Source organism: Thermobia domestica, chromosome 16, assembly GCF_964235325.1.
Source record: "Thermobia domestica chromosome 16, izTheDome1.hap1.1, whole genome shotgun sequence".
NCBI classification, from domain to species: Eukaryota; Metazoa; Arthropoda; class Insecta; order Zygentoma; family Lepismatidae; genus Thermobia; species Thermobia domestica.
The window spans coordinates 107,583,911-107,655,999 of NC_137469.1; the positions used below are offsets into that span (position 1 = coordinate 107,583,911).

The window sequence follows — 72,089 nt, forward strand, 5'->3', positions numbered from 1 at the left end:
TTTCGCAACATCTCAGCTTACGAGATTGATTCACATTGAATAACGCTTATTTATCACGGAAATGCTTTCCATTGAAAAATAACTTTTTATATAACTTCTTGGAAAACTATTACAAATATCATAAACTCTGATTTCGTTGCCTGCTCTTTTCTGTTTTTTTATTTTTAAATTCGTATCCTACTTCCTTGTCATTATACTCACAAGCTGTGTAATTAAATTTGTGCGTTCTGCTCATATTGGCAAGGACTCGCGTCACGAAATTGCTGTCGAATCTCAGTCGATGGAACACGTTCCGGTCACGGGTTCCTCTATTCTAGTTTATGTAGTAGATAACTATTATCTTTAAGCATTGATAAATACTCTTCATTAAGTACGTACAATCACTCTCTCAATACCATGAATTATGTAACACTAAAGCAGGATTTGAGATCTAAGTCTTGGGTGAACTAATGCTACCCACGAGTAAGGTGAAATTTCACTAAACTCGTCTCAAATTTAAAAAGATGCTTACGGTCTCGGTTTCGAGACAAGAATCGAGACGATATACTTCTCGCCGCGTCAGCAACGCAACCCGCTATCAAGGGCGCCGATTTCCCTGTAACTTTGGAGAGAAGCATTCATAAAAAATACATAAGAATAAAAATACATATAAAAATATATATTCATCAAAATACATGGGGGCCCACATGAGCTTTGGGAGGGGCCCGGGCCCCCTCGGCCCCCCAGGATCGGCGTCCTTGCCCACTATAAAATTTGCAATGACTGTAAAGGAACAGACGAATCTGAGAAGTTAGCTTCAGTCTGAATCTGCGATCCGTAACCATGCCATCACTGTCCGGCGAAACAATCAATAACCTCATTATTGATAATAGCAATAGTTAGTTTTTAATTTTCTGTTTTGTGGCCGAGTAGCACTATGAATATACTTTTAATGAAAGCATTTATTTAGTTGTATATATTGTAGTCGATAATAGGTCAGGCATTGCCATGGATTCCAGTGGTCACTGAAGCTACATATATGGCTCTCTCTGAACTAACTACCACTCTGGACTTCTATTCAATATATTTTTAGGAGAGTCCGTGTTGTTCGAATTGCATTGTTATCTGTAAGTTCACATGTCATACCCAAGCACGTAACCAAGGGGTGGGTCCGGGGGGTCCGGACCCCCCCCCCCTTCCGATTCAGAAATGAAAAAATATTAAGGAAAGATGAAACAGAAAGAAACGAGAAAGAGATAAATCAGCCTCAAAAATATAAAACTTCAATAAGAGTTTGGTTACTCTTTCTCATGAGGAGCTTTGTGTGGAGGAAACGGAAGGGGGGAGAGGAGATCAAGTTGAAATGGGATATTATTGTAACGGAACATTCCGAATTCCATCTAGCTCCATGTTAACCCTATGCAGCGGCGCAAATCTGTCTTCAACATTGGGAGGGACGGGTAAGACAGTTCTATAATATTTTTTAAAGGATGTTCAAGGCATTAAACTAAGATAAGAGAAAAAAGAAGAAGACGAGAAGAACCGAATTCGAATGATTTCGGAAGACTGTCTTTTTCAATACTTTTTTCTGTTCTTTTACGCAAGATTTCTTCATAGTTTTTTAATTAAAATACTTACTAACACATCCTCATTTTATTGTCCTAACAAACCAATATGGATATGTTGTCAGTAAAATAGTTTAGGTTGATCGATCCCCTGGTGTTGTAGCCACAGTATTTCATGTCACGCCCCCCCCACTTCTATTACGAAATCTTGGCTAAACTAACGAATGTATGTTACCAGTAAAATAGTTTAGAATGATCGAACCCCTGGTGTGATAACCACAGTATTTCGTCACGGACCCCCCCATTATTGCGAAATCCTGGCTACGTGCCTGCCATACCTATAGCATGAAGCATCTCCAGTGGAAAGAAATGTTAACTGCAAAAAACAAACATGCAATTGCACCTGTATATACATAAGTTTATTTATTGAGAATACGAAATCATAAATTCTTGAAACTTTATTGTTAATCACTTCAGAAAATAAAATTTTCATCAAATATACTTTCATGATAATGACATCCACAATGGAGCATTGAATGCATTCAATGATACTTCGTGCTTATACTTTGCCTACATTTATAAGTAAGTAACATTTTGTATTAATCATTATATCATCATTACAATGGATAATTCTCACTTTTTATTTTTAGCTTCAATAAGGAAAAACACACCACCACCCAATACACCAGGTTTTAACATGTCAGCTGCAATGAATCCCTGCGACTGTATGCCACCGTGTGAAGACATTGTATATAACTTCGAAAGTACTTTCAGTGCCACGTAAGTACCATCGCTACAAAGAAGTAAGAGATGTAATATAGAGGATACCAAACTAATATTTTTTCCTGTCCTGCAGTAGTAACGGCCCCACTCTACCGAACTCTCGATAGTAGTATAGTGTCCTTTTTTCACGAGAATTGGAGAAAAGTGCAAATTTCTCACGAGAATTGGTATAATTTCGCCTTATTTCTTACGAAAATTGATACAAATTTCCTTTATTTTCACGAGAATTAATGTATAGTGCAAAATTCTCACGAAAACTGGTACAAATTTCCTTCATTCTCACAACCAGTGGCGTATTTAGGGGGGTGGCTTCCGGGCTTAAGCCCCCCCCGAAATCTTACTTAGTATAGTAAAGTAAATGAAATATCTTGCAGAATTTTCACATTCCCAGGCAAAGCTCCCCCCGAAAGTTAGCAAAGCCCCTCCCGAAACAAAATCGTAAATACGCCACTGCTCACAACAATTGGTCAACAGTGCAAATTTCTCACGAAAATGGGTGTAAATTTCCTCTTGAATGTTTTATCATATATTTTAATACAATTTATGTTGATTTATACAATTTATGCTGATTACTTACCGTTTTTCCCCAAGCCTTTAAGAAACTTGTTTCTTCCTTTCTTATTTTGCCCTCAAGTGGTGAAGAATAGCTGAAGGAACTTCACATCATGTCCACACAAGTCTTTTTCGTTAATCTTGAACGCAGTTGGTCTTGGTATTCAAGAAACTAATTCTAAAGAAAGAAGGCACATATAATAAAAGAATGGGATGTTCTAAGGTGACGTAACTAAAGGAGAAAGACGGAAAACAAAGGATAAAAAAGTAGGCTTATACCTAAATGTAACCATCGTGTGTGTTCTTAGAAGAATGGATTGCAGACAATCACCCTTTGTGATCGTAACAGATGGTCTTATGGAGCTGTCTCGTAATTTTATCATTGTGTCAATTAGAGAAATAAGGAGCTGTCACTTAAACGTGACATATGCATGTGTGAGAATAGTGTAACCGTGGGAGGCGAGAAAAGAGTGTTTTAAACTTGTCAAATAATTTAGTTTAATGTATTTAGAAAACATGGAAAACTCTGGATAAAGAACAATTGTTAAAAGATATTGACTGTCTAAGATGGAAGGCGTAGGAGAAAGAGAACCCTTTCATAGGGAGTAACGAAAGGAACATAGACACCTGCTTGTATGTGTGTGTTCCAGGGTGATGGAGTTGGGGGGCGAAGTGTACTGTTGTTTTTTTTTAGTAAAAGACCATGTTTAAGGGGAGTGTGACTTCTACCGCATGGAAACTGAAAAATATGCGAAAAAAAGAAATAGGAATCATTATTCTAAGGACAAAGATTTTAAGAATGAGATAGTTACGTGTCACTTTTTAAAAGTTAATGTATTGCTTCCCCATAATGAGAGATCGCACGTAGGATTGTATAAGGGAATTGTGTTGTTATTTTGAGCAAAGATCCACTTTAAATTGACGTGTGAGATGTTACGCATTTTGTTAAGACCTTGCCACATACGTAGAGGGGAGAGAAAGGGTGGGCCTTCCTACCTGAGTTCCAAAGAGGAAAAAGACTGAATGAATTGTATACGTAAGGGAACTTTCACTTTTGTGCTTTTTGGAAGAAGTCTTCAAACAAGATTTTTTTAAAGGTATTTCCGCATAACTGATTTTATCCTTTTAAAACTAGAGTAATGAATTAATTATTTATGAATATTAATGAAATGATAATGAATATTAATGAGATGGTAATGAATATTAATGAGGGGGTATTTTATGTAATGATATTGTATTTTCAGTAGCTGATATGTGATTTTAACATAGAATATCATGTTTGGATACTGTATGAGTCTAATGGTGTACGAAGCTTAGACGAATGACAAATTGCATGTATATATGATTAGTTTGTAAGTGGGTACATGTATGTGTAGCTGATATAGGATTTTTAACATAGAATATCATGTTTTGGATACTGTATGGGTCTAAGGGTGTACGAAGCTTAGACGAATGACAAATTGCATGTATATATGATTAGTTTGTAAGTGGGTACATGTATGTGTAGCTGATATGGGATTTTTAACATAGAATATCATGTTTTGGATACTGTATGGGTCTAATGGTGTACGAAGCTTAGACGAATGACAAATTGCATGTATATATGTATAGTTTGTAAGTGGGTAGATGTATGTATGTATGTATATTGGTTTTTGATTTCGGGACAGGAATATATGTATCATATTGTAGACATATTATCTTTCGTTTGCATGTAAGTGTTTTAAGCATGTGTTGTTGGCTTGCATAGCTTTAGGGGCTATACTAGGCTGGATGCAAACACCCAAAGTGTTTCTTTTGTATTAATTTTGGATTGTAGCCTTATTTTATCGTATTGTAGAGCTGTATATGTTGTTGTGGTGATATGCTATGTGAATGCAAACACATGAACTGATTATATTGTAGCCTTATAATTTGATTGCTTATGTATATAGATTACCTTGAATACCATGTTAGAATGTATATATTGTGATTTTTTACGTACGCAGATAGTTGTTAGACATGTTGTACGGATATTTTAACCACAAAGGATATCACTGTGCTATAACCCATTTACATATAGATATCTTTTCACTACAGTATTCTAATGTCTTATATTGCTACTTTTACTTACTTTTAAGATGCTTGTTCACCTTATAGAAGACATTATGACATCAACATGGTTTCCAACTTAGAGTCATTTATTGTAGGAACATAAAATTTGTATAAATAACCTTATATGAAGCATAGGTATTCTTCCTTTATCTTATATAGAATACAGATACTTCATATTATATCAATATTTGTTGGAGAAATAAAACATATTATTATAAATTGTAACGCTTTATTGTATTTTCGATATTGGCATATTGATATACATATATAGATATATTTAAATAAGATATTTACTATACTTAGAATATTCTTAATAACTTATTGACATATTTACATTATATATACGTACAAGTACCAACAGATAGGAAAACTTATGGACATATTTCATGATATTATGACCATGTTACTCCATGATGCTACCTTTAGACAGTTTACTATTTACATATACATAGAATACCAATCATTTAACACAGTTATTACTTTGATAACCATATGGCAATGTTCTATAGTCAGTAATACTGTTATGATTTAATCGTCGTCTTTTATTTTGAACTTTCTGATGTGTTTTAGTTTGAGACTTGGATACGATGACAAACCCAGGCTTACGAACAATTCTTCCTGGATTGTGTAACTGTTTTTTCTCAGCTTTATCCCGAACTAGCTGATAAAAATGATCAAAGTTAATTTCTTGTCGTGTACGATGATTTAAAGTTATTCCTCTAATTTTAAATACATAATCTACATTCCCTGTTTGAACTTCTTTCATCCTATAGGCATAATTTTTTGGCCCTAAGCCTATAAATGCATCAATTTCCCACCCATCAGGAACTTCATTAGTTAACTCACCTAAATAGGAACCCAAAGAAAGTGGAGGCTTTTCATTACGTTGCTGCACAAACATAATACTATCAGTGTCGCAGTACAATACACGCTCAGGATCTATAGCTGTTAGTAACTCGTAAAGTTTTAGACGCGCCCAAGAGGTGATGAAGGCTGCAAGCACGACATTTGAAAACTTCCATGGCTTGTTTTTGTTCTCAATGTTTTTATATGATACAATGAGATGTCGCTCTCCAATAGACAATACAGTTTGTACCTCATATTGGGGTGCCCATAGATAACAAATTTTTTTCTGGAGTATCCACAATTACAGATTGAGATAAATCTGTTCTTTGTCCCCATTTCCCATACAAGGAATTGAGAAATATTTTGGAAATATATCTTAGACCAGGATTTGATTCAATGTTATTTTCCGTTAACTGAATGCATTCATGTTCATAATAGTCTGCAATATATTTTTCTTGATCTTGTTTACTTTTGCACCAGCTAGGAAATCCTGAAGACTCCTGTTTCATTTTTAAGAAGGAATTGACATAATCTTTAAATAGATTATCTTCTGATCCAGATAATTTGAATTCCCAAATTTCGATAATTTGTAGAATTTTGTATCCGAGATCTAAAGCTATATGAAGTTCAGGAGTACAGTATGTACCAATAAGGACACGCTCGGTATCATTGTGCATGCAATTGTTGTTACTTTGTTCCATACACGTACGACATAACCCAAACAAAAGGCGCTCATTACATGTATATGGTAAAATTGGAAAATATAAGTCTTTGGGAGGTAAGATACTACATTTCACTAATCCATGAATACTTTGCACTTGTGGAAAGTCAGGCCCCTTGTATATTATAGGTTTACGTGCCATCACCCAGGGGTAAAGACTGGTAATATCATAATATGACACAAACTCTTCGCTGGTACATTCGTACAAGGCATTAAAACATTCTGTACGTCCACCATGAAAACTATCTTTAGGTACAAGATGATCAACAAGATCATGACACTGTGTTTGAATATTTTGTCATTTTTTACCATATGATCCCATTCACACTCCCACATTTCAACGACATTAAGATTTAATTTTTTAAGAAATGCTATTTTTATGGTAGTGTTTTCATACCGATCTTGTAGTGATGTACCTTGCTTACAGGTAGAATCTAGCGACACGTGTCGTAGTGTAGGATAACAGTTTAAACACCCGTGATAGTAACATCCATGAAATTCGTAAACTGTATTTGTTTTAGTTTCAAATCCATCAACCTTATACCTCCCAAATCGTTTTTCCAAGCCATTCCCAGAATGGAGAATTTCACTACCAGTAGTACCTTCTAAGTATCGCAGCCAGTACATTGCCTTCAGACTTTGACGATCACGATGGTCAAACCCATAAGGTGGAATAATTGGAATAATTTCTTTGGGTAAATATAAGGTACGATATGTTAGTATTGCCAAACTAGCAATAGTTGGTGCAGCGATAAAACATTGGATACCATTTGTTTTGTCTTCAATTAAGTTTGAAAATTTAATGACAGCCTCTGCTAAAATTTTAACATCATTCCGGCAATATTCAATCATTTCCTTTTGGAGATTATACTCCTCATTACTTGTAACACGTTCTTTGTGCCATATGATAAGTTGCTCTCGATCTTCACTGCTCCTTGAATCAGGATCAAAATATTTTATATCAGGAATTTTGCCTATATAATTTTGGTTTTCTAATGTATTAAAGAAGTACGGAAAATCTCCCTTTCGTAAATTTGCAGAAAGACCTAACGTCTTAGGTAATTTAGATAATTTAACTCCCATATACAAATATGTGTCACGAAAGTAAATCTTGTCCTAAACGCATTTCAATAATTTTTTGCCCTGACATTATTACTTCAGGTGTAAAATGATGGTTTATGATCAAAGTTTTAGCACAGAATTGCATATCATAATTACTGCCATTATGGGAAAGCACAACGATTTTTTTAAACATTGGTCGTGTTATTAATACATGATTAACAAATTCTTCAATGTTGTAAAAATCAAACGAACGGAACCCATTTTTATCACCGCATACAAAGCATGTATCATCAAGTTTCATGTCCTTACACTTGTAACAAGCATGAATACAATTTACAAAATTTACATGATGTTCTTGTTCTCCCTGTTCATTTTTAGGAAGCAACATTGTTTCTACATCAAAGATAATGTACAAAAAGGTATCTACATGTTGCATTATAGCCGTTTGAACAAAACAAATATGGTCATCGCTTACATATGTGTAACATGTTTTACAATAACGTTCACCACATTCATGTTGAGACTTGCGTGAACGCATATCATTCATAGTACCACAATGGACACAAATTTTCTTTGTTTCACATAAACTTTTTCCGCAAACATTTATTGTTTTATGATTAGCAAAACATTGTTCTGAAGAAAACAGTCTATGACAATCAAGGCATTCAACTTTAATATTATTATCATTATTAGAAACATTATGATACTTTTCGCACATTGGACATTTGAAGTTACACTTATGATTTTGTGTATGATGATAACCTTTCAAACAATACTGACAATATTTCCGTTTGTTTAATAGTGTTGTAATGTTGGTAATTAATTCGTAGTGTCCTTCACTGTACAAAATCAAAATTTTCTTTGATGCATGTATTCCAGGATAAATTACATTATAGTTTCGAGTCAATCCGTTCTTTTCGTAAACAACAATTTGATAATGAGGCGCTAGCTTATTTTGAAACTTTTTTACATCATCAATAGTACACCCATTACGGATTTCAATGTCAACTTTAGCATTGACACACAATTGCTTTGCTTGTTTCATCAATCGTTCAGAATGATTTTTCAATTCATATACGTAGTTATAACGATGATCAGCCTTACCCATTCCAAGAATAATACTCTTGGGAAGACAATACACATCCTTTTCTACAGGAATAGTACATTGTTCCAGGTGTGTTACAAGATCAACAAATTTTGATGAACCCCTTGTTCGTCCCCTACCTTTACGTGAATCAACAATATGAATTTTGAAATTTACTTTTTCACCTAATAAATAATTTTTATTACTATTTAAAACATTTTCAATTTTACGAAATAGAATGTCGGAGCTTAAATCCGACTTTTGACGCCACGAAATGTATATTGGTTTATTAATCGTAGAAGCAGAACTTTCTATTGTTATACCAATATACATATCATCATCGACGTCATTTAAAACGTGATCCTTTACAAATTCAAATAACAACTGAATATATTTTTCAGGATCATCTATTCCGCTAGTTTGCATACGTTCAATTGTAACTTCCTTTCCTGTAAGTCCAAAATAAGTATATTGTTTGATTCTACTATTAACAATACGAAAATATTCATTTGTTTTACCACTTCCATATATGTTAGGTTGTGATACAGTATTAGTATTAGGACTTGGAAAGTTTATAAAATTTTCCATGAACACGCTAAAGTCATGTGTAGTTAAACTATTAGCTTTTCCTTCAGACACAAGTTCCATAAACTTTTCACGAGCTAAATTCTTTATATTATCTTGACGAAAGAAGCCTACATGATATAAATCAATAATATCTTTTGCAGACTTACATTTTTTCAAAACAACATGAGGATCAGAACCAAAATGTATAAACAACGCTTGCAATAACTTGGAATAAGCTTCATTGCTTACCCTGGCACCCGTAGCATGACATTGTGTTATCACTTCCCATGTAAATAAAACTTCGTTTGGATTTTCATATCCACGTGCTTCTTGTGCTGACAACATGGTACAGATGACAGACTGTCCTTCCATTGTATTATTGACACACTAAATATGTAATTGCAATTTGAATTATTGTGTTTTATACAGTAAATATTTTACACAATGATGTACACAGAACTTTGATATTTCTTTTCACAGTTTTTTAAATGACAAGGTTTCGTAAGTAGACTTTTATGATATGATTCACAATGTGTTGACCAAAGATACACTTTTTAAGAATTTTACACTTAGCAGTAAGTATAATAATAAAACTTTCCCGAACTTGTTTCAGTTCACAACAGATTTAGTTGTAAGTTTACCGACAGCACACTTGAAAGCTTGTCGGCAATTGCACTAACACATGCCGTTAACTACAATCATAAAACTTCCCGTAACTTTTTCAGTTTAGTATTGATGCACTACCACTTGTCACTAACTATATTTTAGTTCACCAAAGATATACTTTTAAGTTTATCGGTTAATCCTTTAGCACTTTCCGATAATTGTAATTTACAAAGTGCCGTAATAAAATTGTTTTAGACTAATTACAGCACGCAAAGTACAAACAGGAAGTGTGTTTACTTTTTATTGATTGTTTATTATCAACACTAATAAATGGAAATTCCAAGAACTCCACACGAAGATTCCCGAAGATTGCCGAAGGTTCCCGAAGTTTCCCGAAGTTTTCCGAACATTGCCGAACCTAACCGAAGATGAACATGAGAGTTTATCCACAATTCCTGTACATGTTGGTTAATGTACCACACGAATGGTTCCGAAAATTGCCGAATTTAACCGAAGATGGACATAAGAATGTATGAACAATTCCTGTACACGTTTAGTAAATGTAACTTGCAAAAGTCTTGTAACTTTAAAGATCAGCAAAGATATATTTCAAAGTTTATTATTAGATGTAACTTTGTAACAAAATTGGTATTTTAAAATAAATGATTTAACAACAGAGAGTATACCAATGATTGGCTTTACTTTAACAGTAGTAATTTTATAGTGCGCGGCGCGGCTTGCTGCGCGGGATTTATAGTTTTAAAATTTAATCTCGTACCCAAACGCACTTAGTTTTTGTAATTTCGTACTCAAACACATTTCGTTTTGTAGTCTCGTACCCAAAGGCATTTGGTTTGTAATCTCGTACGCAGGTGCTTTAACATATTTTAAATTAGTATTAGTAATATTACACAATATGATGTAATTTGTAAATGCACTATTAAAGTTTGCAACACTTGAAATAATTATAGCTACTTGTTTTGTATGCTTTTCCACTGTGTTATCGGTCTAAAAAATTCCTTTGTTAGTAGTGCTAAGAATTTGTTTTGTCTGCATTGCTACAGGTGTTTAAACTGGTTTAAACCGGTTTAAACTAGTTTATTGTTTTTGTTATACAAATATTCAGTTCTGCAAGAACTTCGTTGTTAATTTTTTATTTGTTTGCTTCCAGCGTAAACTCTGTTTATTTGTTGGTTCGTTTGCTGTGCAAACTCGTTGTTAAAATTTGATTGTGAAAATATAAAAAATTCCTGTGCAAGCTCCTTATTTATTTAACCTTTCGTAATAAATTACTCGAACACTACGTGTGAGCATACCAAAGAAAATTTGAAAATATTTAAAAAATGAAGTAAACTTAGAATTAATTCCGATAGAAACACAAAGTAACATAGTTACAAATATTTTATTCGTTCGCTTCATTAGCAGTTTAGAGGAATTACATTCCGAAAATATTAAAATTAACAAAACAACTTAAACTTAAGAAAGTTATTTTAGCATGACACAAGATGATTAAACTTAAAATTTATTACATGAAGCTCTTTGATTGTTAAATGGAGAAGTAAAATTTAAGTCAGTGTTGCAATTCAATACATGAACTAAAAGTAAAAGTACAAGTTCCCAAAAGTAAAGTGTAGAAATAAAACTTAAAACACAATGTTGCAATCTAAATTGGAAAGAAAATTAAAAGTATAAGTTCCGAAAGAAAAAACGTAAACTGGAATAAAAAGGGCACAAACAAAATTATAAACAATGTTGCAATCTAACATACAAAACGGAAAATAAAAAATATAGAAGCAAAACTTAAAACACAATGTTGCAATTAAAAATGCAAAGCTAAAAAAATAAAGAACCAAAACTTAAAGCAATGTTGTCATCAAAAATACAGGAGCAAAAGTTTAAAATACAATGTTGCAATCCAAATTGCAAAAGAAAAAATTAAAAATACAAGTTTAAAAATTGAAACATTCAAAACTAAAAATACAGAATGAAAATACAATGTTGCAATCCAAATTGCAAAAGAATATTAAAAGTACAACTTTAAAACACAATGTTACATTACAAAATCCGACACAAAATTAAAATTACAAGTTAAGAAATAGAATTGGAAACTGAAAAAAATACAGAAACAAAAAATTTTAAAGAACACAATGTTGCAATCCAAATTGCAAAAAAAGAAAAATTAAAAGTACAAGTTAAAATTTGAAAAATGTAGTTAAAATAAAAAATACATAAGCAAAATTAAAAACAATGCTGCAACCAAAAATACAAAAAGGAAAAATACAATCATGAGACATACGAACATTAATTAGTAGTATACGGACCTTATTTCCCCAAAATGTGTTGCAAACTCATGTCATTAAAATAATGACGGTAAAAGTGCAACTCCGTATACTACTAATTAATGTTCGTATGTCTCATGATTGTATTTTTCCTTTTTGTATTTTTGGTTGCAGCATTGTTTTTAATTTTGCTTATGTATTTTTTATTTTAACTACATTTTTCAAACTTTAACTTGTACTTTTAATTTTTCTTTTTTTGCAATTTGGATTGCAACATTGTGTTCTTTAAAATTTTTTGTTTCTGTATTTTTTCAGTTTCCAATTCTATTTCTTAACTTGTAATTTTAATTTTGTTTCGGATTTTGTAATGTAACATTGTGTTTTAAAGTTGTACTTTTAATATTCTTTTGCAATTTGGATTGCAACATTGTATTTTGATTCTGTATTTTTAGTTTTGAATGTTTCAATTTTTAAACTTGTATTTTTAATTTTTTCTTTTGCAATTTGGATTGCAACATTGTATTTTAAACTTTTGCTCCTGTATTTTTGATGACAACACTGCTTTAAGTTTTGGTTCTGTATTTTTTTAGCTTTGCATTTTTAATTGCAACATTGTGTTTTAAGTTTTGCTTCTATATTTTTTATTTTCCGTTTTGTATGTTAGATTGCAACATTGTTTTTAATTGTGTTTGTGCCCTTTTTATTCCAGTTTACGTTTTTTCTTTCGGAACTTATACTTTTAATTTTCTTTCCAATTTAGATTGCAACATTGTGTTTTAAGTTTTGTTTCTACACTTTACTTTTGGGAACTTGTACTTTTACTTTTAGTTCATGTATTGAATTGCAACACTGACTTAAATTTTACTTCTCCATTTAACAATCAAAGAGCTTCATGTAATAAATTTTAAGTTTAATCATCTTGTGTCATGCTAAAATAACTTTCTTATGTTTAAGTTGTTTTGTTAATTTTAATATTTTCGGAATGTAATTCCTCTGAGCTGCTAATGAAGCGAACGAATAAAATATTTGTAACTATGTTACTTTGTGTTTCTATCGGAATTAATTCTAAGTTTACTTCATTTTTTAAATATTTTCAAATTATCTTTGGTATGCTCACACGTAGTGTTCGAGTAATTTATTACGAAAGGTTAAATAAATAAGGAGCTTGCACAGGAATTTTTTATATTTTCACAATCAAATTTTAACAACGAGTTTGCACAGCAAACGAACCAACAAATAAACAGAGTTTACGCTGGAAGCAAACAAATAAAAAATTAACAACGAAGTTCTTGCAGAACTGAATATTTGTATAACAAAAACAATAAACTAGTTTAAACCGGTTTAAACCAGTTTAAACACCTGTAGCAATGCAGACAAAACAAATTCTTAGCACTACTAACAAAGGAATTTTTTAGACCGATAACACAGTGGAAAAACATACAAAACAAGTAGCTATAATTATTTCAAGTGTTGCAAACTTTAATAGTGCATTTACAAATTACATCATATTGTGTAATATTACTAATACTAATTTAAAATATGTTAAAGCACCTGCGTACGAGATTACAAACCAAATGCCTTTGGGTACGAGACTACAAAACGAAATGTGTTTGAGTACGAAATTACAAAAACTAAGTGCGTTTGGGTACGAGATTAAATTTTAAAACTATAAATCCCGCGCAGCAAGCCGCGCCGCGCACTATAAAATTACTACTGTTAAAGTAAAGCCAATCATTGGTATACTCTCTGTTGTTAAATCATTTATTTTAAAATACCAATTTTGTTACAAAGTTACATCTAATAATAAACTTTGAAATATATCTTTGCTGATCTTTAAAGTTACAAGACTTTTGCAAGTTACATTTACTAAACGTGTACAGGAATTGTTCATACATTCTTATGTCCATCTTCGGTTAAATTCGGCAATTTTCGGAACCATTCGTGTGGTACATTAACCAACATGTACAGGAATTGTGGATAAACTCTCATGTTCATCTTCGGTTAGGTTCGGCAATGTTCGGAAAACTTCGGGAAACTTCGGGAACCTTCGGCAATCTTCGGGAATCTTCGTGTGGAGTTCTTGGAATTTCCATTTATTAGTGTTGATAATAAACAATCAATAAAAAGTAAACACACTTCCTGTTTGTACTTTGCGTGCTGTAATTAGTCTAAAACAATTTTATTACGGCACTTTGTAAATTACAATTATCGGAAAGTGCTAAAGGATTAACCGATAAACTTAAAAGTATATCTTTGGTGAACTAAAATATAGTTAGTGACAAGTGGTAGTGCATCAATACTAAACTGAAAAAGTTACGGGAAGTTTTATGATTGTAGTTAACGGCATGTGTTAGTGCAATTGCCGACAAGCTTTCAAGTGTGCTGTCGGTAAACTTACAACTAAATCTGTTGTGAACTGAAACAAGTTCGGGAAAGTTTTATTATTATACTTACTGCTAAGTGTAAAATTCTTAAAAAGTGTATCTTTGGTCAACACATTGTGAATCATATCATAAAAGTCTACTTACGAAACCTTGTCATTTAAAAAACTGTGAAAAGAAATATCAAAGTTCTGTGTACATCATTGTGTAAAATATTTACTGTATAAAACACAATAATTCAAATTGCAATTACATATTTAGTGTGTCAATAATACAATGGAAGGACAGTCTGTCATCTGTACCATGTTGTCAGCACAAGAAGCACGTGGATATGAAAATCCAAACGAAGTTTTATTTACATGGGAAGTGATAACACAATGTCATGCTACGGGTGCCAGGGTAAGCAATGAAGCTTATTCCAAGTTATTGCAAGCGTTGTTTATACATTTTGGTTCTGATCCTCATGTTGTTTTGAAAAAATGTAAGTCTGCAAAAGATATTATTGATTTATATCATGTAGGCTTCTTTCGTCAAGATAATATAAAGAATTTAGCTCGTGAAAAGTTTATGGAACTTGTGTCTGAAGGAAAAGCTAATAGTTTAACTACACATGACTTTAGCGTGTTCATGGAAAATTTTATAAACTTTCCAAGTCCTAATACTAATACTGTATCACAACCTAACATATATGGAAGTGGTAAAACAAATGAATATTTTCGTATTGTTAATAGTAGAATCAAACAATATACTTATTTTGGACTTACAGGAAAGGAAGTTACAATTGAACGTATGCAAACTAGCGGAATAGATGATCCTGAAAAATATATTCAGTTGTTATTTGAATTTGTAAAGGATCACGTTTTAAATGACGTCGATGATGATATGTATATTGGTATAACAATAGAAAGTTCTGCTTCTACGATTAATAAACCAATATACATTTCGTGGCGTCAAAAGTCGGATTTAAGCTCCGACATTCTATTTCGTAAAATTGAAAATGTTTTAAATAGTAATAAAAATTATTTATTAGGTGAAAAAGTAAATTTCAAAATTCATATTGTTGATTCACGTAAAGGTAGGGGACGAACAAGGGGTTCATCAAAATTTGTTGATCTTGTAACACACCTGGAACAATGTACTATTCCTGTAGAAAAGGATGTGTATTGTCTTCCCAAGAGTATTATTCTTGGAATGGGTAAGGCTGATCATCGTTATAACTACGTATATGAATTGAAAAATCATTCTGAACGATTGATGAAACAAGCAAAGCAATTGTGTGTCAATGCTAAAGTTGACATTGAAATCCGTAATGGGTGTACTATTGATGATGTAAAAAAGTTTCAAAATAAGCTAGCGCCTCATTATCAAATTGTTGTTTACGAAAAGAACGGATTGACTCGAAACTATAATGTAATTTATCCTGGAATACATGCATCAAAGAAAATTTTGATTTTGTACAGTGAAGGACACTACGAATTAATTACCAACATTACAACACTATTAAACAAACGGAAATATTGTCAGTATTGTTTGAAAGGTTATCATCATACACAAAATCATAAGTGTAACTTCAAATGTCCAATGTGCGAAAAGTATCATAATGTTTCTAATAATGATAATAATATTAAAGTTGAATGCCTTGATTGTCATAGACTGTTTTCTTCAGAACAATGTTTTGCTAATCATAAAACAATAAATGTTTGCGGAAAAAGTTTATGTGAAACAAAGAAAATTTGTGTCCATTGTGGTACTATGAATGATATGCGTTCACGCAAGTCTCAACATGAATGTGGTGAACGTTATTGTAAAACATGTTACACATATGTAAGCGATGACCATATTTGTTTTGTTCAAACGGCTATAATGCAACATGTAGATACCTTTTTGTACATTATCTTTGATGTAGAAACAATGTTGCTTCCTAAAAATGAACAGGGAGAACAAGAACATCATGTAAATTTTGTAAATTGTATTCATGCTTGTTACAAGTGTAAGGACATGAAACTTGATGATACATGCTTTGTATGCGGTGATAAAAATGGGTTCCGTTCGTTTGATTTTTACAACATTGAAGAATTTGTTAATCATGTATTAATAACTCGACCAATGTTTAAAAAAATCGTTGTGCTTTCCCATAATGGCAGTAATTATGATATGCAATTCTGTGCTAAAACTTTGATCATAAACCATCATTTTACACCTGAAGTAATAATGTCAGGGCAAAAAATTATTGAAATGCGTTTAGGACAAAAGATTTACTTTCGTGACACATATTTGTATATGGGAGTTAAATTATCTAAATTACCTAAGACGTTAGGTCTTTCTGCAAATTTACGAAAGGGAGATTTTCCGTACTTCTTTAATACATTAGAAAACCAAAATTATATAGGCAAAATTCCTGATCTAAAATATTTTGATCCTGATTCAAGGAGCAGTGAAGATTGAGAGCAACTTATCATATGGCACAAAGAACGTGTTACAAGTAATGAGGAGTATAATCTCCAAAAGGAAATGATTGAATATTGTCGGAATGATGTTAAAATTTTAGCAGAGGCTGTCATTAAATTTTCAAACTTAATTGAAGACAAAACAAATGGTATCCAATGTTTTATCGCTGCACCAACTATTGCTAGTTTGGCAATACTAACATATCGTACCTTATATTTACCCAAAGAAATTATTCCAATTATTCCACCTTATGGGTTTGACCATCGTGATCGTCAAAGTCTGAAGGCAATGTACTGGCTGCGATACTTAGAAGGTACTACTGGTAGTGAAATTCTCCATTCTGGGAATGGCTTGGAAAAACGATTTGGGAGGTGTAAGGTTGATGGATTTGAAACTAAAACAAATACAGTTTACGAATTTCATAGATGTTACTATCACGGGTGTTTAAACTGTTATCCTACACTACGACACGTGTCGCTAGATTCTACCTGTAAGCAAGGTACATCACTACAAGATCGGTATGAAAACACTACCATAAAAATAGCATTTCTTAAAAAATTAAATCTTAATGTCGTTGAAATGTGGGAGTGTGAATGGGATCATATGGTAAAAAATGACAAAAAATTACAGCAGTTTATTCAAACACAGTGTCATGATCTTGTTGATCATCTTGTACCTAAAGATAGTTTTCATGGTGGACGTACAGAATGTTTTAATGCCTTGTACGAATGTACCAGCGAAGAGTTTGTGTCATATTATGATATTACCAGTCTTTACCCCTGGGTGATGGCACGTAAACCTATAATATACAAGGGGCCTGACTTTCCACAAGTGCAAAGTATTCATGGATTAGTGAAATGTAGTATCTTACCTCCCAAAGACTTATATTTTCCAATTTTACCATATACATGTAATGAGCGCCTTTTGTTTGGGTTATGTCGTACGTGTATGGAACAAAGTAACAACAATTGCATGCACAATGATACCGAGCGTGTCCTTATTGGTACATACTGTACTCCTGAACTTCATATAGCTTTAGATCTCGGATACAAAATTCTACAAATTATCGAAATTTGGGAATTCAAATTATCTGGATCAGAAGATAATCTATTTAAAGATTATGTCAATTCCTTCTTAAAAATGAAACAGGAGTCTTCAGGATTTCCTAGCTGGTGCAAAAGTAAACAAGATCAAGAAAAATATATTGCAGACTATTATGAACATGAATGCATTCAGTTAACGGAAAATAACATTGAATCAAATCCTGGTCTAAGATATATTTCCAAAATATTTCTCAATTCCTTGTATGGGAAATGGGGACAAAGAACAGATTTATCTCAATCTGTAATTGTGGATACTCCAGAAAAATTTTTAAGTTATCTATGTGCACCCCAATATGAGGTACAAACTGTATTGCCTATTGGAGAGCGACATCTCATTGTATCATATAAAAACATTGAGAACAAAAACAAGCCATGGAAGTTTTCAAATGTCGTGCTTGCAGCCTTCATCACCTCTTGGGCGCGTCTAAAACTTTACGAGTTACTAACAGCTATAGATCCTGAGCGTGTATTGTACTGCGACACTGATAGTATTATGTTTGTGCAGCAACGTAATGAAAAGCCTCCACTTTCTTTGGGTTCCTATTTAGGTGAGTTAACTAATGAAGTTCCTGATGGGTGGGAAATTGATGCATTTATAGGCTTAGGGCCAAAAAATTATGCCTATAGGATGAAAGAAGTTCAAATAGGGAAAGTAGATTATGTATTTAAAATTAGAGGAATAACTTTAAATCATCGTACACGACAAGAAATTAACTTTGATCATTTTTATCAGCTAGTTCGGGATAAAGCTGAGAAAAAACAGTTACACAATCCAGGAAGAATTGTTCGTAAGCCTGGGTTTGTCATCGTATCCAAGTCTCAAACTAAAACACATCAGAAAGTTCAAAATAAAAGACGACGATTAAATCATAACAGTATTACTGACTATAGAACATTGCCATATGGTTATCAAAGTAATAACTGTGTTAAATGATTGGTATTCTATGTATATGTAAATAGTAAACTGTCTAAAGGTAGCATCATGGAGTAACATGGTCATAATATCATGAAATATGTCCATAAGTTTTCCTATCTGTTGGTACTTGTACGTATATATAATGTAAATATGTCAATAAGTTATTAAGAATATTCTAAGTATAGTAAATATCTTATTTAAATATATCTATATATGTATATCAATATGCCAATATTGAAAATACAATAAAGCGTTACAATTTATAATAATATGTTTTATTTCTCCAACAAATATTGATATAATATGAAGTATCTGTATTCTATATAAGATAAAGGAAGAATACCTATGCTTCATATAAGGTTATTTATACAAATTTTATGTTCCTACAATAAATGACTCTAAGTTGGAAACCATGTTGATGTCATAATGTCTTCTATAAGGTGAACAAGCATCTTAAAAGTAAGTAAAAGTAGCAATATAAGACATTAGAATACTGTAGTGAAAAGATATCTATATGTAAATGGGTTATAGCACAGTGATATCCTTTGTGGTTAAAATATCCGTACAACATGTCTAACAACTATCTGCGTACGTAAAAAATCACAATATATACATTCTAACATGGTATTCAAGGTAATCTATATACATAAGCAATCAAATTATAAGGCTACAATATAATCAGTTCATGTGTTTGCATTCACATAGCATATCACCACAACAACATATACAGCTCTACAATACGATAAAATAAGGCTACAATCCAAAATTAATACAAAAGAAACACTTTGGGTGTTTGCATCCAGCCTAGTATAGCCCCTAAAGCTATGCAAGCCAACAACACATGCTTAAAACACTTACATACAAACGAAAGATAATATGTCTACAATATGATACATATATTCCTGTCCCGATATCAAAAACCAATATACATACATACATACATCTACCCACTTACAAACTATACATATATACATGCAATTTGTCATTCGTCTAAGCTTCGTACACCATTAGACCCATACAGTATCCAAAACATGATATTCTATGTTAAAAATCCCATATCAGCTACACATACATGTACCCACTTACAAACTAATCATATATACATGCAATTTGTCATTCGTCTAAGCTTCGTACACCCTTAGACGCATACAGTATCCAAAACATGATATTCTATGTTAAAAATCCTATATCAGCTACACATACATGTACCCACTTACAAACTAATCATATATACATGCAATTTGTCATTCGTCTAAGCTTCGTACACCATTAGACCCATACAGTATCCAAACATGATATTCTATGTTAAAATCACATATCAGCTACTGAAAATACAATATCATTACATAAAATACCCCCTCATTAATATTCATTACCATCTCATTAATATTCATTATCATTTCATTAATATTCATAAATAATTAATTCATTACTCTAGTTTTAAAAGGATAAAATCAGTTATGCGGAAATACCTTTAAAAAAATCTTGTTTGAAGACTTCTTCCAAAAAGCACAAAAGTGAAAGTTCCCTTACGTATACAATTCATTCAGTCTTTTTCCTCTTTGGAACTCAGGTAGGAAGGCCCACCCTTTCTCTCCCCTCTACGTATGTGGCAAGGTCTTAACAAAATGCGTAACATCTCACACGTCAATTTAAAGTGGATCTTTGCTCAAAATAACAACACAATTCCCTTATACAATCCTACGTGCGATCTCTCATTATGGGGAAGCAATACATTAACTTTTAAAAAGTGACACGTAACTATCTCATTCTTAAAATCTTTGTCCTTAGAATAATGATTCCTATTTCTTTTTTTCGCATATTTTTCAGTTTCCATGCGGTAGAAGTCACACTCCCCTTAAACATGGTCTTTTACTCAAAAAAACAACAGTACACTTCGCCCCCCAACTCCATCACCCTGGAACACACACATACAAGCAGGTGTCTATGTTCCTTTCGTTACTCCCTATGAAAGGGTTCTCTTTCTCCTACGCCTTCCATCTTAGACAGTCAATATCTTTTAACAATTGTTCTTTATCCAGAGTTTTCCATGTTTTCTAAATACATTAAACTAAATTATTTGACAAGTTTAAAACACTCTTTTCTCGCCTCCCACGGTTACACTATTCTCACACATGCATATGTCACGTTTAAGTGACAGCTCCTTATTTCTCTAATTGACACAATGATAAAATTACGAGACAGCTCCATAAGACCATCTGTTAAAATCACAAAGGGTGATTGTCTGCAATCCATTCTTCTAAGAACACACACGATGGTTACATTTAGGTATAAGCCTACTTTTTTATCCTTTGTTTTCCGTCTTTCTCCTTTAGTTACGTCACCTTAGAACATCCCATTCTTTTATTATATGTGCCTTCTTTCTTTAGAATTAGTTTCTTGAATACCAAGACCAACTGCGTTCAAGATTAACGAAAAAGACTTGTGTGGACATGATGTGAAGTTCCTTCAGCTATTCTTCACCACTTGAGGGCAAAATAAGAAAGGAAGAAACAAGTTTCTTAAAGGCTTGGGGAAAAACGGTAAGTAATCAGCATAAATTGTATAAATCAACATAAATTGTATTAAAATATATGATAAAACATTCAAGAGGAAATTTACACCCATTTTCGTGAGAAATTTGCACTGTTGACCAATTGTTGTGAGAATGAAGGAAATTTGTACCAGTTTTCGTGAGAATTTTGCACTATACATTAATTCTCGTGAAAATAAAGGAAATTTGTATCAATTTTCGTAAGAAATAAGGCGAAATTATACCAATTCTCGTGAGAAATTTGCACTTTTCTCCAATTCTCGTGAAAAAAGGACACTATACTACTCTCGATTATCCAATTTGGGTCCCCATGGACCATAGTCAATGAATCAGGGATGCTTTGGCCCGGGATTACGTCACCTATTGAAATTTTGCTTATGCTTATTCAGGGGCCATGCACGATGGTGTAAATGAATCAGAGGTACCTTGGCCATTCTATGACGTCATTGAATTGGGAGTATTGGATCAGAGGTCATGATGATTCTTTAAAATTACTAAAAATATGGTCTTGATGATTCATTACGTTATGAAATAGTACAGGTTTACGAATGCTTTCGTTCCCTTTTATGGCATAAAATTTGGAGATTGTTATATCTTTGATGAGATGGACTAACACGGGTGCAAATGAAATCTTTAGTTTTACGTCCCACGCATATGCAGTTTAGGCTAAAGGAGACGGTGACGATAAGAAAGGAATGAAAGTGTGGGAGAAAATTGGAGCATAATGTTGCCCACCACAAAACTATTTTCGAGGTGTTTTAAATCAGGGACTACATACAGCAGAGGTAAACGCTCTACCACTGAGCCACCGCACCTCTACTGGTATGAATAAATTAGAGGTAGTTGGTTCGAGCTAATATGTTCGTTTGACGTCACTGAACTGGGATTTTTAGCTTGGAACTTATGATGGCTTGTTTCGTTCCCTTTTATGGGTATAAAATTACCAAAACAAGGTATGATCTCTTTCTTGATGACCTATTACGTTATGAATTAGTAGACCCCAGTAATAGTATAAATTAGTATTAGTATTAATATGAAACTCGAAAACTTTGGAGTTCCTTTGTGGCTAACCGGTTAGCGTATGCGCCTTTAACGTGGGAGACCAGAGTTCGATTCCCGGAAGGAGCTCATGCGGTTCGGATTTCACGTTAATTAGTAGGTTCTATTTTTGCTGCTGAACTTTGGGAGGAATACTTGATTTTTGCTTGTTACCCCTTTGATGAGATGAACTAACACTGGTGCAAATGAAATCTTTAGTTTTACGTCCCACGATTAGGCTAAAGGAGACGGTGACGATGAAAAATGAATGAAAGTATGGAAGAAAATTGGAGCATAATGTTGCCCACCACAAAATTACTTTGAACCAGGGACTCCATACAGCAGAAGTGAACGCTCTACCACTGAGCCACCACGTCCCTTATTGGTGCGAATGAAGTAGAGGTATTTGGTTTGAGCTAATGTGTTTGTTTGACGTCGGGCTGACCCTATTTCACTTTTGGGACCCCACATGGACCATAGTGAATGAGTTAGAGATGCTTTGGTTTGGGATTGCATTACCTATTGTAATTTTGCTTATGTTTACTCAGGGGCAGGGATCACTCAGGACATATAAGATCACCTTAATTTACATCAGGAGTTGGGGCGGGGAAGGGAGTATCGGACCTCGTTCCCTTTGATGATTATCGATTTTATTTATTTATTTATTTAAGAAGAAGAAGAACACAACAGGTTATTCTACCCAATTACAGTGTTCATATCAGAGTTACATAGAATATCTATAATATATTTGCGAAATCTATTCTGACTCCTACTGTATATATCCAGAATTTTTACATTTAATCAGTTTGTTGTACACTGCACCCATCCTCCACGTTGGTGACTGTTTTGTTGCATTTGTTCGAGATTTCTTACAATAAAAGAAATTCCCATTGCCCACACGTATGTTTCCATTGGGTACCCTTAGATGAAAGGCAGAGACTATTTAATTTATTATTTAATATTTTGTACAAGAATATCATGTCATTTAACACTCTTCTGTGATTGAGAGACATTGTGTTAAAATTTTCATTAAGAGAAGCACTACTTTCATATGTGGGGAAGATGCCTGTTCTCTTGTAGACCAGAAACCGCAGAAATTTATTTTGAACTCTTTCTATTCTAATAGAATCTTTCTTCGTGTGGGGATTCCATATAATAGACGCATATTCTAATTTTGCTCTAACAAATGAAAAATATAATTTCAGTAAAACATTCGACTTATTAAATTCCCTTCCCATTCTCAAAATGAATCCAAGATTTCTGTTTGCGTCATTTACAATTTGATTTATATGATGCTCAAACGATAGTTTGTTATCATATATTACACCCAAATCATTGACAGTTTGTTCCCCCTTTAATTGTTTACCATCTATCTTATATTGAAATTTAACATTCCGTTTCTTAGTGAAGGACACGGTTTTGCATTTATCTGAATTTATGTTTAACAAATTTCTTTTGCACCATTCATTTACTCTGTCTAGATCCTCCTGCAAACTGACACAGTCCTGTGCTGTTGTAATTCTCCTATATAATTTTAGATCGTCTGCATAGAGTAGTTTATGCGATGTTTTAATACAATTAGGAAGGTCATTAATGAATATTATAAAAAGTAACGGCCCTAAATTAGATCCTTGTGGGACTCTAGAAAATTGAATGTATTCAAATGATCTACAGGATTTATTAACCACATATTGTTTTCTGTCCATCAAATATGACTTCATAAGAGCAATTAACTGATCAGAAAAGTTGAGAAATTTAAGTTTATTCACTAACAACGTGTGGTTTACCTTATCAAATGCTTTTGCAATATCTGTATAAACTACATCTATTTGATTATTACTCTCCAATGTATCAACAAGATGGTCAGTGAAGACAGCGAGATTTGTTACGGTTGATCTGCCAGGAACGAATCCATGTTGATAATCCGATATTACTGGTTTAATGTGATTTTCAATGCGCTTATAAATTATGCTTTCAAATATCTTTGCAAATGAGTTTAGAATACAAACCGGTCTATAATTTTGAATTTCTTTACTATCATTATTTTTAGGAATAGGACAAACTTTTGTAAGTTTCCATTTTGCTGGAAACTTGCTGGTTTGGAGTATTAGGTTAAATAGCATGTGTAAAGGTAATAAGAAACTCTCTTCACAACGTTTTATTACATATGATGGTACATCATCGATACCTATCGAACACTTTGATTTTAGTTTTCTGATTGCCATTCGAATCTCGTCCACTTCTATTACCGGAGCCTTATTACGTTATATGGAGGCATATTTAAAATTATTTCCTTAAATTAGATAAGTACTTTGTGATCCACTTTGTTCCGTTTCACGGGTGAACATGGATACCTTGCAATCGTACCGAGTTCGATTCTTGGTGCTAGTTTAGGAAATGTTGAATTTAACGTCCCCAGCGAAAACGATGGTGATGAGAAATGATAGGACGAAACAGGAGAAAACATGTTCCCTTTTAGAGGTACAAAATTGCCAAAATATAAACGTAAGCAATACGTTGTACCACGTGTTTGGTCTTTTGGCCCAATTTATCCCCTTGGATAAGGCCCTATTACCTTATATAGTTATATGGACATATACAGGGGTTCATTACCTTTCATAAGATATGGGTATATTTGTGCACCCCTTTAAAATTTGGGTGGAGTACTTTGGCCCAACCCCTTCAATTTTGGAAAATTGCCCAATTTAAACATTTGGTATAATAGTATAGGACCCTAACATATATTATTATATCCCTTTTAGGGCACAAAATTACCAAATTTTACTACAATCACGTATTTGGTATTTTGGCTCATTTTATCACCTTGGATGAGGTCCTATTACCTTATATAGTTATATGGACGTATACAGATGTCCATTTCCTATTATAAGACATAGGTACATTTGTGCACCCCTTTAAAAATTTGGGAGGAGTACCATTGCCAATCTTTTAAATTTTGAAAATTTTCCAGTTTAAGCATATACTACTGGACCCTAATATATATTACTATAAATTTGGGTGGTCCACCTCGTTCCCTTTTAGGGGTCATTTTGTTTCGCTTTAGGGGTGAACATGGATACCGTACATGTGTTGCAATAGTCTCGAGTTCGATTCTTGGTGCTAGTTTCAGGAAATGTTGAATTTAACGTCTCCGCAAAACGATGATGATGAGAAGTGATAGGACGAAACATGAGCAAAACATGAACTTACTTGATTGATTGAAGCAGGGACCCCACACATTAGTGACAAACGCGGATGGGATGATGTGATTTTGGACCTAATTAGTAACTCTCGTTTCCGTTCATGGATTAAATAAAAAGATGAATCTTTGCTTAAATCTGATTAGTTCATTGTTCGAGCGATTTTTAAACGCTCAGCGTTTGTTGATCAGTAAGCGCTTCATTGATGGAAACAATGTTGCTTGATTTTGAAAATCTAAACTGCTCCGATTCTTTTTATCTAAACGGTTCCGCTGAGTGCAAGAATTTTCAAAACTAAAAATTTTGAAAACTAAAAATTTTCAAACTAAAAAAATTAAAACTTTTCAAAAAAATTTTTCGAACTAAAAAATTTCAAATAAAAAAATTAAACAAAAATTGTCAAACAAAAATTTTCAAACTAAAAGATTTCAAATAAAATTTTAAAACAAATTTTGAAAATCTAAAATTTTTAAAACAAAAAAATAAAATCAAACTTTCTGGAACGAAATTTCTTAAACTTAAAATTTTCGAACTCGAACCGAATTTGAAAACTAAAAAACTTTTCGAACCAAATTTTCAAACAATTTTTTTTCGAACTCAGAAAGTTTCAAACTTAAAACTTGCAAATCAAAATTTCAAACTAAGAAGTTTTCGATCTAAAATTTTGAACTAAAAAAATTCGAACTCAAAGTTCTCACTAAAAATTTTCGAACTCAGAAAGTTTTAAAATCAAAATTTGAAACTCGTTTCGAATTAAACATATTTTAGAACTACAATTATCAAACTCAAACTTTTCGAAAATCTTAACAGAGATTGAAAGTGATCACTCGTTTTCGCGAGCCGTAAGCCGTAACTTTTAGTAATGTAACATAGTTTACGGTTTAAGATTTATATTGTCTTGAGAACGATTGAGTTCGTTTATGTAATGAACCCGTTGGCCAGCCATAGCCTGATTTCACATCGTAGCTCATGAAAGCAATCTTGTTGTAGTTGTGTAGCCGTGACCATTTTTCTGGACATAGCCTGTACGATCACCAGGAATGAAATACCATCAAATGTTAAGACATCCTGCGATAGAACAAACAAAAGTGTGTGTTTCCTTACCTGGAGTCGAACCCCGGATAGATTAGAACTTTAAGAAAAGGACATATTTCGTTTAGCACAGCGATTCATATCTTATGAGCTGGGAACTCGGACCTCAAAATCGACGTCTGCTTAGTTGTTAAAAGCAATGAACCAATTTTCCATTTACATTGCCAAACACTTTAAAATATTAAGTCAGCTTCTGTCATATTGAAATTGCATTTTAAAAAAAAAATCACATGCGAAGGCGAAGATGACGAAAGAGAGGAGCGGCTTCTTGCACAAGTTTCGTAACGAAATGAATTTCATTACTTCAGTATCATAGTTTCTTTGTCATAGATGAAGAATGCAGAATTTGCAGTTTTTCTTTATAACATCATTCAGCTCTGTCATATTGCATTCTCTCTCTTTAAATTGTGTTACTGTTGCTAAGTTACTAAGATATCAGTCCTGTGTTTGTAACATTGAACTTGTCATTTACTGTAATAGTGATTACCGTGTTACCTAGTGATGCTATAATGTTGCATTGAATCCAATTTTTTCTGGTGCAAGAGGTTTTCAGTTCGATTCCTTTAGAGTGCTTCCCCTCGTTCTCATAGGACTATCAGTGAAGTCATGTTACTTATTTCATGAAAGATCGTGCCAGTAGTGAATGATACTACATTGAATTCAATTTACTATGGTGGAAGAGCTTCACTCATAAGATTGTAAATGAAGAAAGAAAAAAAAACTGTTACGATACCATGGTTCGGCTTTCCTTGTGTAAAAGAAATGAACGATTTATTGTTTTGATCTCATATTGTTTTGTACCATGGTGCTGTAATACGAGTGATTTGTATTAAATAACATTCACAAGAAGATCGATTCCGGCTGGAAAACAATTTCATAAAAGTGAACAAGTGCATCTAATGCAAAAAGGATTCTAGTTTGATCCTGCTGACGTTCACTATTTTAAGTGAAGTTTTTATACGATAAAGTATTGCACGAACAGTCTGTGCCTACTGCTAAAACTTAATTACATTTTTTGAAATCAACATAAGTAATATATTTGTATTTAAAAAATGTAATCAGTATGTACTGTAATAAACAACATTGTGTGTTTGTGTGTGTGTCGTGTGTGTGTGTGTGCGTGATCAGTGCCGGTCTGGAGCAATCATGGGCCCTCGGCTAAAGTTGGTTGTGGGCCCCCTGATCGAGTAACTTTTCACAGCGTATCTTCGGTACTTACAATAATGATTAAAGGTTTGTTTATAAAAAAAAAAGTTTCTGAAGTATTTTAAATCTATCTATGTTACAATAAATGACAAGGTAAAACATATAAGCAATATAACGTACATATAAATCATGATATACGTTTCGGCGTCAGTTCAGCATCGTACTATATGATGTAATGAGGCTATGAGTGAAATAAAGAGAAATGTTTTGATATGGCAAAATTATGCGAAACCCATATAGTAATAAACATTTTTTTTTTATTCTATGAGAACTAATGGCAAATATTTAGCGTGTACTACAACATTTATATGACCACATAACTGTAAAAAGACGAAAATATTGGTATGCACTAACAAAGTAAAGCTTATTCTAGATTTATATTAATACGAACAGGCAAATTATTGATTACTACTAATAAATGATTACAATATCATAAAGCACATAATTGTAAAATTGAAAATGACTCAGACACACACAGGAATTACAAAGTATCAGGAACATATCAATACATTAATTGTTTTTCAAAACTTCCCTTGTCACCGCAATTTCATCAATGACTTTATTTTGGTTCAAATTTATAAACAAGTGTCTCTCAACATTCATCAACATTAAAGGAGATAGTAAGTTCTCGCTTAAAGAATATCTGAGTCTGTTTTCACAAGTCACCTGAGTGGATGGAATGGTGATTATATATTTAAACACAGTATATAAATTACTAAATAATCCAGACTAACTAACTAACTAACTAACTCTATGGCCTATGGAACCCGGAGGTTCAGTGCCGCGTTCACAAAAGCTCTCCACTGACTTCTATCTTTAGCTAATTGCATCCAGTTTCTACTTTGTATTCCTATCTCTGCGAGATCCATCTTAATATTATCTTCCCATCTGCGCCTAGGTCTTCCTAATGGTCGTTTTCCTATGGGTCTACCAGTCAAGACTTTGAAAGCGTTTCTACTTTCTTCCATTTTAGCTACATGACCTGCCCACCTAAGCCTCCTAGACTTGACGACCCTAACAATGTTGGGTAAACCGTATAAACTATGTAGTTCCTCGTTATAAGCTTCCGCCATTCCCCATTCTCGTTCCTCTTGGGTCCGAATATTCTTCTCAGGATCCTGTTCTCAAATACTTTCAGTCTATGTTCTTCCCTCAGAGAAAGCGACCATGTTTCGCAACCATACAGAACAACAGGCATGATTATCGTTTTATATATTTTAAGCTTCAAATTCCTCGACAGAATTCGCGACGACAAGAGATTTTGAACCGAATAGTAACACGAATTCCCTGCTTTTAGTCGACATTTAATGACTTCCAGACTTCTAAATAATCCAGACTGTGACAATAATTCATAGAGAATGGGAAATGCACATGAGAGACATCTGAAACATTTCCTTTTAGTACCACATTGAGTTTCAGAGTTTTTTCCTTTTATCTTCAGATTCTTCTTCAGATGTCATTTTCATCTGAATCACCATCACCATCATTACTTGTAATTCTCACAAATTTACACACTTCTTTCTCTTCTGGTTCTTCAGACTTGTCACTACAATCTGCACTCAAATTACGATACTGGCTTGCAAACTGTTTCAGTTCTAACAACAACTCATATTCACGTTTGCTAATTGAGAAACAGTTTGCAAGCAATCATCTGGAAAATGAAATGAAATGAAATCTTTGAGTTTTACGTCCCACGGTTATGCCGGTTAGGCTAAAGGAGACGGTGATTATGAGAGATGAGTGAATTGGTGGAATGAAGAAAGTGGGAGGAAACGGGAGAACCCCGAGAAAACCCACGAGCACGATGTTTGTCCACCACAAAGTTCACTTGGCGGAGGCTGGGATCGAACCCGGGACCCCAAGCACCAGAGGTGAACGCTCTACCACTGAGCCACCGCGCCCCCCAGCAATCATCTGGAAAATCTTCTACTTCCATTCCAACTATATCTTCGTACCTTTTCGGGTCTGTCCAGGAACAATGAAGCAGTAGAGTCTTGTTGGGTACAAATCGTTCTTCTATACTTTTACTCGCACAATCGAGTTGTATTTCTGGTCATGTGAGAAATTTCTAGCCTTGTCAGAAACTTATTCACAAAGCATTTTCTTCACCTTGGAAATTCTTTTTTCTGGAAAATCACCTATATCAATTTCCCCCATTCCTAAAATAAGCTTTGATGTCTTTAACCAGGGATTTACATTTGTCATGCAATCTTTTAAAATTTTGTCACTTCTTTTTCTTCTAATTTCGTCTAATAATGCATCTACCGACTGCCAGGCCTTTGCATAATCTAAAGACTTGCTTTGGAGAAAGATGGACACAGGAGAAGTAACTGAAAATATGTCTAGCATGACTACAGCTAGAAACAAATTTTCGAATTTGCACCACTGTCCTAGAAGGGAACGCACTGTAAATGTTGTTTTGCAATCGAAATTGCCTGTTGACATACTTAGCTAACAATACTGACAAAAATGTAACGAATTTAGAAGATTCAACATTATCATAATGTAAATCTATTATGGATGATAGAGTTTTGTGTTTGCTCGACCACCTAGTAGCACCTATTTTTTTTAATCGATGTAGCTTTGCCCACCCAGAATGATGTTTCTTTGTAAATTTCTCCCACACGATCATTCTCTTGTATGAATTGCTTAAAAAGCAAGTGGATTTTTCCACAAGTCCAAATAAATGTTCTGCTTGGAGGCATTTTATAGTAGAATCTGCTATAACTAAATTGAGAACGTGTCCCATGCAATGAGTGTATATGATTTCTGGGTTTACCTTCTTCAAATGTGCTTGAAGACCATTGTAGCACCTTTTCATATTACTGGCTCCATCAAAAGAGCATGCAACCATATTTGAAAGAGGTATATTTAACTTTTCAAGTTATGATTGTAATTGTTCAAATAGTGCTTCGTCAGAGGTGTCTTCTACTATAGTTAAATCAAGAATTCTTTCATAGATTTTACCATGTAAATGTAGAACATAACGAACACAAACGGCTACTTGGTCCATCACTGTTATATCTTGAGTAGTATCTATCATGACACTATAAATTATGCTGTCTATTAAATCCTTAATAATCATATTTTGCCCCAAGGATCCTATTACTCTTATTATCTTATTTATGAAAGCTTTAGACAGGAAAGTAATTAGAGATCTTCTTCCAACTTGTGTCAATCTCTTTTTCCCTTCTTTTTTTCTTTTCAAATCAGCAGCTCTCTTTTTCTTAATATTCTCAATACACTGATTTACATGGGTTCGCAATATGACATCGTATTCCACAATAAGTAAGACTAATTCGAAAAAATTGCCATGATTTCCCTCGTTTCCGACAGAGAATGACGCTTCTTCATTGCCCCTGTAAGCAAGCCCTTGTCTACCAATAAAAAGTGTAATATCTATAAGACGTTGTATAAAAAGAATGTTTAGTAAACTATTTCACTCGTTTTTGTCGGGAATTAATACAATGTTAATGTTAGAGAATTTTAGGAAAACCTGTGAAAAATACGAAAAGAAAGGAACAATAAATCTATGAAAACTGTCACAAAGGAAAGTGCGGCAACTATAAAGTCCAAAGAGAAATAGTATAACAGATAAATAGTTTTCGGTACTGTATCTAGGTAATATTATTAGAGAAGATACCGTATGAACTGTGAACTGAAAATTAAAGTTAGATAGGAAAAAATGTCATTATATCCAACTTACTTTTTAATATTTTGGGGGCCCCTACAAGAGTGGCGCCTTAAGCTATAGCTTGTTATGTGTAAGTCTGGTACTGGCTGATATTTAAATGGTTTTCAAGCATTACATTAAACAGTTGTTGTGTTTTAAAATAATCAGTAGTTAATTCTGTTTTTATATTCTAAACATCTGATAATTAAGTTATTTTTTTAAGTTTTAAATATCTATTTTCCTATGCGTCCGGACCCTCCCAAAGGCTATCGGGCCCTTCGGGCCCTCGGCGATTGCCGACCAGCCGACCTAGCCAGACCGGCACTGTGCGTGATGTTAGTCTAAACAACAGTCTTTTTCATGAATGGTTTTTAAATTATTCTTGTGGTATTTGCTCCTCGAGAAGAAGCTGAGGCCGGCAAAATGATCTTCCTCAACTCAGTGACCTTGCTTGTTTCATGTTAAGTGTATCATTATCTGTTTTACGTCGTGATGACTCAATGACAGAGGTGTGTAAGGTCGCTGGTTCGATCTTAGCTAACGCCAAGTTGCTTTGTAGTGAACAAAAAGCCGTGTGCGTGAGTTTTCTCAGGGTTCTCCCCACTATATTTAATCCATCATTACATTTATTTCTCATCATCATCGTCTTCTTTAGCCTAGTTAACATAACGGTAAGACGTAAAACTCAAAAATTTAATTTCATTTCTCTGAACCACCACGAGTGTTTTTTGTTCTCTTGACAGTACCGAGGACGTAAATCTTGTGTTCCTAGACTGCATAAGACGTGAACGATAAAATCTGAACCACCATAAATGTTTTATGTTGACTTAACAATATCGAGGCTGTATAGGACGTGGACCTACAGTTCAAAGTGAAATTCGAATCATCATAAATCTAGCTATAAACACCAAATATTTGTTTCTATTTTACGTATAAGATGGAAAGCGTTTATGACCTTAGGCTGTATAAGACTTGAACGTGCTTCTGTGGGTTGTGTACTTAAACCCGTAATAATAACGCCAAAAATCGAACCTGGACTTAGCCACTGAAATCTCAAATGGGCTTAAGTAAAGATTTTTTTTTTTTTTTTTTGTAATGCATTCAACCTGGAAAATGCTGATTAGCACCTTGATCTTCAAGTGAGAGAAGTGAGAGGTAAGGAAATACTTCCGTGCTTGACGTCACATGAATGAAATTCTGTCCATCTTAGCATTTTTTCGTTCTGTGCTTTGATCAGTAAGCTGTTATTCGTTTCATACAAGTTCAAGTGTTAATGTGGCTAATATTTATTAAATCACGTCTTAATGGTCGCTAAACTAAGTAGTATTTCATTCCTGGTGATCGTACAGGCTATGTCCAGAAAAAATGGTCACGGCTACACAACTACAACAAGATTGCTTTCATGAGCTACGATGTGAAATCAGGCTATGGCTGGCCAACGGGTTCATTACATAAACGAACTCAATCGTTCTCAAGACAATATAAATCTTAAACCGTAAACTATGTTACATTACTAAAAGTTACAGCTTACGGCTCGCGAAACGAGTGATCACTTTCAATCTCTGTTAAGATTTTCGAAAAGTTTGAGTTTGATAATTGTAGTTCGAAAATATTTTTAATTCGAAACTTGAGTTTCAAATTTTGATTTTAAAACTTTCTGAATTCGAAAATTTTTAGTGAGAACTTTGAGTTCGAATTTTTTTAGTTCAAAATTTTAGATCGAAAACTTCTTAGTTTGAAATTTTGATTTGCAAGTTTTAAGTTTGAAACTTTCTGAGTTCGAAAAAAAATGGTTTGAAAATTTGGTTCAAAAATTTTTAAGTTTTCAAATTCGGTTCGAGTTCGAAAATTTTAAGTTTAAAAAATTTCGTTTCAGAAAGTTTGATTTTATTTTTTAGTTTTAAAAATTTTAGATTTTCAAAATTTGTTTCAAAATTTTATTTGAAATCTTTTAGTTTGAAAATTTTTGTTTGACAATTTTTTGTTTAAATTTTTGATTTGAAATTTTTTAGTTCGAAAAAATTTTTTTGAAAAGTTTAAATTTTTTTTAGTTTGAAAATTTTTAGTTTTCAAAATTTTTAGTTTTGAAAAATTCTTGCACTCAGCGGAACCGTTTCGAAAAAGAATCGGAGCAGTTTAGATTTTCAAAATATGGCAACATTGTTACCATCAATGAAGCGCTTACTGATCAACAAACGCTGAGCGTTTAAAAATCGCTCGAACAATGAACTAATCAGATTTAAGCAAAGAGTCATCTTTTTATTTAATCCATGAACGGAAACGAGAGTTACTAATTAGGTCCAAAATCACATCATCCCATTCGCGTTTGTCAGTAATGTGTGAGGTCCCTGCTTCAATCCTCACACATTAAGTGTAAGTTCATGTTTCGTCCTATCACTTCTCATCATAATCGTTTTACGGAGACGTTAAATTCAACATTTCCTGAAACTAGCACCAAGAATCGAACTCGAGACTATTGCAACACATGTACGGTATCCATGTTCACCCCTAAAGCGAAACAAAATGACCCCTAAAAGGGAACGAGGTGGACCACCCAAATTTATAGTAATATATATTAGGGTCCAGTACTATTATACCAAATGTTTAAATTGGGCAATTTCTAAAACTTAAGGGGTGGGCCAAGGTACCATTCCCAAAAATTTCAAGGGGTGCACAAATGTACCTATGTCTTATGATAGGGAATAAACCCCTATACATGACCATATAACCATATAAGGTAATAGGTGCTCATCCAAGAGGATAAATTGGATCAAGAAAAACCAAACACGTGGTACAACATATTGCTTATGTTTATATTTTGGCAATTTTGTAGCCTAAAAGGGAACGAAGTGAACCATCCAAATTTATCATGATACATATTAGAGTCCAGTAGTATATGCTTAAACTGGAAAATTTCCAAAATTTAAAAGATTGGCAATGGTACTCCTCCCAAATTTTTAAAGGGGTGCACAAATGTACCTATGTCTTATAATAGGAAATGGACATCTGTATACGTCCATATAACTATATAAGGTAATAGGACCTCATCCAAGGTGATAAAATGAGCCAAAATACCAAATACGTGATTGTAGTAAAATTTGGTAATTTTGTGCCCCTAAAAGGGATATAATAATATATATTAGGGTCCTATACTATTATACAAAATGTTTAAATTGGTCAATTTCCAAAATTGAAGAGGGTGGGCCAAAGTACTCCACCCAAATTTTAAAGGGGTGCACAAATATACCCATATCTTATGAAAGGTAATGAACCCCTGTATACGTCCATATAAGGTAATAGGGCCTCATCCAAGAGGATAAATTGGGCCAAAAGACCAAACACGTGGTACAACGTATTGCTTACGTTTATATTTTGGCAATTTTGTACCTCTAAAAGGGAACATGTTTTCTCCTGTTTCGTCCTATCATTTCTCATCACCATCGTTTTCGCTGGGGACGTTAAATTCAACATTTCCTAAACTAGCACCAAGAATCGAACTCGGTACGATTGCAAGGTATCCATGTTCACCCCTGAAACGGAACAAAGTGGATCACAAAGTACTTATCAAATTTAAGGAAATAATTTTAAATATGCCTCCATATAACGTAATAAGGCTCCAAAATCGATAATCATCAAAGGGAACGAGGTCCGATACTCCCTTCCCCGCCCCCCAACTCCTGATGTAAATTAAGGTGATCTTATGTGTCCTGAGTGATACCTGCCCCTGAGTAAACATAAGCAAAATTACAATAGGTAATGCAATCCCAAACCAAAGCATCTCTAACTCATTCACTATGGTCCATGTGGGGTCCCAAAAGTGAAATAGGGTCAGCCCGACGTCAAACAAACACATTAGCTCAAACCAAATACCTCTACTTCATTCGCACCAATAAGGGACGTGGTGGCTCAGTGGTAGAGCGTTCACTTCTGCTGTATGGAGTCCCTGGTTCAAAGTAATTTTGTGGTGGGCAACATTATGCTCCAATTTTCTTCCATACTTTCATTCATTTTTCATCGTCACCGTCTCCTTTAGCCTAATCGTAGGACGTAAAACTAAAGATTTCATTTGCACCAGTGTTAGTTCATCTCATCAAAGGGGTAACAAGCAAAAATCAAGTATTCCTCCCAAAGTTCAGCAGCAAAAATAGAACCTACTAATTAACGTGAAATCCGAACCGCATGAGCTCCTTCCGGGAATCGAACTCTGGTCTCCCACGTTAAAGGCGCATACGCTAACCGGTTAGCCACAAAGGAACTCCAAAGTTTTCGAGTTTCATATTAATACTAATACTAATTTATACTATTACTGGGGTCTACTAATTCATAACGTAATAGGTCATCAAGAAAGAGATCATACCTTGTTTTGGTAATTTTATACCCATAAAAGGGAACGAAACAAGCCATCATAAGTTCCAAGCTAAAAATCCCAGTTCAGTGACGTCAAACGAACATATTAGCTCGAACCAACTACCTCTAATTTATTCATACCAGTAGAGGTGCGGTGGCTCAGTGGTAGAGCGTTTACCTCTGCTGTATGTAGTCCCTGATTTAAAACACCTCGAAAATAGTTTTGTGGTGGGCAACATTATGCTCCAATTTTCTCCCACACTTTCATTCCTTTCTTATCGTCACCGTCTCCTTTAGCCTAAACTGCATATGCGTGGGACGTAAAACTAAAGATTTCATTTGCACCCGTGTTAGTCCATCTCATCAAAGATATAACAATCTCCAAATTTTATGCCATAAAAGGGAACGAAAGCATTCGTAAACCTGTACTATTTCATAACGTAATGAATCATCAAGACCATATTTTTAGTAATTTTAAAGAATCATCATGACCTCTGATCCAATACTCCCAATTCAATGACGTCATAGCCTGGCCAAGGTACCTCTGATTCAATTACACCAACGTGCATGGCCCCTGAATAAGCATAAGCAAAAATTCAATAGGTGACGCAATCCCGGGCCAAAGCATCCCTGATTCATTCACTATGGTCCATAATGGCCCCAAATTGAATAACCAAAAGTGAGACAGGGTGCTGCAATTACTACTCCTGCCATGGCCGCTCGCAGAGTTGTGTAAGGACGGGCAATTGCCTCTATGGATTTTCGAAAGGGATTCAGTTCTTTGCAAGGCATGTCAAAACATACTAGATTTTGACACATTATAGTATTTACTGTAGTCAAAATTATGCAATATAAGTAGATAAATAATTAATTAATGTTTTACACAAAGTACTATATACTATGGTAATGTGCTATGTGAAGTACTATGGCAAAGTGTGTGCATTTGCAACTTTCCTTGTATGTCGCTCCCCCCTTCTTGCAAAAAGTCCTGGGGAGACCGACACACAAGGGAAGTTTGCGAATACATATACGTTGATGCATATACTACTTCGTGTAAAAGAATAAGTATTTTTTTATGAGCGTATTGGCACGGACTTACGTCACGAAACTGCAGTCGAATCTTAGCCGACGGAACACGTGTCGATTACGTGTTCCTCGATCCTAGTTTATATAAATAACTTGAATATCTTTAAACATTAATAAATGCTCTGCTCTGAACAGGTGCGAGTTGCTGGTAGCTAAGTCTGGAGGGTAAGGAGGGTGTAGCAGCACTGTAAACTCTAGTTGATCAAATGGCAGCCAAATTCCTGTAAGTTATATAAGATTGTGACTGCAACATTTACGAATCTTAAATACCAAAGAGCCTTCTTGTTTAAATATTAGTTTTCTGATCTAGATACGAGTTGTGTGAGTGGAACATAAATTAATTTCTTTTAACAATAAGACATCTACAAATATTTTCAAATTAGAACTTTCCGTTTGACGTTGCACACATTGTGTTTGAGGGGTCTGAGACCCCTAGTGGTAAGATGAAAAAGTGGGACTCATGGGTGTTAAATGAGTACCAACAAGAATCGCCGACTAGCGCATCTGAATGTAAGGAATAACTGGAAGTTTCCGGCACCGAATTTGCACTTTCGATGAGAAAAGAATATGATGACAATCGTAAATGGTCAGAACAGCGGTTGGATCTTGATCAAAGTTCAAATCTCCTAGAAGGGACGGACTTAAGCCGATTAGATCGATTGCTTTGAATCGGACCCGCGTTAGAGTGTACGGTAGTATACTCGCTACAGTGTAATCACTAAACGTTCGCAAAGTATAAATGAATCAGTATTATTCCATTTTATTCAGCATAAATATAATATACGCTTTTCTTGACAACTTCAATAACTGTGGCATCTGGCGAGAATAATTCTTCCAAGTTGAAAAGAATCAAAACTTAGATGAGATAATCTACCCAGCAAAAACTTTTTAACAATTTGACAGTGTTGTTCCTTGAATCTGAAATTAGCAGCAATTTCAACTTAGGGTGCCTTCCATTTCAATTCAGGCAGAGCATGTACCATCACCATCTCAGATATTGTTGAAACTTTTTTTATAGCAACTAGACATGTTTTTAAGAGACCCATATTTTTTTGTTTCGTCGAAAAAAATTTTCCCGCCAAGTAATGGGCCATCAAAGACGGGGAGTACAATTTATGAATTGTAGAAGACATGGAAAATGGTCAATTTCGGGGCCTCACCATTCGGCTATGGAGACAGGTAGAGTTATAATTCTTGTTGTGGTATGTACATAGGGATATAAATAAACTATATTTTATTATAGTTTGGTTTGCGCATGCGTATCTTTTTGTACATAAATTAACAAATGAACGTCAATTTATCTGAAAAGTCGAAGTTTGCGAATTTTTTTCGAGCACTTCCGGTTCGAATTTTAAAATTCCGTTTTCACGGTTGGTAAGACCTAGTTACCCGCTTTCCGAAAAAAAATTTGTATCGCTTCTGTGGTCAACCGTTTTGTCGCAAAAAATTCGAGAAATTGTAAAATTTTCAAAAATCGCCATTTTTGGGCGCCATTTTCTCGAAAACACCATTTTTAAAATTCTGAAATTTTTTCAGATGGTTCAACTTTACCTGAATAATAAACACACCAAATATCATTCTCGACCAATGCTTCATGGATTAACTGCAGCCTTTTAAAGTTAGCGAAGTTTCGCTAATTTTGATGTCACAGTTAGCAACACTGGGAACAATGAAAGTGCAATGATTTGATGATGTTTGTGGTTCACATTCATTAAATGAAGAATAAAAGGTTTTCTTGGCTGTTTTTTTTTATTATTTTGATTAAAAAGGCTCTCTCAAATAGTAAAATGAGCCCCCCCCTTACTCCTCCGTTTTCTTAAACTGAAGTAATCTGAGGTGGAAATTACGATTACGAAACACACAAATTTTAAGTTTACTTGAAATGGCCATCCAATGAATTCTGTTGATCTATAAAAGGCTTAAACTATTACCTCAGTATGATTTGGAATGCTCCAGACAAAGTCTCAATTAAGTGCGATGTCAATACAGTGATCGAAAAATGACAAAAAGTTTTAAAAAAAATCGAAACGTTTTCTTACGCGTTCCAAAGAAATTTACTGAATTTTTAAACAGAACAATCCCAGCATAAAAATGGGTCACTCGGAATTTTATAGTATTCGACTAAAGGGTGTCAGTTCGCAACCTGAGAGGGAAGTGCGTATGTGTGTGTGTATTGTGCAAATTTTAAGTTAGCTGCTACTGCGTTGCTACAAATCAAAGGTGCAAACTGTATTGAAGCTGTCATGAGTGACCTATTTCCTTTAGTAGTATGATCCGTAGAAAATGACAGCTGTCTTCTTCAAGAATGTGGTGAATGTCCTGGAGTGGAAGAAATAAATGTGGTGTCTTTAATTATTGATCCTGATGAAAATGAAAGTGGTTACGTATGCCATATGAGAGAATAATGATCTCGGTTTTTTTTTTTTTTTTTTTTTTTTTTTTTTTTTTTTAACTGTGCCACTTTCTGTTTTCGTATCGTACATTGCCGGTTTAACTGTAAGAATTGTAATTCATGACTACCTCAAGAAAATCCAAAGAGAATCAATTGCTACCGAAAACCACCGTATAAAATTTCAAGATACAAATTCTATTTTACTTCATGTGGACTTCGTTGAAAACTGGACTGTTATTCTGCAAAGTGCAATTCAGAGTTATCACCGAAATATGAAACAATTGACAGTTTTGTTGTAATAAACGACGATAAAACACACGACTCGGCTCATGTACTCATAGTCATAGACAAGATTCTAAACATACTCGAAGAAAAGCGAAAATATATTTTATAGAAAAAGGTTTGAATACGTGAAAATAGGTGTCTACAAATTCCAAAACCGTGTCAGTGATTTCTGATGGTGCTGCATCCCACTTTAAAAATCGCTTTCAGATGTCCGAGATGCAGACGGTCCGATAAAGCAGTGTTTTTGCAGTGAAACCGGCCATGCAAGGGTCTCTGCGACGGTAATGGGGAAGAGGGGGGGGGAAAGAATGTGGCAACGCGCCATAGCCTTAGGCTAAAACAGATACACAGTATTAAAACCGCAGAAGAAAAAAAAATGAAATGAAATCTTTAAGTTTTACGTTCCACGGTTATGCCGGTTAGGCGAAAGGAGACGGTGATTATGAGAAAGGAATGAAATGGTGGAATGCAGAACTGCACGAGCTGGGATTGAACCAGGGACCCCAGGCACCGGAAGTGAACGCTCTACCACTGAGCCACCGCGTCCCCACTAAAACCGCAGGAGAATTCGTGAGTATAGTACAAGTACAAACTCCGGGTATTACTCTCGTTTTGTTACCTGGAACTGAATTCGACGACTTCCGGAAGAAAAAAGGGAAAGTATGCGACCGGTAACTGGTATTCAACGAAGTTATCTTTGGCTTTCGGAAAATTGCGAAGTTTTTATGGCAGTAACGGGTCACCATGAACTAACTTCATACTTCCCCCAAAATCGAACTTTTGCAATTCAAAGTGTAGATTTAAGAAATCTGCAAAAGGGAACTTTTGTTATATACATATATGTATGATAACCAGTGGTGCGTAGCAGAAATACGGTGTATTATGAATAAATCATGAATTAGGTGAAGTTTAAGTGCTGTTTATGATTCCACATGAACCTTCAGCAGGGTACAGGTTTCCAGAAGAGCATAAGAGAAGTGAAAATTAGTGTTTTGTGACTATCGACAATGTGCTATGCAGGGGCGGATCCAGGACGGACTTCTGGGGGGGGGGATTGTAATACTGCTACTTAGAGCTACTTTTAAGAGCTCCAAACTCTGGGATGGGTTTTATTTATATATATATATATAAGAAAGTTTCTTCTTCTTCGGGGGGGCGGCAATCGTCCCCCTAGATCCACTCCTGGATGAGTTATGAGTGAAGCAACATCTATTGGAGCATCTGCACGGTTACATGCTATTAGCAAAGAAGACAACAACCAAGCAAATGATTGGTCCATGTAAAAAAAAAAAAAAAAAAAAAAAAAAAAAAAAAGTGAAATTTTGTTTCCGAAGACCATTTTAAGTAAGTGAACTTGAAATTTGTGTGTTTCGTAATCGTAATTTCCACCTCAGATTATTCAGTTTAAGAAAACGGAGGAGTAGAGGGAGGCTCATTTTACTATTTCAGAGAGCCTTTTTAATCAAAATAATAAAAAAAAACAGCCAAGAAAACCTTTTATTCTTCATTTAATGAATGTGAACCACAAACATCATCAAATCATTGCACTTTCATTGTTCCCAGTGTTGCTAACTGTGACATCAAAATTAGCGAAACTTCGCTAACTTTAAAAGGCTGCAGTTAATCCATGAAGCATTGGTCGAGAATGATATTTGGTGTGTTTATTATTCAGGTAAAGTTAAACCATCTGACAAAATTTCAGAATTTTAAAAAATGGTGTTTTCGAGAAAATGGCGACCAAAAATGGCGATTTTTGAAAATTTTACAATTTCTCGAATTTTTTGCGACAAAACGGTTGACCACAGAAGCGATACAAATTTTTTTTCGGAAAGTGGGTAACTAGGTCTTACCAACCGTGAAAACAGAATTTTAAAATTCGAACCGGAAGTGCTCGAAAAAAATTCGCAAACTTCGACTTTTCAGATAAATTGACGTTCATTTGTTAATTTATGTACAAAAAGATACGCATGCGCAAACCAAACTATAATAAAATATAGTTTATTTATATCCCTATGTACATACCACAACAAGAATTATAACTCTACCTGTCTCCATAGCCGAATGGTGAGGCTCCGAAATTGACCATTTTCCATGTCTTCTACAATTCATAAATTGCACTCGCCGTCTTTGATGGCCCATTACTTGGCGGGAAAATTTTTTTCGACAAAACAAAAAAATATGGGTCTCTTAAAAACATGTCTAGTTGCTATAAAAAAAGTTTCAACAATATCTGAGATGGTGATGGTACAATTTTATATTTTTTTGCCTGAGTTGAAATGGAAGGCACCTTAGATAAATACTTTCTAAAATACTTCGCAAAAAAAGAAAAAAAACTTCAATAAAAACAAATAACAATGTCTCATTATAGTTATGAATGTTAATGGTTAGAGGTTCAAAAAGTATAGTTTGTTTCCAAAAGTGCATTTAAACTTTCATTTTTGTACATAGAAAAATTTTTCTTCGATAAATCAATATACAACCACAAAAAATGTATTATGAGCATTTAAGCGTGCATTTTGATTGTTTGCCATTCTACAACTGAATAATAAAGTGTGTTGTAGACCTCCGTGCAAGTTGTCTAGGATTGGGGGAACCCACAAAATTATTCTGAATTGGGCCTCGCACCTTCTAAGGCTGAACCTGATTCCTAAAACGTATTGTTGCTGGTATGGTGATGTATGATGGAGTTGATCTATCGTGTTTTTTATTCGTCGATGCGAAACCACACTGAGAGAAAATAGTATGTTGCGTAGGAAAAAACGTAAGTTACATGTGTAATTTTTTTAGTTGTTGAACTTAACGTGCAGCAAACGTATAACTGAAAAAGAATACTTTATACGTACTTTCCGTATAAGAGTGCTGAATAAACATACTTCCCGTACAAATGTAAACACTGTATATAGGCGGTCAGGATTTTACATACAGATTGACATATGTAACATTTAGCTGACGTATGTAACATACGTATATGTATATAATATCCGGAAGACTGTTAGATGTCAGACATCGTGCAACGGCATCGTGTAATATCTAAGGGCAGTACATATGTAGGATATGGATAACGTATGCTCCGTACTGATTTCTGTAGTAAACATAAGGATTCCGTACATTTGTACAATATACCGCTGTGCGAATAATGAATTTTTCTCAGTGCATCACCGCAGATACTTATAGTCCCGAACTCTATGAAATGCCCCGCAACTTCCTCATAAGTATTCAGAAAGTTCAAAAAAGATAATGTCCTCATGTTGCATAGCAGTAAACACTTAAATTGTACTCTCCATGGATTGTAGTATGAAACTCTTCCGCTTCCACCGTATTACCCTGATGTTTCTCCTACCAACTACCATCTCATACGGTATCTCATGCCGTAAAGGGGGGGGTACTTTTACATGTTTTGGAAAGTTTATTGAACATAACTCTCGTATTTAATTTCGATATAATATTGCATGTGTTCAGTTACACCAAATGGACCTTCGGCTACAAACCCCTACTAATAACGTTTCCTGATACTAAGTCTTACACCAAAATATTCTGACTTAAATTGGTGACTATGTAGCCCCACGATTTGGGGCTAGTTTGACACGTTACTTCTTTTCATTTTAGGTCAAATTTGGGTGGCTTTTGGGGCTTGTTTAACACTTGATTATATTTTTAAAAAACATTTTTTTGTTATTGGATGATAAAGCAGATTTTGGGGTAGTTTTGTACTTTTATTTACCCTTTCTACATTTGACAACACTTACAAATTTTTAAACTAAAACTTGGCTATCAAACAACGTGAATCAATAGAAAAATAACAAAAAACTTGAAATCGAAACTACAAAATGTTTTGTAATAACTGGTACAGTAATGATTTCTATTACATATCATCTTGGCAATTTTCGCATTCATAGAACAGATCTCTGGATCCGTTGTTACATATCCCGCAGACTCACCACTTGCATGACACACAACAAATCCAATCTCTTCCTCGGTAATGGGCAAAATCGCACTTACAAATTGAACAAAGATTGTCGTCTATTTTCCTTTTCTTGGTCACATTGGAACAAGCTGGCTCATCCAGTGGGAAGTCATCACTTTACACTTCAAGTTCTGGAAGTTCTTCAGATTCGAGTTGATTGTTGTTCTTGTTGTTTTTCAAAGTAACTGGTACTCCAGGTGCTACGTTCACTTTCTTTCCTCTTCTGTGGCGGATTCTCTCTTGGTTGAAACCTCGTTTTTCCTTCAGTAATTCCAAAAGGCTTTCATCCAAGATCTTTTCGGATGTATCACTGTCACCGGCAGGAAGATTCTTGAGCACAGCCTGCTTATCAGAGAGATAAAGTCCAGTTGTTCTAAAAGCACTTTGGAGATTGCTTGGAACTTTAGCAGCCAAAGCATGCATGAGTCTTTTCAATAAAACTTGAACTTACTCCTTAGGTATGATTCCCTTCCGACGCGATTCCTTCCTCCATTTTTCCAAGATCTGTCAGCAGTGTTTTTTTTTTTAGGGGGCAAATACTCCGACATCTAAAGGTTGCAGAAGAAACATTGAGTTAGGCAGTAAACCAGTGAAATAGATTCCTTCTTTCACTGCAGATTTTACAACATTTGGGGAGAAATTAGATCCCATGTTGTCTCCTATTACAACGTTTTTTTTTCCACCTCGGTGTGCTTGAATGTGAGTTATCAATAGACTTCGGATCGATATGCACTAAAAAACGGCAAAATATGCATGCAAATATGCGCTAAGAATCACGAAAATATGCACTGAAAATATGCAAATATGCACTGAAAAGGATAAATATGCACCAATCAAAAACTAAAGTTAAAAGAGAAATTTGATTATCTTTAAAGAAAAAAGTTGTATTACTTGAACTACATATACTTGGTGTACAACTATGATGCATTCATGCTACAAAAGACAACTATGTAGTTTTCGGTATTTTCTGGCAAAAGACTGCATTTGTCAGTCAAAACATTACTGTACATCGAAAATGTTCCTTCCGTGTCACAGGTCGTTAAGGGACAGTATTTCAAAGAAGCAATGTTACTTGCCGATAAATCTGTAATTCTTGCGTCGTTGTTCCCAGGAACACTTTATTTGCATTAGACAAGAATTTTGCCATAATTTTTCTCCCTATTGACTGTGCTTTTCGAAAAAATGTTTGTCCGATTGGTCTTGGCGGAGCCTGTTTCGTTATTGAATCAAACAGCTGAAATGTACTACAAAGTCCAGGTCATCGCTCCTCTTATCTCCTATGATCTTTGAAATTAAACTGAAATTAGTATTGATAAACACAAGTTCGCTTTTAATGTTTTCAGCTCAGCAAGTATCCATGGCTTCTTGAATATATTTGGTTTCTTCGAGTTGAAACAGCTCAGTATGGGAAATTGAAATGCATCTACCTCCATATATATTCCATAAAAATTTCCCTTAAAGGTTTTAAATTTAACGGAGATAGATCTATGCAAATAAATAAATAAATAAATAAATAAATAATAAAAATGAAAAATACATAAATAAAAATAAAGTAAAAGAAAAGCCTACATACGTTTTCCAAGGCCAAGACAAAAAGTAGATGTTATGCCCTTTTCAGCGTTCCTCCCTCTACTTTTGGCTCCCTTTGATTTATTGTGTATATTATGCTTCTTGTTCCATGTCTCTAGACCAGCTAGAGAAAGAGTTATTGGTTTGGAGATTACTATATAAATTGCATTTCGTTCAAAAAGTTGCACTGTATCTAGGGCCTTATATGGCGGTGGAATAAAGGTTAAATATGTAGGGTAACAAGTAAACGAAAATCTTTACAGACAACGTAGTTCATATACTCACAGAATGTCTAAAACTTTTATAAACGCTGCATTCCGGAACTTAAAAATTTCCGTTAAAAGGTATATTTTAACATCCGTTGTTTGCACCACAGGTTCCGACTAATCAAGAGAATTTAACACCTTTTTGGTTGGAGGGGCGTGAAATAAGGGGCCTGTTGAAGGCAATTTTTACTGTATTAAGTCTTATTCAAAACATTATGTTCTTGTTTAAAAGAAAATAAATTCAATTGAAATTACTTTCTTTATCCAATTATGTGTTAATCCTAGAATATTTTCTTCTAACGTAACATTGTCCGTTTCAAACAGCAATAATTTACAATGTATAATATTGATACTTTAAATGGAATAAACTGATTTGAGCGAGACATTTAGTATGAATGAGAAGGTTAAATTATCGAAAATATAATAGAAGACTTAGTAAGTAAGTTACGTTTCGAGAGACTGAGGTGCATATCAAAGCAACACAAGCTTATATTTAAATAATCTCATAAACTCCTTAACGGAAAACTCGGAAACTTATCCCAAAAAATAACTGCTGCGACAAGTTTTAGATTTTGTAAAGCAAATATTTAAATTAATTGTAGAGTTTATTTTCAAAAGGGTTGTTCATTTCGTCTCGAAATACATTTTAAAGGGTTTCTTTGGGATTAACTCTGTCGAGTAAAAGAAAAAATCCACACCTAGGTTGTTTCATACTTGTAGAACTCCTTACCAGACTTGAAACTGCTATATAAGAAGGCCAAAAAATAGGGCGCTACTGAAGTTTAAGCTTTTGCTATCGAACAAAATGGAAATGTCCTCTTCTAAACACAAGCATACTTATTTTGAAAATATTACTTGTTTAGCATACACTTTGCAAAACATATTTTCTCCTTGAATTGTTAACGTCTCTCGACTTCAATCCATTGTTTCAGAGGACCCATTAATTGTAGTGCTACACTTGGAAATTTCAATTTTAACTAGAGCAGAATTTTGTCCATTTTTTCCACCCAGGATAAATTTTGTACCATCTAAATAAACGACGGAAGGCCATTTCAAAATTTGGGAAACTTCAATCACCTGTCGTGCGACATCTTCAAATTCGAATTTTAATTAGATGATAATTTTGTCCAATTTTTGTACATTGGTGAACCACAAAGAATTTTTTTTACAATTGAAACAAACGACAGAGAGCCATATAAAATTTTGGCCACATCGATCACCTGTATTGCGACATCTTAAAATTCGAATTTTAACAAGTTTACAATTTTCTCCAATTTTTCACATTCTTGAACCACCAACAAAAAGATATATATCATCCAAATGAATGAGGGAGGTTCATTTCAAAATTTGGTCACTTCAATCACCTGTAGTGCGACCTCAAATTCGAATTTTAATTAGCTAGAATTTTTTGAATATTTGCACATTTTTACCACCAGGAAAAAAATTTAGTACCATTCAAATAAACCAGGGACGGACATTTAAAAATTTGGCCACTTCGTTCACCTGTAGTGAGATACTTCAAGTTTAAATTTTAACTAGCTTGATGGTACAAAACTCTACAAAAACCAGTGAAAATTCTAAGCTAGTTAGAATTCGAATTTAAAGATGTTACACTACTGCTGAACGAAGTGGCCAACATTTTGAAAAGACCCTCGTTTGTTAATTTGAGTGCTGAAATTTTTTTCTTGGTGGTATAAAAATGTACAAAAATTGACAAAATCTTCAATTAATATTCAAATTTGAAAATGTCACACTACAGTTGATCGAATTAATCAAATTTTGATATGACCTTCCTCGTTTATTTGGATGGTAGAAAATGTTTTGTATGTGGTACAAAGATTGGACAAAATTCTAAGCTTGTTAAAATGCGAATTTGAGCATATCACACTGATCGATGTGGCCAAAATTTCAAATGGTCCTCCCTCGTTTGTTTCAATGGTACATAATTTTTCTTGGTAGTACAAAAATGTAAAAAAATCGGACAAAATTATGAGCTATATAAAATTCAGATTTTGAACATGTTGCATTACAGGTGATTGAAGTGAGCAAATCTTGAAGTGGCCCTCCCTCGTTTATTTGAATGGTACATTTTCTTCTGTAAACAAAAATTGACGAAAATTGGACAAAATTGTGAACTAGTTAACTTTCGATTTGAAGATGTGTCACTACAGGTGATCGAAGTGGCCAAATTTTGAAATAGATCTCCCTCTTTTAGTTGAATTTTATAAAAATAATTTCTTGGGTGGACAAAAATTGACCAAAATTGGACAAAATTCTGAGGTAGTTAAAATTCAAATTTGAAGATGCACTACAGGTCATCAAAGTGGCCAAATTTTTAAATGGTCTTCCCTCGTTTATTTGAATTTTCAAAGTTTTTTCTTGGGTGGACAAAAATGAACGAAAACTGGACAAAATTCTGAGGTAGTTAAATTTCAGATTTGAGGATGTGGCACTACAGGTCATCAAAGTGGCCCAAATTTTGAAATATTCCCCCTTTGTTAATTTGAATGGTACAAAATTTGTTCTAGGTTGGACAAAAATTGGACAAAATTCTGAGCTAGTTAAAATTCAATTGAAAGATGTCACACTACAACTAAATGGACCCTGTTTCAGGAGATAACTTCTAGAAGATTTTTCTTTCGGTATTTTTATACTGCCACAGGATCACACAATTTCAAATCTACACACACACACATACACACACAACAGTAGCACTAGTGACGTGGAAATTTTGTTCTAGGTGATTTGACACCGTTATTTATATCTTATATATATAAAGGTGACAATCATGCATCATTGCCGGGAGGATGAATCACTCAGCCCTTTCTTATTCTTCTTTTACACGACTTTGGAAGATATTCGAAGGCTATAACAAAGATAGCAAAAGAACCATTTTAAGGTCTTGAGTCTATTTATTTTAGAAACTTGAAATTCCATTTATGACGAAAGTTATTGCGTTAAAGATTATTAATTTGGTCGTTTCTTTAAATATGTATTTATATGCAATAACGACATAAACATGCACTAACCTCCGAAATATGCAAATATATGCACTATAAAACTCTGCTATTTTACCCCAAAAGAGCTGAAACGAATTTCTGTTTAAAGAGCATATCAGTATCACATCAGGAAAAATACATGCAAATATGCAAAAATCCGAAGTCTAGTTATCAATATCTTAAAGAACATGGTGTCAAAGTATCACCGAAAATGTCAAAGTTTCCTCCAAAGTTTAAGTAGCCCCCCTCTACGGTGCACTTCTTGGGAAGAGGATCTTCCCTCAAGATCGGATGTTTGTGCAACATGCGATTGAGGATTATATCGCATCACAGACTGAAGATTTCTTTCGGTACGGAATGTAATCGATAGTTGATCGATGTCAAAATTATGTGATTGCAGACAAGGACTATTGTTTAACCAGTTATTGTAGTTTTTTTTTTCCTGTGGAAATGGCTCACTTGAGACGGACATTACATGTGACCCAAAACAATATTATAGTGTCCCAGTTCCTATCAAACCTGGCGTTTCTTTAATGACCGTAACAGTCATGAGAAGTTTGCAACAAACTTTGGCACGGATTTATCTCATTTTTATAGGAAATATACAATGATACTGTCGCATGAGAACCAGAGAAACGTAACTCCATTTTCATAGGTTTACAGGCGAGAGGACAAAACTATTATTTTCTTAGAAAGATGTTTTTTTAATAAGATGATAATTGAGCTTCATTACAACAGATGATCGACAAGGAGAACAGATGGTGTTACATTCCATTTACACCAAGTAGGGCTTTCAAAATTATGTCGAAACATGAAGAAAATGAAAACCCGTTTTTGGAGTTATGTTTCCCTGGTTCTCATGCAACGATATAACATATATTGGAAGTTGACAACATAAACTTCAAAACAAAAATGAAATGAAATCAAAATCTTTTAAGTTTCACGTTCCATGGAAGGATAAAGGGAGCGATAATAATCAGAATGAATTAAATGGTGAAATGGAGAAAGCGAGAGGAAACGGAAGAGATCCCAGAAAATCAATGCATTCATTATTTGTTTATCGTAAAGCCTATTAGGCATGAGGATCGAATCAAGGCCTCACACACTAGAGGTGGACACACTACCACTGAGCCATAGCAGCTCCACTTCCAAACAACATTGAATCCGACACCTATATTTGCCAGTACATTCGCTGTCGTTCGATTGATTGCATCGATGATGTTTCTTTCTTCTTAGAGGTTTTTTTATCGTTTTCGTTTGCTTACGTGAACTCTCTTTCAGACATTTCATATATATATAAAGAAAAAAAAACATAACCGGACAAGCTCAGTAGCCATTGTTTTCTGCGTGACACGGTTACAAAAGAAGTATTGAATTTCGACCATGCTGACGTCGGATGTCGCTTCCTTATTCTAGAATATCCAATGGTGGGTTTCTCGTCGTCCAATTAATTTACAAAGACTGTATTATACAAAGCTGGTTCCTGTGAAAGTAGGCTCACAAGTAAGGGACCATATGGTTGTCGCGCAAATCAGATCCAGACATACGCCATCTGATTGAGCATGAAAAGATATGGAGAACACAGAAATTTAAGGTGCTAAGGGCCATAGGGAGCGGAGCGAGGAAGGAGGAAACATTGAATATCTGCAAAATTGAAGGAAGTCAGGAATGATGGGAAAAGTTAATTTCTTGCAAACAGGGAAAGAAAATCAAGCAAAAGAAAGAAACTAAACATAACAAGGGCATCAAGGACGAAGAAAGATCATAATCAGGGTTGCCATCCGGACCGCAGTGTTGCCAGCGCTGCATAACATTGATATGGAAGGTATAGCACAGTATAGCAATTCATGCACAAGGAAAAATATTAGTAACACAAAAGACAATTGAAAAGACTCTGTACACGTGCGTAAAAAGGTTTAGCGATAGTCGTGAGTGAATAATGTACATGAGGCAGGACAAATATAGACATGAAAGTGAAGGGGGTACACATGATATCACCGAAACGAAAGTGTTTGGGAGCATCGTTCCATGATGATGATGATGATCGGTGTTCTGCCCGAAGGCAGGTTTTGACCTGAAGGTCCCTGGGCTGGATGAACCCATGGTGGTTTGCTATTGCCTTCCATGGGATGATAATGACGTATAAAGGGCAGGAGCTACAGTTTAACGAGGGATCCGAACCTTTTGTGTTCGATCCGGGATTTGCAAATCTTCCTGGAAGAAGTTTTGTCGCCCGATCTTCAGGGTAAGGATCGTGTTTTGCTTTTGGTTGACTCCTGGACACTGGACTCCAAACAAGGATGACACACTTTACAACATGACAGTTCGTAACGGTGTTCAATTCTACAAAAAGCTGATTCCTCTGAAATGTACAGGCCTTATAAAACCTGCTGATGTGGTCTTCTTTCGTCCATTCAAAAACATGGTGAAGTTCATCACAGATACGTTAGTGTTCTCCAGTATTAATGTGTGGCAACCTGAGAACTTTCTCCGCCTTCAGTCATTTGTTCATTACCAGTTTTCCTCTATGCGATTCCAAAGGATGATACGCTTTGCGTTTTTCAAATCTGCCTACTCCAATGACCACCCTGGACAGTTTGAAACACCTTCCGCATATTGCTTTGAAAAAGGACTCACAGAGGAATGCTGCAGAGACGCGTGTGGCCAACTTGCTTTTATCCGCTGTGCTCACTGCGAGAAATGTTTGTGTGTTGACCACGCATTCATTCGTGATCTTCACGTCAACTGCAATTAAACTGCAAATGGTGCGTACTGTTCTCTATTTTCCTCCATTTGTATATTCACGCGGGTGTAATATTCACTCACGACTACGTTAAACCTTTTTACGCACGTGTGCAGAGTCTTTTCAATTGTCTTTTGTGTTACTAATATTTTTCCTTGTGAATTAATTGCTATACTGTGCTATATCTTCCATATCAATGTTATGCAGCGCTGGCAACACTGCGGTCCTGATGGCAACCCTGATTATGATCTTTCTTCGTCCTTGATGCCCTTGTTATGTTTAGTTTCTTTCATTTGGTTGACTTTCTTTCCCTGTTTGCACGAAATTAACTTTTCCCGTCATTCCTGACTTTCTCCAATTTTGCCGACATTCAATGTTTCCTCTTTCCTCGCTCCGCTCCCTATGGCCCTTAGCACCTTAAATTTCTGTGTTCTCCATATCTTTTAATGCTCAATCAGATGGCGTATGTCTGCATCTGATTTGCGCGACAACCATATGGTCCCTTACTTGTCAGATACTCCTTGGAAAATGTTAGTACTTGGTCCTTCGTATTTTACATTATTTGCTCTGATGATTGTGGACGACCTACTACATGCTCATCCAACAAAGTCCTCTTAGTTTCTAACTTATTCGACAATACCCTAATGCTGGACTTACACAGTTAATATCTCCCTGCAAACTTCTCTAAGAATTGCTGTTAGCAAGTGGAAACAAGTATTCCCTGCTGAAAAGTATTCCGGTACATCTTTCAGCAATCTATGTGAATGCCTACGCACACTACACTAACAAGCCGTATTTGTGCTAACATCCTCAGCCAAACGACAAAAACGAAACGAGACCAGGAGAGGCGAGTCAGGCAGGAGATACATTGTATGTCAGGCTATGTCGTAGCAGACACTTAACATTTCATTTCTAGTACTATGAACATACTTCCGTTTAAATTATGTTGCAATAACCTTCATTAGTGTTAAAACTCATTTTTAAAAATCCTGAATTCGATAGATAGTAACTGGTTCGTTCTGTAGATTTGCTGATTTATAATTTGCATGTTTTTATAATTTTAATAATACGTTGACTATCGGTGTTCTTACCATCACAGTAAGGACCAAAATCACTTAGTCACTCGCTTCCTCCACTTTCATCTGAAGTTCATTGTTTGTGATTTCCAACTGCTGTGGTATGATGTAGAAGAATCTTTTTATAGTCAGGTAAATAGAGGGAAACACTAGACCAAAGCAAGGGAGAACATAAGCAAGTGTTGGCAGTATATTTGGAGTCGTCATAGATTTATGAGTAATATGCCTGCAAACATGGCTATACGATATTTCGATATATTGATCGATTGATCAATATTTTCAAATACCGAAATATCGGCATCAATTTTTTCTGGTTGATATACCGATATTTCAATATTTTTAGATATTTTGTCGATATTTCAATATTTTCCATAGTTCAATATTTTCCATAGTTCAATATTTTCCATAGTTCAATATTTTCCATAGTTCAATATTTTCCATAGTTCAATATTCTTCGATATTTCGACATTTTTATAAATATCAATCAAGTTTCTATATTTTTTTCGATATCGATTGTTGATATCCAAATCCCGATATCGCATACCCTATCTGGAAAACCAGTGAACACTGTGTTCTTGTTTCTCTCTCACAACTACTATCTTTCTCAGCACCAGATTTCCTGCCCACTCCTCCTCCTTTCTGTGTAGTATACTGGAAAAAAGAGCAGTAAAATGTGATGTTACAGACCAATCAGTTGGAAAAGACTCCTCTGTAGATCTATATAGAGTACCAAGCAAATTTTGAAAAATAAAACAACCTTCAGTGTCTTTCAAACAAAAGCGGTAAAAATAATCGATAGATTTTAAGGATGTAATATCGTAATTTTTCAAACTGGTAACACTAGTGTATAGCTTACGGTGTATATCCTTGTTTTAAAAAGACTGGCCATCCACTTTGTTTTAAAAGATTGTATTAAAAGATCGCAGCTATGCACAGGATAATTTAGTATGTTGATGATTTGTAATATAGAACCTTAAACATCCAAAGATAATTTACATTCGTTCTATTTACTTATGTTTCTATGTGAGAGTGCAGAACTTTTCAAGAGGTGGATGGCCAGAATTTTTTTTACACGACTGTACATATGATCAAATAAAGACTAATAGAATTTAATTTTAATAATAAAATGATATTACGATATTAGTTGACATGTTTAAATGAAATAAGATTAAAAAAGAAAATATTAAGAAAATGTTATTTCTTTAATTATATTACAGAATTAACTCCATGAATATAGATCACGTAGGATACGTGGATATTTATTATTCTCAGCTGAGTGGAGTCCGGTACAGAAATGACGTTCTCTTTGGATGGATTGATCTTTTAGGTAAGTTATGAAAGAACAAAGACATCAAGCTAAACAAAACAATATCCATTAGGGTAAACTTTCATGCGAAATTTTTGAAAAAAAAAAACAGCAAAAGTGAATTTTTAAGTGCTAAAAAGTACGACTTTTCATTTGCCAATAATGATGGTTGTATTATGTTGGAATATATTCTTTATTTATTTATTTATGCGCTAACTAACTAACTCTATGGGCTATGACACCTCCGGTGCTTGGGGTCCCTGGTTCGATTCCAGCTCGCACCGTGTGGACTTTGTGGTGGACAAACACCGTACTCGTGGGTTTTCTCGGGGTTCCCCCGTTTCTTCCCACTTTCTTCATTTCACCATTTGATTCATTTCTCATCGTCACCGTCTCCTTTAGTCTAACCAGCATAACCGTGGGACGTAAAACTCAAATATTTCATTTTTCTATGGCCTATGAAACCCGAAAATTCAATGCTGCATTCACAAAAGCTCTCCATTGACTTCTGTCCTTAGCCAACTGAATCCAGTATCCAGTTTATAGTGACAAAAATCCGTTCTCCGGACAGCGGTATATTGTAAAAATATACGGTATCCTCTTTCTTACTACAAAAATCATTTGTTCATTTCTTACTACGGAGCATACGTTATCCGTATTCTACATAGGCACTGCCCGTAGATATTACATCATGCCGTTGCAGGATTTCTGACACCTAACAGTTTACCGTATATCACATGCATATACTATGTTACATTCCTCAACTATATGTTATATATGTCCATTTGTATGTGAGATCCTGACCGCTTACATTGTTTCATAGGGAAAGTACGTATAGATGGAACACATACGGAAAGTATTATAATACAGGCGTTTTTAGTTGTACGTTTGCTGTACGTTAAGTCCAAAAACTACAGGAATAACTCATGTAACCTACCATTTTAAGTACACCAACTACTTTTTTTTTCTCAGTGTACTTTGTAGTCCTATTTCTGCGAGATCCATCTTAATATTGTCTCTCATCTGCGGCTATATATTTAAATAATTTTTCGATTAAGTTTCCAGTTAAAATTATGAAAACTTTTTTTTTTTTTTTTACTTTGTTCCATTCTGGCTACATTACCTGTCCACTTGAGCCTCCTAAGACTTAATGACTTTAGCAATGTTATGTAAATCGTATAAATAACAGATTTTCTCTATTAATAATATAGTTAAGAAGATTCCACCATTGCTTATTCCAGTCCGTTTTCGGTCCGAATATTCGCCTTACGATATTTTAAAATTTGTTCAGTCTGCGCTCTTCCCTTAAACTATACAACCATGTTTCACAACCGTACAATGTAAAAAACCCTACATATTTAAAAATAACATTTTAAAACACATTTTCTGACCAGAACAAAATGAATTATTTAATAATTATACGATTTTTGTTCCTCCCTTTATTATATAATATTTATATATTAAGAATAATATATAAATATTATTTAATATTTATATATAAGATAGATATAAATGAAAATGCAAACTAATGGCTGAGGAAGATATAAGATTTGCTGTCATCTGTCTTTTCTCAATGTCTGATGAAGAGGACGTTAGGTCCTTGAAACTGTAACAAAAATCGTATAATTATTAAATAATTCATTTTGTTCTGGTCAGAAAATGTGTTTTAAAATGTTATTGTGATTATCCAGAACCATGGAGTATATTTATTTAATATGTAGTATGTATATATATATATATATATATATATATATATATATATATATATATATATATATATATATATATATACTACATATGTAAAAAAAACACCGTTTAACTAGTAGTTTACACCTAGGCCTACTGTTGTTCGTTTTTTAACTGTGACACATACTAACTACCCATAATGCCATGTGTAGATTTCTTTAGTGTAATATGAACTGTAACTTTATGAAACTTACATTATATGAAAGATATGGTATGAAAAGAAATAGCAATGGTACATCGCCTTTAAACAAAAATGAAAAGATTGGTTGCCATGGTGAAATCATACACTCAACGCCATTCAGTACTTGACAACCCTTTAATTCCTTTATATAATACCCCGCCTGTAGGGACTAAACATTTTTAAAAAGTAGTTTACAAAAGCAAACGTTTATTGAAAAAAACTTTCTTGAATAACGTTCTCTTCAAAGCACTAGTGCGTTCAGATTTTTGTACGCCCACATTCCTTATTATTACATGCTTCATGTTTTCTTCGTATGGTACATGTTTATTTTTTCATATTATTTAGTTCAAGGGGACTAAAAGCCGGAACCCCCCTTTTGTGCAAACACTAGCTTGTGTTAAATCAAGCCACTCTGGATCGGAGATGGTCATTTTGCATTGTACTCGACTGAGAGTTTATGTTATAATGGAGCTCACTCACCAACCTCAATTGATATTTTTCACATTAACTTCGATAGGGTTCGCGCTTACAAATCTCCTTGGGGTTCGTGCGCACCTACCTCATTGGAGTTTTTAGTTCACTAATCTCGTTGGGTTCCGCGCTCAGATAAGCAAAGAGAAGGGGAGAGGTACAGTCATGTCCAAAATTATTGTCGTATGTCTATAAATATGTTGTTGTAGGAATATAATTTGATAACGAATTCGCCCGGTACTTCTTATAATGTTAGTATGTGTATAATCTGCAAAGACATGTATGTTGCAAATTTCGTGTCAAAAGACCAGTAAATAAGAACAATAAAACTAAAATAAAACTTTCTCGTCCATTTAGCAACATTTTGTTTTACTCATTCTAATTTTCGTATTTATATTTTTTTTCCTTTGACCGCAAATATACATTTCTTGATTATACACATAGTATCAGTATTAAAAGTACCCCGTAAAATCATTATCAAATTATATTCATACAAGAAGACAGTTATAGATATGCGACAATCATTTTGGACATGAGTATACATCTAATAGACATCACAATACCAAACACAACAAACCTGCAAAAAAAAGTACATAGAGAAAAAATGGAAAAATACAAAGAATTATCATAAAAAAAAGAAACAACGCAAGACCAAACGTGAAAATAGTACCAGTAGTAGCTAATATACCGGAATGGTCCACAAGACATTGAAAAGTGCATTTGAAACAGCTGGAATTGAAGGAAAGTCATGAAGTAGGTACAGAAGAGAGTAATATTGGACACATGCAGAATTATAAGGAACTTCTTCCAAACCCCAGAATAAAGGGAAAAACAAAGAGGAAAAGTAACATACATGATCCGTAAATTACTATAGGCCCTATCGCCTATTCAAATGAGCGAAGAAAATGCATAACAATAATAATATATTAGTATAATAACCATCTTCTCATAATTTGTATTTATTTGCAGCAAGGCTTCTGCATACAATAGTAGTGAAATAACCTTACTGAAACCAGAGTTCCTACTCAATCGTTATTTCCTGTTTGTACGATATTTAATATAACGTTTCTTCGTTGCAACATTCTTAATACAGTATTTGTAAGTAAAATAACTATAAGAAACGACGTAATTAAGTATACATCCTTGGTCGATTATCATTTAAATGTAGCATTTATGTTTTTCAGTACTTCTACCAACATCAGCAATCTTTCCACCAGTAAAAAAAGGGTAATGGTATTGTTTTAGCAACGTACAAAGAGAGCAATATTTTGTAGTCAGAGACGTAACGTCTATAAAGTTTGCTAAAGCTAAATTATGACTTGTCAGTACAAGTGATGCTTTATTCATAATTTCAAGGTTTATTTATCAGTAGCTTGCGCCGCCTTTCTCGCTCTTCATGCCTCCCAGGGTAGGACCCCAGTTTGGGAATTACTGTTTTAGACACTGAAAAGTAACACATCCCAGGGCATTTCTGGGCTCAAAATATTAGTCTCACAATGAATCGCTGTTTTGAAAAGAAAGAGGAGTCACTGGTGTAGGTCTTGGCAATAGAATGGATGAAGGACCACTTACATGTTACGTTCTAAGAAAAAAATGTTATCCGGGAGACCTTCTCTTCATCCAGCTGCCAAGTGGTCTAACATAAACCGACCTTGGAGAATTAAGTATTCTGTCAATATTCTTTCCATGATGCACTGAGAGAATTCCGTAAGGTTACAGTCATCCTCAACGCTTAGCCTTCCATCCTCCATGACCAGGGCCTAAATAGGATTAATGCTTTCTAAACTTATTACAGAAATTGGGCCTCCGATCCTCAGCGGGTCCTCATTTAACACCCGACCCACCAACAAAGTCACTAAGGCACTTCCGCACAGTGCAGTGAGCAAGGATAGTATACTCACAATCACTCTTTCAACTGACGATGAATATTGACACTGTTTATACAATATGCATACAAAAATTATCAGGCACCTCTACGTTCAAATTCGTCATTTCAGGTCAGTATCAACAAAGGAATTTTTTCACAGGTAAATTTCATTAGAAATAGATAGTTATAAACTTTAAATACAGTAGAGCGTCGATTATCCGAAAGTCGGTCAACCGAACGACCGCTTAACCGAACTGTGTACTCGCTCGCACCTGTTACTCTCCCACCCTACCGTCCATCATCCCCCTCACTCCCAAACCCAGTTTCCCACAGTAGTCGCCGCACTGAGCCACCGCTGGCGGAACATTGCTTCTAATGGGGCCTTCATAAGGCGCTGCTGACCGGCCAAGCCGCCAGTCGCTGTGTTTCAACAATCAGCACACTTCTGTCGGTTTAGCACTGGCTGTAGAAGTACAGTCCAGTACAGTGCAGTACAGTACAGTACAGTACAGCTCGATTATCCGAACAAACCAGTTTTCCGAACACCCATGTCCCCCAATTACTTCGGATAATCGACGCTCTACTGTATCCTTAATATCCTTAATAATTCCTATAACTAACCTATCCTTATTATCTGTTCTTATTAATGTTTGAACTATGGCAAAATGGTACTATTGATACATACCACGTGTTACCTGTCAAAACTCTAAATTAATAAAAAACTGTGTATTACATTTTTATGTGAAAGTTGAGCAAATTTGAACGAACAATATGCCAGTTAAAAGAACAAAAGAGAGAAGTTTTGAATCTAATTTTGAATTACTTTCTTTTTTTCTTTTCAGTGTCTTTTGGCGGAATAGCTAGTCTTTTCCTTGGATTCAGTGTAATAAGCGCTGTTGAGCTCCTCTATTGGTTCATCCTATATCCAATTTGCCAATGGAACTGTAAAGCGCCCAATAAGAAGTTGAGACGAAGAAGACGTGTATTGGTACCTCGATACTCATCGAACACAATCAGTGTTAGTAACCTCCCAATCAGTGCGTACCAAATATCCTCCCCATATACAAGACAATTCCGTAGAAGCGGAACACCAGTAATATACTTTTATCCGTAAGTGCGACAGTTTATCACAAGGTGCAGCGTAAGATCTATTTGCAATAGAAAAAAAAAAGATAATAACGTACTGTATTTTCTTAGGCCAGTAAGTGTTTAAATTAGGTGCAATATACTTGTGTTATAGAGCTGTAGTTATGTTGGTTGTGTAAATATTGATTTTACAGTTAAGATATAAGGCTTTAACTTATGTTGGGCACCTTATCTCCTATTTAAGCTCCCAGCCGTTCGAGGGGACCGAATTAAGAAGTTGAGACGAAGAAGACGTGTTTTGGTACCTCGATATTGATGGATCACAATCAGTGTTAGTAACCTCCCAATGAGTGCATACAAAATATTCTCCTCTTATACAAGACAATTCCGTAGAAACGGAACACCAGAGATAGACTTTTATCCGTAAGTGCGACAGTTTATCACAAGGTGCAGCACAAGATCTATTGACAAGAAAGAATATCTACCCGTATTTTCTTAGGGTAGTAAGTGTGTAGATTGGATGCTATGTACTTGGGTTATAAAGCTGTTGCTATGTTGATTTTGTGAATGTGGGTTTTACAATTAAGATGCAAGGCCTTAACTTATGGTGGACAATGAGCAACTTACCTCCCATTCAAGTTCTCCGTTCGAGGGAACCCAATTCAAGATAAAATTTCTTACTCCATCTGATACAATACGAACATGAACATATAAATGAAGCATGGAATAGGTTCACCACATAAAAATAAATAAATAAATAAATAAAGCAAAAATGTGACCTGGGGCTCATTTCAGTAAAAGTTTTGCTATTAGGGCTCCGAGAAATTATATATACAGCATTTCTTTTCTAAAAATAAAGGTGCCATTATGCTGAACCTCAGGTTCATAATGGTTAAAAAGCTGCATACCTTCCAGGATATTATTGAGTGGAGATGATTTTGAGTAACGTCTCTTCCAGCAGCGAGGTTGTATGAGACGGGACCTAGTGATTAACGTGGCATCCGAACCACATGAGCTCCGCCGAGAATCCAACTCGGGTCTCCGACGCCAAAGGCGCGTACGCTAACCGCTTAGCCACGAAGGCGCTCTTATTATTATTACGGTTAATGATGATCTCCAGTAGCAAATCACTGCAGTCTTGTAACTAAAATCTCATACGTTCATATATATAAAGATGCTTTTTAAATGTCTGATTCTTACATCTTAATCTTATAGTGCATAAAAGTAATGATAATACTTCCTAGTGATTTGTTCCTTTTTTTTTTTTTTTTTTTTGTAAACGGGCGAAAGTAAGCTACTATTATTTGTTTCCAAAAGGCATCAAGATTTCCACAAATACTGAATTTCAATAATGACACACACATATAGTACATTGTGTACATAATGTTCTTCAGAGTATTAGTCATGCTCCCTCAATCCTCTTCCTAATAATGAACAAAAACAATTAATTGGATACATTAAAATAGGAATTGAGTAAAGGCTACTGTGTGGTGAAAGTACAAAGGTGGAGTTTCAACAGATTTTTTTTTTACTGGATTTTAGTTTAGTTCAGTTTAGAAGAGGAAATATTCCGTTCTCATTAAAGGAAAAAAGTGGTGGTACGTCGTACCGTTATGCACCTGCAGAAAAGAATGCTTTTAGTTCTGTTAAATATTGTTCTCTCAATTTAACTTGTGAATCATGGAATGGTTCCCCCATACTATTTCCCAAAAGACTGAAAATAATTTAAAATGCTGCTGCTGCTGCATCTGAACAAAATGCAGGGTGTCTCAAAAGTCCCCTGGCATTGGGGAACTGTATTATTGTCAAAGTTACAACAAAATGTAAGCAGGGAAATTTTCTCCAAATATGATGTTTTCAATTTAGAGTGAAATATTTTCTTTTTAATTGGATGAGAAGTTTGGGCTGTACACTCTTTATGCGCCCAATGTTAAATGAAAATTCAACGTTGTAATTTACCTGGACACATAAATGGATGAAGTTGCTGTTTGAAATGGAGGTTGGCCATCGACACGTTAGCGTAAAACACAGAAGTTTGAAGTATGAAGTTTTGGATTGTTTCTGGGCAAACTACAAAGAAAATAAACAACCAATAAGACATCTTAATTCAGCACAGTTTTAATCTATAGTGCACAGTGAACTGAAAGCTTGGATGGAACAATTTATAGATATTGATGGAGAATTAATGTTTATAGTGGATGTCAAAACGGATATCTAGGTTGTGAAATATGTTGAGACTCATATTAAAAGTTATATATCGAAAAAATCAATGAGGTTTAGGTATAAACGACAGAAATAAACTGTATGTATTAGGTTTATTTGTTGTTGAAGGTACCCATTTCATCTATATATATATATATATATATATATATATATATATATATATATATATATGTGTGTGTGTGTGTGTGTGTGTGTGAGAGAGAGAGAGAGAGAGAAAGAGAGAGACGGTGAAATTGTTCTCATTAGTTGTTAGACCGTATTTTTCAGCAACTTTACTTAAAGACTCTATGGGTTACTTTCTCAGGCAGTTATCACATATAACCCTACTAATAGTTGCGCCAACTAATATAACAAGATCAGCAAATATAGAAATGAAACCCGAAGAATATAATATATTTCCAATGTATATACACAATAATTTTAGGATTGGATAGAATATACATTTTCCATGGGTATTTTCTTTGTATCCTCGTCGCCATAAGTGTCTTTACATCGCAGTGACGGGTATGTGACCGCGCAGTACTCCAAGGAAGGAATGGTTGTATAAGAATTTTTTATTAATTTTGAAGAGTTTTTATTTTGACTAGGGAATTAATATAGGTATAGGGAGTAAAGACACAGATTTGAAGCATCAGTGCACGAAAAGATTCGTATTCTCAGTTTTTCTATTTATTGTTTTATATGTTAAGTTAAACACCACAATATGTATCACTGATATCGCAGATCGTATTATTTTGTAAAATCGTGTCTGTAACCTATTGTCAAAACATTCATCTCAAGACATGATGTAGAGAAAAGAGAAAGAGATAAGACATCTGTAATATATGTATAATTACTCAATAAGTAATTATAAGTAAATTAGACTCAATAAGTAATTGTAGAAATTAGTTAAAGGACACGTAAGAGAGCGAAAAGGAGGTCTAGAAGTCTGAACTTTTTAGAAACGTCCTAGATAGGTGAAAATATAGTTAAAAATTGCAAAAGGTATCATGTAATTTATCTTTCTTTTCTTATATCCTAGTATACTTTTTTCTTTCACATCCAAACATCTCTATTCAGAATTACGAGATAAAGATGAAGAGAGAAACATTTCAATCTCAAGAATTATATCAGAAAAAAATCTTTTGACTTACGCTAGATTCGAACTCGTAACCCTTGAATCCATAAGTCTGCGCTCTACCGATTGAGCTAACAATTTCTGTTGTAAAAGCCTGATTTCTACAACTACCGGTTACTGAATGGTGTGCATTAACGAAATTGGCCGAGATAATTGCTTCATATAGCTATTGCAATAATAATAATAATAATAATAATAATAAAGAAGATGATGAACAGAATTTAAAAAGTCGCATTGTTAAAAGTTTGGTGTGTGAAGTTAGTCCTAATATGAGATTTTATTAATTATATATAATAAATGTAAGCGTGGTTTATTCGTGCGTGCTACTCAAACTGCGCAACTCATAAGGGTTGTACGCGTATGGTACAGTAGCCTTGCGTCCTCCAACCGTGAAGAAAGATTCGGTTTGAACCTATGCGTGTCCTAAGAGGAAGGAGGAGATTCAAACAAAGAGAAGTGGTTTAGAAATTATGCAAAAATAGAATATCTCACGAGGTGAGGTGATATAGAGTTCAGCGTGTCTTTCAGCTGTGACTCTATACAAGATATGAATCTACGACTTAACGTGGAACCCGAACCACACGACTCCTGCCGACACAAGGGCGCCCATATTGTGGTTTTCAAAGGGGTAAGTATAAGCGACATTTCAAATATAGTTCCAAATTTTGGGGTAAATATTCAAACAATTTTTGGGTTTCGATCTTGCAAAGTATAATTTCCTCTAGAGGGGGCAATCGCCCCCTCTTACTCCCTTAATGGGCACCCCTGGAAACACAGGGACATGCAAAAATAATCGAAAATAAACAATATTAATGTTAATTCCATAGCTTTTGAGTACATGAATTATGGAACCTTCTATATCGTTCACATCAAAGTTTAGCATTATCGGCATGGAGGTTTAATGGGAGGGGTGAAAATTTAATAATTCTTAATTGAAAGATATGAGTGTCTATTCAATAGTTTTCGGGGTTGCTGAAATTAATAATTACACTCCAGATACCATTAAAGCCCAAAGCTTTACTCTTTCGTTAGCAGGAAGGTTATTCATTTACTTAACTCAGGAGACCTTAAAGTTAAGGATATGAAACTCGATGCATATATTTCTAATTCAAAATTATTAGGTACGTATTGTAGCTTAGACTTCTAAGGAGGAGAAGGGCCAATTTATGCAATGATTTCCTTCACATTCGAATAAAATACTGTTCCATTATATTGCGAAAACTCATTTCGAGTAGTGCCATTGCTAATAGTTTTCCGTATTTGTTTAGACCCCTACTCATTTATAACAGAATCTCACTTTTCCTGTAACACCTAAACAAGCACTTAGTAAGTAAATGCCATTAAAATCTATATTCATAGGACAGTGGTGCAAATGCAGTTGAGCTCTTCGGCAATCTTTAGCATGGAAAGAGAAAAAAGCCACCACATTGATATTGGAAAAGTAGCTAATGAATTCCTCCCCGAAAAAGGTCACCCGCACATTTATTTTACAGATGGTGGTTTATAGCTATACGTAAGTTTGTTGAAATTGCTCCATAGTTGTGGGGGCGAGACACTGAAGCCATCCGTAATAAGGGGGGAAGTGGCATGTAAAAGTACTCAATATGAACAATATTAATATCGAAATCGTTATGGTATTAGTTTTCGTGGTCGCAGATGAATAATGACGCTGTCGATGTTGCTTAAGTTCAAGTTAAGCCTTGGTTGGCATGGAGGTCAGAGTGGGAGGGTGACAGGCAAATAAATAAATAAATAAATAAATAAAATAAAAATAAAATCGAAAGCATCCTTTATTTGTGTCGAATATATATTTTTCGGGATCTCTGACATAAACGGTAATATTCCAGATGTGGTATATGACCAAGGTTGGCCCCATTCGCATGCGGTTTCAGAGGAGAGAACCGGTGAAGATTTCAGAACAGTTCCTTTGACTTAAGTTTCAATACACTTAGAGTGAGGAGTGGTAATACACAAATACTGGTGTCACATCCGGACCTATCAGAGGTATGATTTCTGGGGAACTGTCGTTGCTCCAGGGAGGCATTACCCCATGATCAGTCCCTAAAATTCTTACTGCTTTACAGGAGCGTAGGCAGGAATTTATTTCAGTGATCGAAAGCATTTTTAGGGTAAAATTGTTCAGATGGTAATGTATACGTATACTAAATTCGTTTGAAATCCCTCCAGGAGCCCATGTTGCATCGTACGTTCAACTGTACTTTTTTCTGAATCAAAACTTTCTCTCTCTCTCTCTCTCTCTCTCTCTCTCTATATATATATATATATATATATATATATATATATATATATATATATATATATATATATATATATATATATATAAAACAGTTAACAGGATCGGTTGTAGACATTTTGTAAGTGTAAATAAACAATATTTAGTCGCCCCCGCCTAAATGATAATAAAAGAATAGAATGCTGTAATGGACAAAAATTCTTCAGATAATTGTTACAATTACAAATTTCTTCAATATATAATAATTCAGTCTTCCTGTGAGTATTAAAGGAAAATGGCGAAATTAAACCTAATTAACTGTGGATGAATCATGACCAAAGTTCCAGTTTTAATAATTTATATATTTTTTTATTAAATAAGCACAGGAAACAACTAAAATGTATACCTAAGATGTATTTTGACAAATACAGTTGAAACATAAAAGTCGAAACAGAATAAAACTAATGAGCTTTAAGTTTAACATTATCACAGGTTTGATTTTGACAAAGAGATATGCTCTTACACTTCATTAAAAGCATATTTAAGTAGTGTTTTCCAGTGATACAAATATGGTAGTTAGCTTAATTTCTCGTTTTCTTTGTTACTGTAAAGTTCATGTTATAAAGACACTTTTCTGGCTTTCTATTTGGAAAAAATCTCTTATTATTGCATCAATATCAACTTCATTCAGAATGTAATTTTCAATGGCCATCAAAGCTAATCCATTTAATCGTTCTTGAGATATACTTGATTTCAAATAATTCTTTATTAATTTTAGTTAAACTAGTTCAATACACAACAAATGACAAAAGTGTGTGTCTTAATTGATATTTAATTTGTCCTCGATCCCGTGGCAGCACTTTAAAATCAGGTTCCTTCGCAAAAATTCTTTTCAGGGCCCTTTAGGCCTATAGAACAATTCAATTCTTTCATGTTTCTTTCCAACATAAACGTACGAAATCAGGCAGTAACACAATGTAAACACAAGCAAAGATGCACCCAAGATTTTTCTTTCGGGTTCGAAGATTTTTCGGAATAGCCTACAAATGCAAATAATTTTGTGTATCTGCCCCTGAAATTGTGCTAATTGAAGAATCCAGACTCTCAGACTACCTGTGCAGTGTTTCGTCCACACATATTTTTAGGGGGCCACTTTCCCCCGGGAGGAGATCAAAATAATACGTCTGTAATATAATAATAAATAAAAGAGTAGCAGCAGTGGCCCTCTGAATACTAAGTGTACCCCCCCGGAAGATTTTTTCTGAAAGGAACACTGCACCTATTAGGGATGCCCACGAGACAAGATGTGTAGCTGTCTCGTCTCGAAAATGTGTTGTAAAAGTGATGTCTCGACTCGAAAAATATATATTTCTCTATTGGAAGAACCGTGTCTCGACTCGAATTTTGTCTGGAAAATCCTGTCTCGATTCGTCTCGTGCGCATCCCTAGCACCTATGTCGGTTCATCCCTGAACACAAGTAACTAATAATCAAAACTCTACTTTGCATTAGAATTATTACTAATTTAAAATATCGCTCCATCTAAATTTAATAACAGAGAATGGATTAATAATTATTGTTATACTGTTATAATAAAACAAGCATCTGTATATGCTGCTGTGATTGAAAGTGAGAGTACAAAAAAAAAACTACTTGTCATCCAAATGACCTTTCATCGCTTTCGATTATATCCTTTCAAGTTCTATACTTATATGCCACGTGAAAACTAATTGTAATCAAACATATTTTGAAATACATGAAATTTAATTCAGATCCGTAACAGAAATGACCGTATCGTCCCATTTTAATTCAACAATTAAATTACTGCAATCAGGTAAAATAATCTTACAGTTTCAAAAGAATGTCGACCTGCAAATGCTTCGTTAACAGTGACTGGTATTGACAACTCCCCACCTCAACATTTGTATGATTTTGTCCAGAACGCGAAAGAAACCTTTTAGAGCCTTCGGTTGCCTCTTATCTTCTTTCATGTTTTGTAGCTTTTTTTTTTCGATAAAATGCTCACTTGGTTTTATATCGTTGCTCATTATTATTACATGAAAAACAAAGTACTATTAAAAAGTGAAAGCACACATCATTATAAATTTAAAAAATAAAACAAAAACGAAATGACTTAGGATAGAAATGAAAATCTTGACGAACGACAAATGAACTAATAGATATTAAACAAAGGGAGCATTAAGCAGTGGACAGCGATTTGAGCCATTACGAACTTAAGTTAAAATTTCCCTCAGAAATGATTTTAAAAAAATCCATTTGTACCGCCCGTCTTTTCTTAGTATTCGCTCCACTCCCTGGGCGAATGGACAAGAAAAGCCTACTTGCTTGCATGGGGACCCGAAGAATTTTTTAGAGGGGTCATCTTCCTGGATGGTATATTACGTTTGGTATTTTTATTTGTATTAAGAAAATCTTAAGAAATTATACATATATATTATACTTGTCGTAAGCCAGGTGGGGCCAGGTGGGTAGTGTAGGAGTTCCTTACACTAACCATTCATCTACTATATTTTGTTTACTAAAAATATTTTCCATGCAGCAAAATGCCATTTCACACTGAAACATTAACAACATAAGAACAAAGATTTCAAGAAAATTTGCCAAAGCTTATGTATTAAAGGTATCCTGGTATTCGCCCAGTCGTACTGCAAAATCACTAGTCAGGATGCCTCGTATCGAAATTTGAACCGGGAGACTCTCAATTACGAAGCGTCAACACTAACCAGTAACCTTCGTTCGCCCAGTAAATGTATTCAAATTACTTTTCTGTAATTATTTTTAAAAAATGTTTATTATTTTCATGAAGCAAAGAGTGCATCTTCTACTTGGGTTGAGAACTATATCTACTATACTTCTAACAGTCAACTAATAGTTGATGTTCATTATTTCTATCGATTTTCTACGTCTACTAAGTTATTTCAATTTTTTATAAGTTTTCCCTTCCGTTTATGACAATGATTAGAAATGAAGGCTCCTCTTTTTATACAAATCTTGATCATTGTAACATTTTTAGTCAAAATTCTGAATTATTGAAAATATTTAAATTAGTTAGAATGAAGAGGATAATACTAAGAAACATGGTTAGAAAAAAAGAAACATTGTTGTTTAACGAATTGATAAAATCAAGCTTTTTCAAAACATAAAAAAATACTGTATGGTATGGGATGATCATGGAAAAAGTAAAAATAGCCATCGAGGACACACTAACCAACTACTGTACGCGGATAAGTCTAGGTTTGTTAACTTGGTAGACGTATATGAAGAAACCACTAACAGAAAATAGCTGATAGCTTTACGCCTAATCATCTCAGCGACCTCGAAACTATGAACTCTACATTAACACCGGTTGTCGTTTTCGATCATTTTATATGTTACTCCTTTCCATTGTCCGAAGGTATGCCTTACCCCTTATCCCAATGCATGAAAAGCAAATAATATTTTCGCAAACACCGCGAGGGGCAGGGAGGGAGTAACAGAACGCACACTGCTCGCTGTATGGCTTTAGGGCAAATACCTAAAGACATAAGCAATAGGCCACTCACTTGACCAAGAGCAATGTTGCCAAACGTAATACAATGTAAGCCCACGCGCAGCCTGTCTCTTCGCGTGACATTACCTTCGACACAAAATCACTGACCCTTCGAACAAGATAACATTGTTGCGCTCTCAGAGTCAGGTTTTAATTGCATTTGTGTTAAAGAAATGAAATGAAATCTTTAAGTTTTATGTCCCACGGTTGTGCCGGTTAGGCTAAAGGAGACGGTGATGATGAGTAATGAATTAAATGAAGAGAGTGGGAGGAAATAGGAGAACCCCGAGGAAACCGACGCACACGGTGTTCGTCCGCCACAAAGTTCAATTGGCGGGGGCTGGGATCGAACCCGAGGCCCCAAGCACTAGAGGTGAAAGCTCTGCCACTGAGCCACCGCGGCCCTAAAGGAAAAGAAAAGAAAAGCGCACCCAAGACAATACCTCTAGAGTTGTGGGGAAACTTGTCCAAATAGACTTTTCTTTTTTCCTTTTATCTATACAGGATTATGCGCGATCAACATTATAACTGTTACATTTTTCATTCTCTGTTGCAAGAAAATAATTGACATAAGGATAGGACCTGTACTTAAACGCAAAATTACATAAACGGTCTGGTAGTTTTAGTTAGAACGATGCGTCAAGTGGAGGTGGGGTAAGTTCTCAAACATTTAAATATACGACGTCTTATATACTGTAGGTGCACTACGCAACCAGTTACTAGAGAACAAACCCCGAAGTAGGACTGCTATCAAAACGAGACAATACGAGACTATTTACAGTATTAGTCTCCTTTCAACCGACAAATAGCGGTCTCAGTCTCGTCTCGATAGTTTCGAAATAAATTATTTGAAATTATTCCACACTAAATTCGACAGTAGATAAATAAAATACACCTCCAATAGTTCTCCCTATTGCTTCAGAATATATAATGGATGCACCATTTTCTACTAGATAAAGTATGAATTAGCAATTCATATACAACATTCAAAAATACATATGTCTGTTTCCATTAAATATACTCATTGTTTCTTAAATTATTTATTTACTAATTGAAATACCCGGCGTTGCACGGGAAGAATAAGTTTATATTTCAAAGATATATTTGAGATTAGTTTTCCCAGTAGAATACATATTTGAATCGGAATGAAATAGTACGAATCCATTTCCAGCAGGAGCAAATGAATTAACTTGCCGCTAACGAAGAATAAAAACTTGGGCTTTTATGGTATCGGGAGAGTCATTATTCACTTCAGCGACCCCGAAAACTATTGAATAGACTCTCATATCTTTCAATTAGGAACTTTTAGGACCAGGAAAGCTATGGATTTAACATTAATATCGTTTATTTTCGATTATTTTTACATGTCCCTGTGTCTCCCATGATAGAGCTAGAGGTGATATGGGTTTCGATTCCCGGCAGGAGTCGTGTGGTTCGGGTTCCACGTTACGTCGTAGATGCATATCTTGTATAGAGTCACAGCTGAAAGACACGCTGAACTCTATATCACCTCACCTCGTGAGATATTCTATTTTTGCATAATTTCTAAACCACTTCTCTTTGTTTGAATCTCCTCCTTCCTCTTAGGACACGCATAGGTTCAAACCGAATCTTTCTTCACGGTTGGAGGACGCAAGGCTACTGTACCATACGCGTACAACCCTTATGAGTTGCGCAGTTTGAGTAGCACGCACGAATAAACCACGCTTACATTTATTATATATAATTAATAAAATCTCATATTAGGACTAACTTCACACACCAAACTTTTAACAATGCGACTTTTTAAATTCTGTTCATCATCTTCTTTATTATTATTATTATTATTATTATTATTATTATTATTGCAATAGCTATATGAAGCAATTATCTCGGCCAATTTCGTTAATGCACACCATTCAGTAACCGGTAGTTGTAAAAATCAGGCTTTTACAACAGAAATTGTTAGCTCAATCGGTAGAGCGCAGACTTATGGATTCAAGGGTTACGAGTTCGAATCTAGCCTAAGTCAAAAGATTTTTTTCTGATATAATTCTTGAGATTGAAATGTTTCTCTCTTCATCTTTATCTCGTAATTCTGAATAGAGATGTTTGGATGTGAAAGAAAAAAGTATACTAGGATATAAGAAAAGAAAGATAAATTACATGATACCTTTTGCAATTTTTAACTATATTTTTACCTATCTAGGACGTTTCTAAAAAGTTCAGACTTCTAGACCTCCTTTTCGCTCTCTTACGTGTCCTTTAACTAATTTCTACAATTACTTATTGAGTCTAATTTACTTATAATTACTTATTGAGTAATTATACATATATTACAGATGTCTTATCTCTTTCTCTTTTCTCTACATCATGTCTTGAGATGAATGTTTTGACAATAGGTTACAGACACGATTTTACAAAATAATACGATCTGCGATATCAGTGATACATATTGTGGTGTTTAACTTAACATATAAAACAATAAATAGAAAACTGAGAATATGAATCTTTTCGTGCACTGATGCTTCAAATCTGTGTCTTTACTCCCTATACCTATGTTAATTCCCTAGTCAAAATAAAAACTCTTCAAAATTAATAAAAAATTCTTATACAACCATCCCTTCCTTGGAGTACTGCGCGGTCACATACCCGTCACTGCGGTGTAAAGGCACTTATGGCGACGAGGATACTTAAGGAAGAACAGCTGTTTCTGTGGAGATACATTGATTGTAAAGCGAAAGAGTAAACAAAATGACACTTTTCGTTTTGAATTCCTATCAGCGGACAAATCTCAGGTCAGGAAGATGACTATAAAATCAGAATGAAACTTGACGCTCTTTTTGGTGGGCAAAGGGACAAGTGTAGCATTGTTCTTCTCTATCTGTACCTCTACACATGAAACAAAGAGCCCAAAGGATAGCGGTACTTCCATCAAATATTGCAAATTGATTATCCTAACTACTTTTCCATTTTTCCCTCACATTATACAATGTTACAAGTCAGAGTAGAGAAGGAAAAAAAGAAGAATGCTAATACCAAATGTGTTGGTGTACTCATGGTGGAAATATTTAATTCATAAACCATTCATGAAAGTCATTTCTTTACATTTATGCTATATTTTGATGAAAACAGAGTATGGAAATTAAATACTACTCTCAAGATATAGAAGGAATGTATTTATGGCGTTACGTAAAAATACACACACACACACATATTATATTATATTATATTATATTATATATACAGTGTTTACATAAAGTATGGACGGATTTAATTCGCTTATAATGTACATAAAAATACTCATATTGAAATCAAATAAAGTGCAAACGGTAGCGGAAGGATTAAATTTTTACCTGTAATCTGCACCAGCTCAGTTCATTCACCGCCACGCCGCCATTTACGTCCACACATTCGCGTAGGCGTGGGCTGTTGATGATGCTTTCCCTTACCCTGCTCACTGTTGCAGGCGATGTTGGCGGCCTCCCACTTCGAGGACGGTCCAGGACGCTTCCTGTCTCCAAGAACTTAGCATGCCACTTTCAGCTTACAACTTACTTTTAACAATCAACATTGAAACAACAATGGATGGAATTTGGTAAGAAACTGACCCTTGCCCTCCCTCTCCCTCTCTCAACGTGTTCAGAGTTGCCGCTTATCTAACAGTGTTGCCAACTAAAAATTTAATCCTTCCCCTTCCGTTTGCACTTCATTTAATTTCATTATGAGCATTTTTATGAAAATTATAAGCAAATCAAATCCGTCCAGACTTTATGAAAACCCTGTATAATATATATATATATATATAGATAGATAGATAGATAGATAGATAGATAGATAGATAGATAGATAGATAGA

General features: G+C 34.5%; 1 protein-coding gene across 1 annotated transcript; it reads left to right on the forward strand.

The window, feature by feature from the left end:
• Nucleotides 1–2,200: 2,200 nt before the first annotated feature.
• On the forward strand, nt 2,201–59,176 carry LOC145673312 (pickpocket protein 11-like). Its single transcript, XM_081742907.1, has 3 exons — nt 2,201–2,324; nt 53,691–53,800; nt 58,887–59,176. Exons 1-3 carry the CDS (start codon nt 2,242–2,244, stop codon nt 59,156–59,158), a joined length of 465 nt encoding a protein of 154 aa, XP_081599033.1. The 5' UTR covers nt 2,201–2,241; the 3' UTR covers nt 59,159–59,176.
• The last annotated feature ends 12,913 nt before the right edge of the window (nt 59,177–72,089 follow it).

Bases quoted from the DNA above. Each gene is read 5' to 3' on its own strand.
- LOC145673312 (XM_081742907.1), top strand. From the start codon at position 2,242: ATGTCAGCTGCAATGAATCCCTGCGACTGTATGCCACCGTGTGAAGAC. The intron at 2,325-53,690 runs GTAAGTACCATC...ATTATATTACAG, and splicing joins GAAAGTACTTTCAGTGCCAC to AATTAACTCCATGAATATAG. The intron at 53,801-58,886 runs GTAAGTTATGAA...TTTTCTTTTCAG, and splicing joins TGGATGGATTGATCTTTTAG to TGTCTTTTGGCGGAATAGCT.